We start from the raw sequence: 72,089 nt of genomic DNA on the forward strand, positions 1-72,089 counted from the left end.
AGACACCTTCTAAACTGACCGAAACATCTCTTGTTTGGCACTTTTTTACTCAACTAAGAGAACAAAATAAGGCTAAGTGTAAAACTTGTGGGTCTTTGATGGCTCATAAATATACTGGAGACCGTAGCAGTACGGGTACTTTGACTAGACACATAAAGAAACACCCTAGAGATAAAGCTAGATATTTACGAATGAAAGTTGCGCAAGAGGGTAGAAGTTTAGATACTGAGGTTAACCCTAGTACAGGGTTAAATCTAGTTCAACCGGGAATTAACACTGTTGCCGGTGACATTTTATATTATGATTCAAATCAAGATTGTGAAGAATTGGCAAAAATGGTTATTGTTATGTGCTTACCCTATAGTTTTCCTTCTAACCCTCACTTTGTGCATTATATAAGAAGAGTTTTTAATCATATTTATAAAGGATGGCATCGCGCAACCGTAAAGAGCGATATATAAATATAAACATGAATATGAACAATATTTGTGCTAATTATTTACTCATATAGATTACCGCATTGCTATTACTACTGATATTGGTAGAAGTGGTAATGTCACGACCCGGATTTCTCACCCTCGGGAGTCGTGATGGCGCCTACTAATGTGAGCTACGCAAGCCAAACCTTTGATCTAATTACTTCATTAACCGATTATTTCTTTATAACAAATATAAGGCGATAACGTGATAACAGCGAAAATTCAAATTTAAGCGGAAGACAACAATAAAATATATGAAAACTGTATCTATTACAAATACTTAAGCCTTAACCACCCAAAATCTGGTGTCACAGTGTCACAGATTGTCTAAGATTACTACATACAAAGTCTGAAGAAATAACAGTACGTTGTTTCTGAATAGAAGGAAGATGAAACAGGAAATAGGGATAGAGGGAGACGACAGGGCCTGCGGACGCCTGCAGGTCTACCTTGGATCTCCGGATGGACTGAAGGTAGCTTACACACTACGGTCCAAAAACTGCTCCGAGATCTGCACACCGTGCAGAGTGTAGTATCAGCACAACTGACCCCATGTGCTGGTAAGTGTCTAGCCTAACCTCGGCGAAGTAGTGACGAGGCTAGGACCAGACTACCAAATAAACATGTGCAGTTCAAATACATATACAACGGAAAAAAATACAGAAATAACCAGTCAATATGGGAGGGGGAGAATGTTGTGGGGGAGATAACAATTTCGAATAGAAAGATATCAAGTAATGAAAGTAACAATATAACTCGAATATCAACAAAGAATCAGAAATCAACAAATGCACGACATCACCCTTCGTGCTTTTACTCTCGTCCTCACCAAAGCAATCATATAATAAAAATGTATACAGCATCACCCTTCGTGCTTTTACTCTCTTTCCTCACCATATAATCAATATAATCGGCACGGAATGGTACATCGTGCAGCACGGCATCACCCTTCGTGATTTACACTCTTTCCTCACAATCATACATGGCATCACCCTTCGTGCTTTACACTCTTTCCTCACAAAACAAACAATGCACGGCATCACCCTTCGTGTTTTAACTCTCTTCCTCACCCAAACAACAATCACAAATAATAGGTCAAGGGAACAAATAAAATTGCAATAAAAATTCCGGCAAGGGAACAACAATTCAACAATTTAATCCCGGCAAGAGAACAACATCAATAACATCAACATCCCGGCAAGGGAGATAACAAATAAATCAACAATAGTCTGGCAAGGGTGACAACATATGATCTCTTCTCTTTCTCACTTCTGCTTCACTATTCACTTCACAACTTGAGCCGATGCTCTGGAGGTTCAATTATCACTTATACTTTCACAATTCGTTATACATCTTGAGCCAACGCTCCTCAAGGTTCATAGATCACAATTCCTTCCAGTAACTTTATACCACAAATAGAAACCACCACTAAGGCATGAAAGATACAACAAAGTCATGATAATCACAATATAAAGACTCACGGGCATGCTAGACACCAACGTATAGATACTCGCACCATGTCTATACGCCATACTCAACAATTACCACATAGCAAATAGGGCTCAACTTCTAATCCCTCAAGCTAAGGTTAGACCAAACACTTACCTCGAACTTCCACGGCCAACTCAAGCCTCAAACACCGCCTTTCCTTTCGAATTCAGCTCCAAATCAATTGTATTTATACATAATTGACTTCATAACATCAATAAATGCTAAACAATCCAATTCCAATGCTTAATTATAGTTTTCTAATCATTCTTCCCAAAAAGTCAAAAAATTGACCCCGGGCTCGCTTGGTCAAAACACAAGGTTCGGACCAAAACCCGATCACCCATTCACCCACTAGCCCAAATATATAATTTGTTTTCAAATCCAACCCCAAAACGAGGTCAAATTCCCAAATAATCAAAAAGCCTTAACTCTACCGAAATCCCTAATTTTCTACTCTTAATCACATGTTTTAGGCCTAGAAATCTAGTGGATGTTGATAAAAATGGAAGAAAACAAGTCAAAGATTACTTACCCAAGAGGTTATGGTGAAGAAGTTCTTCAAAAATCGCCAAGAGGTATGGAGAAGATGAAGTTTATGAAAAATTGTGAAAATCCCGTAATGTATTCTATTTTTGAAACTTAAAATAACGGGGCGAAAATAGTCTTCGCGTTCGCGATGAGTCAGGCCTGAGAGACCTTTGCGTTCGCGCAAGTGGGCTCGCGTTAGTGGAGAAGTAACTCCCCGAGCCTTCACGTTCGCGTAAGGTATAGTACCCCTCCCCCTGCCCAGGTTATAAGCCTTCGCGTTCGCGACACCAGGATCGCGTTCGCGACACCAGGATCGCGTTCGCGAAGGGAAGACCCCCCCCCCCAATGCTTCGCGTTCGCGACCTGGGTTACGCATTCGTGTAGAAAGAATTTTCCTTCAGCACAAATAACACATCGCATTCGCGAGGGTCCTCCCGCGAACGTGAAGAAGAAAGTATCAGCACACCAGAAACTAGAAAAACCTGCAACTTTTGAATTCCAAAAACCTTCTGAAACCCATATGAAACACACCCGAGCCCTCGGGGCTCAAAACCAAACATACGTACTAACTCAATAACATCATACGAACTTATTCGTGCGATCAAATCGCCAAAATAACCTCAATAACAACGAATTAAACATCAAAATCAATAAAATATTTCAAAACTTCTTAAAGCATCAAACTTTGCATTTATGGTCTGAATCGCGTCAAACGGATTCCGTTTCTTAACAAACTTCACAGAGTTATCTTAAACCATATATAAGACCTGTACCGGTCGTCGGAACCAAATTACGGGCCCAATACCAATATGTTCTAATCAAAATTCATTTCAAAATCCTTTAAGCAATTTTAGAAAATAATATTCTTTAAAAATTCATTTCTCGGGCTTGGGACTTCGAAATTCGATTCCAGGCATACACCCAACTCCCATAATTTCCTACGGACCCTCCAGGACCGTTAAATCATGGGTCGGGTCTATTTACCCAAAACATTGACCGAAGTCAAATTAATTTATTTTACAGTCAAAACTTATCATTTTTTACAGATTTTCACATTTAGGCTTTCCGGCTACGCGCCGGACTATGCATGCAAATCGAGGTGACGCTAAATAAGGTTTTCAAGGCCTCAGAATACAGAATTCAATTTAAAATTAATGACTGTGATTATCTAATTGTTACAAGTCATTGGATAGATGAGGACTGGATAATGCAAAAGCGCATTATTTCTTATAGAATAATTAATTCACGCCACACAGGTAAGTTTATTGCTAACACAGTTGCAGATATTTGTAGATATTTTTGCATTAGAGATAAAATAATGCCGGTCTCAATGGATAATGCTCCTAGTAACACTAATGCTATAGGCTTGCTTACAACTACACTAAATCCTGCATTTAGTAATATTTTTTCTGTTAGATGTATTTGTCATATTTACAATTTAATTGTCGATGATGGTATGAAAATTTTAAATGTAGAAATTGAAAAAGTTAAAATGGCTCTTAATTGGCTTTTTTTATTCAAACCGTAGAAGTAGACTTAGAGAATATTTTAAAAAATGTGATGAATTTGGCCTTAGAGAAAGAAAGGTTCCTAAACCTTATCCGACTAGATGGAATTACATGTATGAAAGTTTAGTTATTGCATATGAATATAGAAATCCAATAAACGCAACGTATAATGCTCGTGTTGGTGGTGGTGATGATGATGATGATGAGCACCTTACAAATCAGGATTGGACTAATGCTAAATGCTTGTAGACTTTTTAGAACAATTTCATGTTGCTACAAATAAATTATCTGAGCAATATTATCCTACTATTTCTAACTGTCTAGTTTATATTGCAGCACTTGCAGATTTGTTTACTCAATTTTCAGAGGATGGGGTAATTTATCAACTTGCTATTAATTCTATGAAAGATAAGTTTAAAAAATATTTTTTCCCTATCCCTCCTATTTTTAGTGTTGCTGCCATATTAAATCCTACAATGAAATTAGGAGGTCCTCACTTTTGGTACACAAAAATTTATAATGCTTTATCACTTTCAGCTGAGGAATTTGCTACACTTGGAGATGCAAAAGCCTCAATTAAAATAAATGCTCAAACAATTTATAATGCTTATCAACTTGCCTTAGATCATGCTAGACCAAATGTTCCAACTCCTACTTCGTCTAGTTCGGAATCATCTAAAAGAACTGCGGGCCTAAAAGCCCTTAGTTCTTGGACGGAGTTAAGGGGTTCTCAAGGTGATATTATTGGTGATAGTTTACAACTAAATGAGCTTCAAGTTTATTTGTCGCAGGGACTTGAATCAGAGAATCCCGATGGCTCCTTCGATGTTTTGGAATGATGGAAGGACAAACAAAAACACTATCCAGTTCTTTCAAGGATGACTCGAGATATTTTAAGTGTTCAAGCTTCAACAGTGGCATCGGAAAGCGCTTTCAGTCAAGCGAGGCTTCAAATCGGTGATCATAGAGCGTCTATGAGGGAGAGCTTGGAAAAATCAGTACTCTTCGAAGATTGGATCCATTCGGAAAGAAGAAATTTTGGACTTGCGGAATCACAACCGGAGATAGACGAAGCTTATGAAGAAATGCTAGCGGAACTTGCACAGGATACTGCTTCGCCCGGAAGCGGTGATGAATAAGCTTCTTTTCCACCACCATCAACGGAAATTCCTCCGGTCCTTGAAGGATTTATGAGATTTGTTAGAGATAATACATAGACTAATATGTAACTTGTATTTTGGCACATCTTCCTTACTTTTTTTTTTCCTTTTAATGGTGGTATTAGTACCTTGTTGTGCTCATTCCATTGGGGGGAGGAAGACTAAGAAAGATATTGTCATTTTTTGTTAATGTCGTAATAATAAAAATTATAAGACATTCCCTTGAATATTTCTTTGCAATTTATTTTGTGTTTAAATTTGATATAGTATATATATATATATATATAATATATATATATATATATATATATATATATATATATATATATATATATATATATATATATATATATAAGGCGATAACTATTTATCCGTTGAAGAAAAGGCAACGGTTATTAATGCTACAGTCGTTGATGATGGAGTTGATAATATAGGCATGACTCTAGTTAAAGGTAGAGAAGATGCTGTTTATACCCTTGTCCTTACAATTCTAGAATATTTCAATGGTAGATTTACCAGTCAGCATGAGACCATCCGTACTTTACTAAATGGGCTTAGATGTAAGACCCTTAGTGAATTTAGATGGTACAAAGATACCTTTCTTGATGACTGAGCACAACTTCTTGATAAAAAGCTTTCCGGTTTAAATATTAGACCAATTGATTTATCACAGAATTCTTTTGGAGTAATTCGTATGAGGCAAAAATCACGTGCTCACAGCAATAATAAAAATTATAAGACATTTCCTTGAATATTTCTTTGCAATTTATTTTGTGTTTAAATTTGATATAGTATATATATATATATTACAAGAAATTGCCTTAGATAAAAAAATTTTACAAGAAATTGCCTTAGATAAAAAAATTCAAAAAAAATAGCCCGGAACACTTAGGCCCGTTTAGGCCCGTGGACCCGACCCATTTAGCCCGGGACCATGTGAGCTTAGGCCCATAGTGGGCCGGTTCCAGGGAGAAATTCAAAAATAGCCAGATTTACAACTGGTCGTTCAAAAATAGTCCAGTTTCAAAAGTGATCAAAATTTAGCCACTTTTCATGTAAAGATAAATCTAAGCGAAAACACTGTTCAAAACCCGAAAAATACACCAGTATATTATACTGGAGTTCCAACATAAGTATGCTTGAACTCCAGCATATTATACTGGAGTTCCAGGATAAGTATACTGGAACTCCAGCATAATATGATGGAGTTCTAGCATAAATACACTAGAACTCCAGCATAATATACTGGAGTTCCAACAAGTATAATTGTCCAGTATAATATACTGGAGTTTAGAGCACCGGTGCTCCAGTCTCCAATATATTATACTGGAGTCACCAAAGTATACCGGTCCAGCATAATATGCTGGAGTTCATACACAGGTGCACCGAACTCCAGTATATTATGCTGGACTGGTCTCTGTTGCAGCAAAATAGTGATTATTTTTTATTGACTTCGTAAACGCTGACTATTTTTCAATAACCAGTCCGAAAACTGGCTATATCGTACTATTTTTACCCGGTTCCACCCATCTGGACCGTTTGGCCCGGGACCGCCAAAGACCGGTCCGTCAAAGTCCGGGACCGTTTTGCCCCGACCCGTTTAGCCCATTTAGGCCCGGGCCTGGGCCAGAATACAACCTTAGCGGGGCGGGTTCAATTTTAAAATTAAAAAAATAACGCAAGGAGGGGTGGGGCGCGGGTGGGAATATAATTTTAAAAGGCTAATAATTTTTATAGTTGTTTCTGTCAAAATGTGGATTAGTATTTAGTAAGATGACATATTGAAACAATTAGTTTCCAGTTTACAAAAATTTCATCCACAACAGCTGCTGTTATCATAGTATTTGCAATGAGACGAGGAGATATGTCTAGCTGGAAAAAGAGAGAATATTAATTTTAATTTATCGAACACGATTGTAGAGAAATCTTTTAATTCTTATACATAGTTGAGAGATTTATTTTAATTGTAGATAAATCTGTTAATTATTAAAACCCCTTCTGTAATGCAAATTGTTCTATAGGAAAAATCACTGGATTTGGAGACAAAAGATAGGGATTTAAGAACAATTTGGATATAATTAATTATTTGTTAAAAAAATCAGATTTAAGTCTAGCTTTCCAAAAAAAGAATGAATTTTTATTTTAAAAAAATGGCGAGACGGGGCAGGTGAACGCGGGTGGAGTGCAGGGCGGGTGAATGCGGGTTTAAATCCTATGCGGGGCGGGGCGGGTTTAAATTGCGCGGATTCAGACCGACCCCCCCCCCCTCTGCCCCGCATCGCCTGTCATTTAATATTAGACATTAAGTGCTCTTGTTTTTAAATCTAAATCTCAAACTGAGGTCCGCATTATTTAAATTATAATAAATACTTAATTTTATTAAGATTCTATTATCCACATTTACATGTCATTGTTATCGTCTACCACCAACCACCATCATACTTAATTACCAACATTGACCACTACCATCATCAGTTACAGCCGCCAACGTCATTATTATTGACTACCATCACCCACCATCCCCACCATCATCGACTACCACCACTCACAACTCCCACTATTATCAATCACCTCTACCATCATCATCAATCATCGTCGTTACTATCCACAATTATAAACTGCCACTACGCCTCAATCATAATCGCCACCACTACTAATCACCACTAGCTACAACCCTGAACCACCACCATCAACCAAACCTACCACCGCCTATAGTCGGCATTCACAACCATTAGTCTCATCACCACCAAAACCATATTATTTTTTTTAAAAAATAGTATGTATGTTTATAGAATATTAAATTAGTTAGTATTTTATTTGAATTTTTAATTTAACTCCCTTTGTTTCAAAAGGATTGACACTATTTTATTATTAGTCTGTTTCAAAACAATTGGTACCTTTCAATATTCCCTTAATAGAAAGTATTTATAGCCACATAAATATTATGGTAGGTTTAAGACCACATGCTTTAAATATTTTATAGCCACACAAATGTTATGACATATTTAATACTATATATATCAAAAGTCTTCCCTCTTTATTAAAGTTTGTGTCAAGTAAAACTAGGACAATCATTTTGAAATGAGGAGAGTAATTTTTAATATAAAAATAATTTTTATATATTCAAATGTTGAAAAAATAAATAGTCTTAATAATTTAGTATTCAGATACTAATAGACATCTTAATATTTACATGTATATTTAAATTCAGATGTTTTAATCTTAATACACGTCTTAATATTCAGATGTATATTCAGATTCAAATATGTTAATCATTAAAAAATAAATAAGCATACCCGAAGTTTACAAAGTCTTAAGTAATTTTTTCAAAGTTAAGGTGTTTGGCCAAGCTTTTATAAGAAAAAAAGAAGCATTTTTGAGTACAGAAGCAGTTTTTGAGAAACAAAAAAAAGTAGATTATCCCCAAAGGTATTTTTCTGAAAAATCACTTTTAAGAAAAATACACTTAGAAGCACCTTTTTAAATTTTGATCAAACATTAATTGCTGCTCAAAAGTACTTTTTAAATTCGTTCTCCAAACATATACTGATTTCAACAAAAATATAGTTTTTAAACAACACTTTTGAGAAAAATACTTTTCAAAATAAGTTAGTTTTAAAAACACGGCGAACATACTATTAGAGTTTGTTTGGTTAAGCTTCTAAGAGACCTAAAGTACTTTTTTTAAGAAAAAACTTGTTTAAAGAAATTTAATGTGTTTAGCCAAGATGGAAAAGTACTTTGACATGCAGCATAAGCAATTCTTCTTTTTTTGAGAAGAAGCTATAAATTCTAGCTTCTTCAAAAAGTAGAAGTAGAAAATTAATTTTTTTATAGACAAAACTGTCTTTACTATAAAATTTACAGTTCCAAATTATCTTTCACTAACTTTTTCCTATTCCTTTTTGTTTCTATCATCCCCTTTTTCCTTATTATTTATTTAATTTTCATCGTATTTTCACTCGTATTCTCCTATTCTTCTTTGAAATAGTCTCTTTAATATAAATATATCTCTTCTTTTATATAAGATTTATGAAGCATATTTTTAATTTATACTGAATGATTGTATTTTAATATATTTGAATCATTATGTAAACAATAAGTAATATCGAATACCAATATTATTGGGTTGGATAATTATATTTTACATTGATTAAAATATTTAGTATATGTTTTTACTTTATTTTTATATTCTAATTAAATAATAATAAAAATTAATTGAATTCTTTTATATTTAATATTAGAAATTTATTTTTCTTTTAAATAATACTAAATATAAACTTAAGATTTAATATCTTTTTCGTAATTTGACACTTAAAAGTAGTTTTTAGAAAGATTAATCAAACACAATTTGCTTATCAAATATTGTAAAAAAAACACTTCTTAAAAATTGGCCAAACACAAGTTGCAACTCCCCAAAAGTATTTGAGCAAAAGTACTTTTCAAAATAAAAAGTTCTTGACAACTTGATCAAACAGGCTCTTAGTCACCTTGAAATTAAACTTTCGAAATTATTTGAAATTTGAATTTTCATAACCTAACTTCACGTCTTTGAATGCAATTCAAACCTTAAGGCCTAAAAAAGCTTGAGAAGGAAGAATATTGATGTGAAGTTTGTTAATTTCTAACTAAACGTTAATATTGTAAAAATGATTGACTAAAGTTCAAATAACATATTTAAAAGCAACCACCTAATACTATTTCTAGTAAAAAAAGGTATGGTGCGTCCTCTAGACATGTGATTTTTAACCCTCTCCACGATTTTTCATATTTTAGCACGTAAATATTTAATTTAGGCTTAATATAGTTATTTCAGCTAATTTTTACTCTGTTATTCTATTTTATTACAAGAAAAATGAAAATTATAAATTTTGTTCCATTAATATTTTGCAGTCATTTTTAATCTTGAAAAAATACCAAAAAAATAGTTTTGTTTTAACAGTCAGTCTTATTTTAATAATTATTTTTACTTAAGTAGGGCTAATTAATATTTTTGATAATATTTCTATGTGGATAAATTTTTAGTTAATTAAGCTAATTTTAAGCATAGCTAGCCATAAAGACCCAAGTTTTTGGCCCATTCCTTAAGTCCAATACCCAATAACCATTAAGCTAACCCTAGGGACTCTTCTAGACTCTTCTTTGGAACAAAAAATAAATGAAGAGACCCTAAGAACCTAAGAGCAATTAGCACAAAAATACACATTTAGACCTAGACCTATATAATAGGGGTAACACCTATCAGCTAAGGGGGAGGAGAGCGCCTAAAAGATCTAGAAAAAGAAAAGGCGCCTGAATAAAGGAGTCAGCGGTAAAGAACCAAAAACGATCCCCACCCCCAGTACAAGAGCTTCACCTTCTTCACCTAGCGAGAACCAGCTTCAGCCGCCGGCGATTCAACCCCAAACTCGTCGGAGAAACAGCCATCGGCGGCGTTCCAACAGCCCTCCACCGTTCTGCTTCTTCAACCTTCCAACGACCCCTCCTCTGAAAAAACACAACAAAATACACAGTGACCACCCTCATCTCTCATCTTTGTCACTCTCTCAACAATATAACACACAAACACAACAAGAAGAGTAAGGAAGTTGCGTAACAGATTATGGCTATAAACCGAGGCTTGAAGCTGGTTTCAATCGCCGATTGAGGGAGTTCATCCGAGGTTCGGGTGCAGTTCCGGTTTGTCGACTTTCTGTTGATTGCAAAAATCAGATCCGAATCTCTTTAGTAAAACCTTTTAAGGTCCGTTTCCTTGTTTCATTGGGTTTTTATTTAATTCATGAATCTTAAAACTTTTTTTTTTGGAGGAATAATTTTGTGCTTGAATGATTGTTATTCTGAGTCTTCTTTATGTGTTATCCTAATGGATTCACGAGACTAATTTGAGTAGATAATTTGGTTTAATAGTGATTATTCTCTGTTAGGTATTAATACTATTAAAATTTTGAATTCTTAACTTTAAATGAATGTTGGTTTATGCTTTAAATGAAACTTGCTTAGATGTTCTGCTCTTTGATTGATATTTATATATATAGTTCTTAAATCCATGTACGCATAGTGGGTAAATTGAAACTTTATGATCTCTGGTTCGCTAGTAAGTATGGTTTACTCGATGACTTTGAGTTCGTTGCTTTTGAGTTGAATGTTTTGGTTATCTTAGTGATACATGTTTCATATCCTAGTTGTTTTAAGGATTAATAACTTTTGAACGTGAATAACCATCGTGATTATGGGTACGATTTCCGTGACGTAGTTACGATGCTTAATTTCCCAAATTCGGGTGTGCATTTCATGTAACCCGATTATAACAACTTCAAATAATAAAACCCTTTGAAATAATTTGAGGCGTGCTATATTAGGCAAGATGTAATTTATGACCCTCAAAAGTTTAGTTCAAACATCCTTTGAAATTAGAATCAAGGTGTGCCATTAGTTGAATCTTTCATGGCCCTCGCAAACTTGAAAGTGCGTAGTTGCTTTAGGCGCGCTATTTTAAAAAATTAATTTCCTAAACCCGGGTGTGCATTTATATGACCCTAATCCAAATTTCAACAATGTTAGATAAAATATGTCGAGGACCGCGGGTGCATTTATGTGACGTGGTTCAAGACATCTTTTTAATAACGTTGAAATCTTCCTAAAAATAATTCAATAAAAGCAGCTCAAAAGTTTAAAATTGCACCATAGGTTAAAACATGTACTAAAATCAGATAATAGACCAATTATAATAGTTGAGCGATTGTGCTAGAACCACGGAATCCGGGAATGCCTAACACCTTCTCCCGGGTTAATAGAATTCCTTACCCGGATCTCTATGTTCGCAGACTGTAAAACAGAGTCAATCATTTCCTCGATTTGGTATTTAAACCGGTGACTTGGGACACCATAAAATTATCCCAAGTGACGACTCTGAATTTAATAAATAAATAATCCTGTTTCGATTGTAGAAGTTTTTCTTTCGAAATTTCAGAAAAAAAATATTTTCTTTCTTATTTAGAAGTCTTTCTTTTCAAATTTTTTTTTTTAAAAAACAAACAAACAAATCGAAATCCAAAAATATTCTGTTTCTTCTTCTTAAGTCTTTCTTTCGAAAAAGTCCAAAATTCAAAAAAAAAAAAGAGTTAGTTTATTTACTTTATTCCTGATCTTCCCGAACTACGCAAGATCTGATTCATGTTCCCACATGATACGTAGGCAACCCACATCAGGTTCGATCAACCATTAAAAAATGATGATAATAATAATGACTGACTGAGTCCATTCTAATATGTTTTGTTTTGAATTGTGAAGAAAGTTGAGGTGGTCGGTTTGTGGTAAGCTAACAACACAAAATCCAAAGGAAAAATGACAACTGACATCGAAGTTGTTGCAAGCAGTCATGAGACTTAAGGTCATACGGTTCAACAAGAGTCTACTGTGGTTGAGGAAAATAGAGTACTGAAACAAAAAATGACTGAAATGTGTCAAGCATGGGCCAACGGCCAAGGACCACCTTTTTCTTCTCATGGTTTTCCAGAGTTCACACCCACCTCCACTACTTCCATTCCTGTCTCATTGTCTGATCAATCCTATCCACCCGAGTTCAGTCATTATCCCAACTATACGACTACAGATGGAACTTCTGTTTCATGCTCTCAAAGTTTGTCATTAACAACCAATCAGACAACCTCTACTATTATGCCCGTTTTCACCATCCCACAGCCAACGGTGGTGCAAAGGAAAACTCATGAGTCACAATTTGCTACCCAACAAGAGCAGTACCACTCTCCTGAGTACCACTCGTACTCATTTGATTTTCTTGCAAACATTGAGAAGCTTTTCCGAAAGATGGTACAGGAAGAAATGACCCAAAGAGTGAAAAGCTTAGAACAACGGTTGAAAAACATGCAAGCGTTGACAGGTCAAAAGAGTGTTGCCTTCACAGATCTATGTATGTTCCCCGATGTCCACTTGCCGCCTGGTTTCAAGACTCCCAAATTTGAAAAGTATGATGGACATGGAGATCCCATAGCCCACCTGAAAAGGTATTGCAATCAATTGAGAGGTGCGAGAAGAAATGAAGAATTGTTGATGGCTTATTTTGGGGAAAGCCTTACGGGAGTAGCCTCCAAATGTTTTATGGATCAAGACACGTCTCGCTGGTATGTCTGGGATGACATGGCATAGGCCTTTGTCAAACAGTTCCAATACAACATTGACATTGCCCCAGACCGCAATTCTCTTTAAAACTTGAAGAAGAAACCAACTGAAAGTTTCAGGGAATATGCCATTAAATGGAGAGAGAAAGCAGCCAGAGTTAACCACCCATGGATGAGCACGAGTTAATAACTGTCTTCCTTCAGGCTCAAGAGACAGATTATTTTCAAAACATGATGTCCGCAGTGGGTAAATCCTTCTCGGAAGCAATCAAAATGGGGGAAATGATTGAGAGTGGTCTTAAGACAGGCAAAATTATAAGTCAAGCAATTCTCAAAGCCGCAACTCAGGCTATCCCGATTGAATCCGATAATTTTAGTGACATGAATGAGAAGCACGAAGAAATCATGATGACATCAAGGTCGAGAAGAGGTCCTAGGAGAGCATCTTGAAGGTATAAGCAACCTCATCAGGTTTCCCATGGTTCCCCTAAATACTATTATCCACTTCAGAACCCTCAATACTCTGTTGCTGCACCTCAGTATGTTGCCCGGCCATCAAGACACCCTAAAAGGCGAGCACCAACACCGCAAAATATCCACCAACCTCCACAAAATTTTCAAATACCCTATAACCCACATCCAACCAGGGGTATAGAAGAGGACAAAGGCTGAAAGATAGTTTTACACCAATAGGAGAATCCTATGCAAGCTTGTTTGAGAAATTAAAGCAGTATGACATAATTGCACCTATTCCTCCAAATCATGTGGACCCCAGTGCAAGAAGCTTTGACCCTTCTAAAAGGTATGAATACCATTCCAATGCCCAGGGGCACAATGTTGAAAGCTGTCGGGATTTGAAAAGAGAAATAGAAAGGATGATCCAGGAAAACTTGATTGTGATCCAAGAGAGTGACACCCAAAATATCGCGCATAATCCTTTACCTGCACATCACGATGCACACTTTGTGGGGATGATGCCTGGTGACATAGAGTATGAGAATCCTCTCGGGAACTTGCTAACTGAAGTTAATGATGTTGAAATTGGAGAAGGCTCTACTGATTTTGATGAGCAAATTTGTGGCTAAATGTCAAACCTAGCAATTGAAAAGTCATTCCCTCCTCAATAGGAAGGAATCTTGGTAGCTTGTTTTGATGTTTTTTCTATTATCTGGGTTATTTCAGGGTTGTGATCCAGATTTTATTTGTTTTATTGAGTCAAACCCTTCTATCCCTCCATTCTGTTTGTGAGTCTTGTCTGTTTGTTCTGTTGCTATTTTCATTATTCGGGTTATTTTAGGGTTGTAACTCGTATTTTGGGTTGCTTGTTTAGTTGTAAAACCCTTTCATCCTTTACTCAATAAAATACAGTTTGTCCTTTTGTGTCACTCTGTTCCTAATTCTTTTGTCTCTAGTTCTAATGACATGACATGCATGCGGAAATTTTGGCCAGATTGATTTAATCTGGAATTGGATAACTAAAAAAAATAAAAAATACATTTGAGGATGAATAAAGAGTTGGAATACTTTGGAACTAAGGTCGAGTAAAATTCACTTTCAAATCATTATGAAGATCGGACTTGAGGATGTTTAATCAATTGAAGTTTGTTTGAAAGTTTGTCACTAAGGGATGAAAAAATGTCTTGTGACCATGACACACCAAGAAGACAGACATGTTCGTCAATGCTGTGATCGCAAAAAGATACCATGTTTGATGTTCTCGAGGTTGGGAGACCCCTTTTCTGCTACCCAAACACTTTATATCCTTTGCTACCCCTTTTGGGTCTGTGTTATTTTCTTTGACTACCCTCTTTTGGAATCAAGTTTAGAGTAAAAAAAAAAAGAAAAAAATCCATGTCCCAAGAGTACAAACTGGGGCAATTCTTAGAAAGTTCAGAAAAAAAAAAGAAAAGATTTGTCAAAGGTTCATGCCCTAAAAAATAGGAGCTGGGGCAACTTGTTTTGAAAACAAAAGAAAAGAAAGAAAAAAAGAAAAGAAAAAAACAACAGAAAGAAAAATGATTTTTTTTAGTTAGGTCAGATGTTTGAACTACGTTCGACCTGATTCCTTAAAAAAGGATACGTAGGCAGCCTCACGGTTCGGTCCAACAAATAAGAATTTAGAAAAAAAAGAATAAAGAAAAAAAAAATTCAAAAAAAATTCCCAGTATCTGAAACTGGGGCAAAGATTTTATTTTATTTTTGAAAGAGTCGATTCCTAGAGTTGTAAGTCTACAACCCCATCATTTTGAGTCCACTTTGAGCCTTCATGTCAATCATTCTTTCCAACCCTATCCAAAAAACCTTCCAAAAAAGACCTCCTGATATGCCTTCAAGAATGCCAAGAGAAGCATGCAATGAGCAAAAGTTGTCACGCGACATAGAACACTGTCAAGTTGCTCACACAAGAAAGCAAAAGAAAAAAAATAAAAGAAAAATGAGAGAGTCTTACTAGTGAAAACCCTCACGGGCACTGTAAGGCGACGGTAAGAAGAGATAAATAAATGAGAGAGGCTTGTTGGTGAAAATCCCTCGGGGCACCACTAGTTGAAAGTGAGTCCTGAAGTTTATGCAAATAATTGGCACAAACAATCCCGACTTCAAAGGTCATAAGAATAGTAAACGGGAAGATTGGATTAGTTTGATAGATCAGACCGTTAAGTCCAAAATGCATGTCGTGATCATTAAGGCTAGTTAGCGCAAAATAAAATGAAAAAAAAACTCTTCCCTCTTTCCTTCCCGACAGGGGCATTTTTTGTTGATAATGTTTTTTTGCATCATTGTGTCCCTTCACTCTAAGTCAGTCCTTGTCAAAACAAGCAAGAAAAGATTTCAAAATCTGCTACCAGCTTTTCAGTTGCACAAAGTAAATTTGGCCGACATACTCAGTTGTCACCGTCAATAAACCTTGAGGATTCATGCAAAGGCTTCCCTAAAAGACTCTTGTCAGCCTACTTGGCGCAAACAAAGATAACTTGTGATTCTTTCTGACAGACAAATTGCTCAAAACGCAGGAAGTCATTCAAGATATCAGAGAAGGCCACCTAAGAAAAGATCTCCAGTTGGGATAAGGCTGATTGAGCCACAAATATAAATGGTACTGGGTGTGAAATAATTAGGGTTGATGCAGAGCAAAAGTTTCTTGAAACCGACTCAAGCTGATTGAGTAGAAGCCAAGCTGCCCAAGACTCAAGGCCACAAACCGACTACCATTTTTAAAATTGACATTTTTTTTTGTGTGAAACAGGAACAAAGCAGTGCAAGGAAATTGGTTCAAGAAGAAAAAGAAAAAAAAAGAGAAGGAAAAGAAAAGAAGAGAAGAGACTACAAAGGGAAGTTTCTCAAATCTTTGCCTTTATTTGTCTTGCTATTGTGCATAAAATCTTGCCGTTGGTCTTCACATTTTTCCTCCAAGGATAAAAAGTCCTATTTTGATGGATTTTCCTCCCAATATAAATCTTAGTCTGATGAATCTTTCTCCTAAGATAGAAAACCTAGTCTGATGAACTTTCTCCTAGGATAGATGTCTTAGTCTGATGAATTTTTCTCCTAAGATGGAAAACCTAGTCTGATGAACTTTCTCCTAGGATTAAAATCTTAGTCTGATGAATTTTTCTCCTAAGATAGAAGACCTAGTCTGATGAACTTTCTCCTAGGATAGAAATCTTAGTCTGATGAATCTTTCTCCCAAGATAATAAAAAGAGGACCATTTTGATGAACTTTCTCCTAGGATCAAAATCTTAGTCTGATGAATTTTTCTCCTAGGATAAACATCTTAGTCAGATGAATCTTTCTACTAAGATACTAAAAACAAAAACAAAAAAGAAGAGAGAAAAAAGGACCTAGTCTGATGAATTTTCTCCTAGGATAAACGTCTTAGTCTGATGAATCTTTCTCCTAAGATAGAAAACCTAGTCTGACGAATTTTCTCCTAGGATAATTTAAAAAAAAAGGAAGTCTGGATTTGAAAAAAAAGGGTCAATTTTTAGTTTTCTTAAGTAATCGATGTTTAGTTTTCTTGTAATCAGGGGCCCCGCCTGGAGAATAGGGTCAGTCTTTACTTTAGTAAACCTTAGTTTACAGTTTTCCGCAAGCTCAATCACTTTTAGGAAACACACTTCCTAGTTTGGTTCATTCAGGTTTTATTTTTAGCAGACGCATTTGCTAGTCAAAGTTTTTGGTTTTACTCATAGGAGACGCACATCTTGGTCTAGTCATTAGTTTACTCTCATCATTACATCAATAGTATAAGTGGTTTATAATATTGCTAATAACTCACAAATCCTCTTAGTGCAAATGAGGCATAAAATTTTGTTTGTTTTGTTTGTTTTGATGAAATCAAGCACCCACCTGGAGAACAAAGGGAGGAAGACACAAGTTCAAAGGAAATCGGATCAAGTTCGGCAATCAGGCGCCCACCTAGAGAACAAGGGAAGACAACTCAAGTTTCAAGGGAAAGCAGTTTCGAAGGAAGACAACTCAAGTTTCAAGGGAAAGCAGTTTCGAAGGAAGACAGTTCAAGTTTCAAGGGAAAACAATGTCAAGTAATAGGAGAAGACGGTTCAAGTTCAGCAATCAGGCGCCCACCTGGAAAAAAAAAAGGGGAATTCAGTTTAGAATGAAATTTAGGTCAGCAACAAAAGAAGCTCGCGTCAAGAATGCGAGCCAGCAGTCCAAGATGATCAATCCAAAATAAAAAGGAAAAAAACAAAACAAAACAAAAAGAAAGACAAGAAGTGAATCCAAATGTAGAAGTTAATGAAAGATGTGAGCTGCTCAAGACAGGGCTGAGGTCACAAGCTCTGCATGTCCCGTCTTGGTTTGAAAAGCTGAAGAAGATTGAACCAACACCTGCGGCTAACAAGCATCAAGATTCAGATCAGGGTCCGCATGAAGAACTAACCAAGACTCAAGATCAAGCTTCAGAAGACTCATAGATAGGAATCTTGTAACTCGTAGCTGATAGGCTTAGTCAGTCTTTTTCATTTTTGATTTTGATGTAATAACGGGACAGCAGACTGGAACCTTGACGGCACCCTCAATCGGCTCTCCACCTCGGCATACTCCATCATCTCACTCACTTCTGAACTACACGTGGCCTGATTCCTTTATAGCCAAGGATATGTAGGCAGCTTAGATACCAGGGCTCGGTCACATTCCGCTTTTCTCTTAATTTTGGTCTCCTTAAATAAGGGTCGGGTCAAAAAACTTGTCTAGTCGTTCTTTGCCCGAAAACTCTTCCCGTTTCCAGTCAAAGAGGGGCACCTGTAGACATGTGATTTTTGACCCTCTCCAAGATTTTTCATATTTTAGCATGTAAATATTTAATTTAGGCTTAATATAGCTATTTCAGCTAATTTTTACTCTGTTACTCTATTTTATTACAAGAAAAATAAAAATTACAAAATTTGTTCCATTAATGTTTTGTAGTCATTTTTAATCTTGAAAAAAATACCAAAAAAATAGCTTTGTTTTAACGGTCAGTCTTATTTTAATAATTATTTTTACTTAAGTAGGGCTAATTAATATTTTTGATAATATTTCTATGTGGATAAATTTTTAGTTAATTAAGCTAATTTTAAGCATAGCTAGTCATAAAGGCCCAAGTTTCTAGCCCATTCCTTAAGTCCAATACCCAATAACCATTAAGCTAACCCTAGGGACCCTTCTAGACTCTTCTTTGGAATAAAAAATAAATGAAGAGACCCTAAGGACCTAAGAGCAATTAACACAAAAATACACATTTAGACCTAGACCTATATAATAGGGGTAACACCTATCAGCTAAGGGGGAGGAGAGCGCCTAAAAGATCTAGAAAAAGAAAAGGCGCTTGAGTAAATAAGTCAGCGACAGAGAACCAAAACGACCCCCACCCCCTGTACAGAAGCTTCACCTTTTTCACCTAGCGAGAACCAGCTTCAGCCGCCGGCGATTCAGCCCCAAACTCGCCGGAGAAACAGCCATCAACGGCGTTCCAATAGCCCTCCACCGTTCTGCTTCTTCAACCTTCCAATTACCCCTCCTCTGAAAAAACACAGTAGAATACACAACGACCACCCTCATCTCTCATCTTTGTCACTCTCTCAACAATATAACACACAAACATAATAAGAAGAGTAAGGAAGTTGCGCAACAGATTATGGCTATAAACTAAGGCTTGAAGCTGGTTGAATCGCCGATTGAGGGAGTTCATCCGAGGTCCGGGTGCAGTTCCGGTTTGTCGATTTTCTGTTGATTGCAAAAATCAAATCCGAATCTCTTTAGTAAAACCTTTTAAGGTCTGTTTCCTTGTTTCATTGGGTTTTTATTTAATTCATGAATCTTAGGACTTTTTTTTGGAGGAATAATTTTGTGCTTGAATGATTGTTATTCTGAGTCTTCTTTATATGTTATCCTAACGGATTCACGAGACTAATTTGAGTAGATAATTTGGTTTAATAGTGATTATTCTCTGTTAGGTATTAATACTATTAAAATTTTGAATTCTTAACGTTAAATGAATGTTGGTTTATGCTTTAAATGAAACTTGCTTAGATGTTCTGCTCTTTGATTGATATTTATATATATAGTTTTTAATTCCATGTACGCATATTGGGTAAATAGAAACTTTATGATCTCTAGTTCGCTAGTAAGTATGGTTTACTCGATGGCTTCGAGTTCGTTGCTTTTGAGCTGAATGTTTTGATTATCTTAGTGATACATGTTTCATATCCTAGTTGTTTTAAGAATTAATAACTTTTGAACGTGAATAACCATCGCGATTATGGGTACGGTTCCCGTGACGTAGTTACGATGCTTAATTTCCCAAATTCGGGTGTGCATTTCATGTAACCCGATTATAACAACTTCAAATAATAAAACCCTTTGAAATAATTTGAGGCGTGTCATATTAGGCAAGATGTAATTTATGGCCCTCAAAAGTTTAGTTCAAACATCCTTTGAAATTAGAATCGAGGTGTGCCATTAGTTGAATCTTCCATGGCCCTCGCAAACTTGAAAGTGTGTAGTTGCTTTAGGCGCGCTATTTAAAAAAATTAATTTCCTAAACTCGGGTGTGCATTTATGTGACCCAAATCTAAATCTCAACAATATTAGATAAAATATGTCGAGGACCGCGGGTGCATTTATGTGACATAGTTCAAGACATGTTTTTAATAATGTTTCCCAAAAATAATTCATTAAAAACTGCACCATAGGTTAAACATGTACTAAAATCAGATAATAGGCCAATTATAACAGTTGAGCGACCGTGCTAGAACCACAGAATCCGGGAATGCCTTACACCTTCTCCCGGGTTAACAGAATTCCTTACCCGAATCTCTGTGTTCACAGACTGTAAAACAAAGTCAATCTTTTCCTCGATTAGGGATTTGAACTGGTGACTTGGGACGCCATAAAATTATCCCAAGTGGCGACTCTGAATTTAATAAATAAATAATCCTGTTTCGATTGTCACTTTAAGTTGGAAAAAACTCCCTTGTACCCCTTCCGGGGTAGGATAAAGGAGGTGTGACACGTCCTATTTGGGAAATACTATTTTACCTGTACCCAGTTTTTAAAATTTATTAGTTTGTACCTAATATTGATAAATTTCAGACAAAAAGCCTAGCTCTCATTTTTTCTTTGGTTGCCCTAACTCTTCCGCTTCTTCTTTTTCTCCTTTTTCTTCTCCTAATTTATGTCATCAAAACCTCAAATTTATTATACCAATTGCGTTGAATAAGATTCAATCATAACCATAAACTTTTGCTTTGTTTTTTTCTTTTTTGAAGATGCTTTTTTTCCTTTATTGTTGGTTCCCATTAGATGATTTTTCAACTTCGACTTATTTTTTTCTTGAAATTTCAACTGAATAAGTTTAATTTCTAGGGTTTCAATGAAAGATTCCGAATGGATTCTTGTAAAAGAACCAACCAACGGAGATATATGAAATCCATACTTTAACAATGCTGGAGAAAGTTTGTTGTCTCTTGAGATAAGGTTCCATGACTCACCTAAGCATTGGACGATATTCTTCCGATTGGTAATGGGCGTCTTTGGTGCTACGGTTTGGGGATATTCCTTTGAGATTCTCTATTTTAACTGTAAGCTTATTTCCTTCCGGCTTTCTTACATGTATCTTTAATCTATTAAATATGATTATTTGTGATATAGAATGTGAGCAAGATAGAGTAACCTTCAGTCAAAAATATTTGAAGTTTGGCCTTGCCAAGATCACACTTCAGGCAAAAAAGTTCCAAGTTCATTCTAACCAAGACTACAACTTTAGTAAAAAAAATATTCAAAGTTTGTCCTTGCCAAAGCCATAACTTCAACCAAAAATGTCTGAAGTTGGCCTTGGCATGGCAGGTCAAGCTTCAGGCAAAAATGTATGAAGTTTGGACTTGACAAAGTCACACTTCAGGCCAAAAAAATTGAGGTTTGACACTTTAGGTGCGAATTTTTACAACCTCAGTCTTGTATATCTTAATTGTATTCTAAAGTGGATAAATTTATATTTAAAAAAAATTAACTTCAGTTATATGTTAAATAGTGACCCCAAAACTGGGTATTTTTGCACTTTCCTCCTATTTTTATAGTTGTATACGGTAAAATGGAAGGGTCCAATTTTCCGTCATTACGATGCTTCGCAAGCACGTTTTCAAAGGCTCGAGGCTATGGTCGAGGTTCAACCCCGAGGGGCTATCGACGCCCAACCTCGGGGCAGTATAGATTGGCGTTTATGGTGAAAAAGTGGGAAGTTTCCAAGGCTCGTAGCTAGAGCTGACGAAGTCTGTCAGGCTAGTCTAAGCCTGCATCATGGTTTTAACTGGCTCTACCTGCCCCATATCTTTGTAATAAATGCATTTGTACTATGTTGGGATACCCCATCATATATAAAGGGGATCCTTGTCATTTTGTAGATCATCTGATGCTCAATATTAAATACACAAGAACATTCTCTCTACTCTCTAACATATTCTCTTGATCTCATTACCTCCATTTATTGCTTATATTCATTGTGTTCTATTTATTGTTCATCATTTATTGCTTATCATTGATCATAAAGAGCCATCATCGCAGCTCTCATAACTGTCCTCTCTCGGTCGCTCTAAGTCGACCACCCAACTCGACTTCGAGGCCTCATATACGACAACTCGAGGCCCCGATCTCTAGCCGTTTGGTTCAATTATCATATCGCCGCTAAGCTATAATCTTGCTTTCTAATCTTTTACTTACAATCCATTGCCTAACAACTAGCATAAAAATAGATCACGTATTTTTAGAACCATAAAATCAAATTTAATTGTTATTACCATTTTCACGGTAAACAGTTTGGCGTCCACCGTGAGGCTAAAAATAATAGTTATTATTTTCTTGCTGGTTTAACTACATAACGCAGGTTACCTTTCATACTTTTTCTTGTCCAAGATCTTTGATTTCAGGTCAAAATGTCTAACTCAGTAAACAACAATCTTGAGGACCATGGAGAGAATAGTGTGGATGTTCCAGGTGTTGGTGTACCACCACGAAACCCTGAGAATGCACCAGAACCAATTCCCTTGGACGCGGTCTCACGCGATGCCCAACATGTCGATATAAACTCCCATACTAACAAGAGCGTACATCAAGGAGATCAACAAGAAGTCCAAAAACCCTCAGCTCGGAAGGAACAAGAGGTCAGCCTTCACGTTATTTTTGACATGTTGCAAGCACAACAACTGGCAATCACTCAACTGCAGAGCCACCAAAAAACCCCAAGTACAATAGCCCTGGGAACAACCTCTCGGACCGAATAAGCACCAGAAATATCAAGCAACGACGGGTCGACAGCCTACCCCACCATCGTAAAGATGCTCGAGGACCTCACAAAGAGGATCGAGTTGGGAGAGAAAAAGATAGAAGCCAACGACAAGAAGGTCGAGACCTACAATTCCAGGATCGACCAAATTCTAGGCGCACCCCCAATCCTGAAAGGTGTGGATTCAAAGAAGTTCGTATAGAAGCCGTTCCCACAGGAAGCGTTTCCAAAACCCATTCCAAAGAAGTTCAGAATGCCAAACCTTCCAAAGTACAATGGAACCTCGGACGCCAATGAACACGTCACTGCTTACACTTGTGCAGTGAAGGGCAACGACCTAAAGGACGACGAGATTGAATCCGTCCTATTGAAAAAGTTCGGTGAAATGCTTTCACGAGGGGAAACTATGTCATATCACAACCTGGACCCAAACTCGATAGATTCATTTGCCATACTAGAATATTCTTTCATAAAGGCACATGCTGGTGCCATCAAAGTAACAACAAGGAAATCCGACTTCTTCAAGATCAAGCAGAGGATGAATGAGATGTTGCGAGAGTTCGTATCTATCTTTCAAATGGAACGAATGGAACTACCACCAGTTTCCGACGACTGGGCAGTGCAGGCCTTCACTCAAGGTTTGAACAAACGAAGCTTGGTGGCTTCGAACCAGCTGAAGTAGAATTTGGTTGAATACCCTGCCGTGACTTGGTCAGACATCCACAACTGATATCAATCGAAAATCAGGGTCGAGGATGACCAATTAGGAGCCCCTCGGGCTCGGTATACCCAAGCAGGATTCTGGCGAAGGAGCCAAAACCAAACAAAGAAAGGTACCAGCCATACACCGAAGACAGGAAAAATGCCCCGAGGCATAACATACCCCTGAATGATCGAAGAACGGACCGTGGACAGAACCCTTGGGGATTCGTCAGCAGATCCGGGTTCGATAGGCACGTAGGGCCGACGGAGGCACCCCACTTGTCGGAATACAACTCCAACGTTGATATTTCAGATATCGTGTTTGCCATCAGTAAAATCAAAGACACTAGGTGGCCAAGGCCTGTACAATCAGATCCTTCACAAAGGAACCATAACTTAGTTTGTGAATTTCACAACACACACGGTCACAGGACCGAAGATTGTTAGCAACTCCGGGAAGAGGTAGCTCGACTACTCAGCAAAGGTCACCTCCGAGAATTCCTCAGCGATCGAGCAGAAAATCAGTTTCGGGAAAGAGAGGCGACCAAGAAGAACGAAGCAGATGAGCTGCAACATGTTATCCACATGATCATGGGAGGGGTCAACATCCTACAAGAACCCACTATCAGAAGAACGAAAATATCCATTAGTAGAGAAAAGCGAACTCGAGGTTACATACCCGAGGACGCCCTCACATTCAGCGACGAGGACATCGAGACCTTATCTCATCCTTACAATGATGCACTGGTAATTTCTTTCCTTGTGAATACATTTCAAGTTAAATGTGTGCTTGTGGATCCAGGTAGCTCGACCAACATCATAAGGTCAAGGGTCGTGGAGCAACTCGAACTGCTCAGCTAGATCGTGCCCGCCTCTCGAGCCCTTGACGGATTCAATATGGCAAGTGAGACAACTAAAGGGGAGATCACCCTCCTAGTCAATATAACTGGCACTATCCAAAATGCCAAATTCCATGTTATCGAAGGAGACATGAGATACAACGCTTTGCTCGGAAGGCCATGGATACACTGCATGAGAGTAGTACCATCAACCCTTTATCAAATGATGAAGTTTGTGACAAAGGATGAAATAAAAACCGTGTATGGGGACAACATGCAGCAAGTGAGATGTTCGCAGTCCATGACGTGGTGCCGGCACCGACGCCTTCGGCACTGAAGAAACCGTAGGAAAAATAAACAGTGAAATAGCAACCACGAGACACATTCTCGGCTATACCCAAATGAAAAATAAAGGACTGTACCGTGTCCTCAGAGCAAATACTAAAGGCCTACCGAGGCTCAAAGCACCATTGCCACTAAGGTATAACCATCTCCCTTTTCAATTTACACTTCACACTAACCTTCATGTAGGTGTCTGGATGAGACAATCGAAGCGCTAATCCAGCTCGAAGACCTTAAGGTTTCAAAGCATACGTTGCACTCTTTTCCTTCGACCAGGTTTTTATCCCGAAAAGGATTTTACCGGCAAGGTTTTTAACGAGGCAACATTATATGCTACCTAAGGAAAACTCAACAAGTATTCAATGCTTTTTTAACAATCAACCTCGAATACTAGGGGGCATCCCCCTCGAAGGTTACCAACTTGGAGAAGCCAAGATGCGCTAAATGGGGTCTCGATAGGAAAATAATGTACCGAGCCAAATGGTCGAACGAACCATGTTCGTATAGAATAACTGAGCCCTTAATAGCTAAGATATGTATACTTGTACCAAGTAATCAAAGAATACTTTCCCAAAGCATTTTGCATTTCAAAGATGCCTGGTATTTTCGCAAAAGCGGTTCCTCTGTCAAAAATATCCCGAACACTCGGGGACTGGCGTCAACAATTTGGGACAATGCGACCCCCGGGTCGGAGCTTCAAACTCGTAAGCCCTTAACGAGGCAACATCAAGATCACAAAACAGATCCAGAGCCAAAAAGTTTCGAACACCCAGGGACTAGCGTCGAAAACTCAAGGCCACATGACCTCCGGGTCGGAAACCCTAAAATCATAAGCCCTCAATAAGGCAATATCAAGTTTACAAGTAATGGCTCCCGAGCCAAGAAACACTCAATGACTCGGGGACTGCCGCCACCCCCATCGACTTATCAAAACCCGAGGCCACAAGACCACATGCGAGCAACCTCGGTCTCGTAAGACCTATATAAGGTAATAACAATATCTGTAAAACCTCAAGCAAGGCTGAACCACACTTGTACCAAGTGACAATATTTGTAAGACCTCAAGCAAGGCATGAACCATACTTGTACCAAGTAGCCAAAACTGTAAGACCTCAAAGGCATGTAAAACTTGTAAGACCCTACTAAAGGCATAATCCCAATCTTAAAGTTAAGGCTATATATCGAACTTGTAAGACCCCTAAAACGGCATACCCTCGATATAAACACCGAAACTACTTCACTCGATGACTGAAAAGCTCCAGCCAAACACAAATGACTACGGTCACAAGGCTGTACCAGCCAAACTAACGCTACTCGGGGATGCCCGACCGTCGCTATAAAATCATAGGCCTCCAATTACTTCGAAAATACTTTGAAAAGAATTAGTTAAACATGCTACCCTCTACATAGGCAAAAGGGCTTCGACCATGTCAGCTCCAAACTATAGGCTTCGAGATACTCAGCTGCCGAGCTAAACCTCCCGAGGTGCTCGATCATCGCCATATAATGACGCATAATCGAGGTTTCTATCAAACCGTTGAAAAGCGAGGCAAACACAATTTCAAAAAGTCCTTAACGAGGGAAAAATAAAGCCTATATAAGAGGTCGTACCGACCCAATGTGTAAGAGCCACTGTCGCCAACCTATATGATAGGTCGTACCGACCCAATGCATAAGAGCCACTATCGCTATCCCATTTAAGAGGTCGTACTGACCCAATGCGTAATAGCCACTGTCGCCAGCCCATACAAGAGGTCGTACCGACCCAATGCATAAGAGACTAAGGGCCAGCTTTGAATTCAAAAACTTGAGGATCGAATGAGCTCGAGTCAATACCGGAGACTGAACCCAAAATAGTTAACTAAATATGCCTAAAAGTAAAATCATAAAAGCTCAAACACCGCTTATACTAAAAGGTCGTACCGACCAAACGCGTAAGAGCCTACGGGATAGGCCAATGAGCCCCAGGGCCATATCATGAATCTGAGGATTCCTTTTAACTCCAAGACCAGTTCATTTGGCTAAAATCAAGGCAAAGGGGAATGCATGAATAATAAAGCTGCGAGGTTTCCTTTTTATATATATATGCATAAAAATACAATCTTTATTTACAAAGTTCTTTAAAAGCACTTTACGCAAAACAAGAAAGGAAAGGCCTAATCTAATCTATGTCCCCCTCAGGGACTATGGTCCGTTGGCTTCTTCCTCGCCATCTTCGGCATCAGACAGAAGGAACTTAACATCATATTCTTCCGCCTTTGCCTGCTTTATCTCTTTCGAGAGATCAAAGCCCCTGACATGAATTTCCTCGAGGGTTTCCCTCCGAGATTTGCACCTCGCGCACTCTTTATTCCCACTCCCCTGGTCGAGAGCCCCCCTTAGCTCAGCACAAACATCAACAACCTCCTTCAAATAGGCAACCACCTTCTTATCAGCCTTAGCTCGGATTATTTCGGCTTCAGTCCGGGTATCCACAACTTTGGCTTTCATCTTCAGGAGCTCGGACTCGAGTCTTGGAATTCGGACCAAGCTGTTCTCGTGAGCATTGCGAAGTTGCACTTCGACGGCGAAAGCCTTGGCCAAAGCATCTTCCTTAGCCTATATTTGGGTGTCCACCCGAGACCTTAGCTCATCACGCTCGCGCTTGGCTTGACTAACTTCGTTCCTAAGGCATTCCAGGTCTTTTGTCTTTTTTTGCAGCTGAAGTAAACGAAACATTAGCCTCAGAAGATAGAAGAAGAAACACGCACTCCCTTGAAACAAAAGTTACCTTCTCCTCGAGGTAGCTTTCAAAGTTCAAACTGCGACTTACCTCATACCGCAAGTATGCCAACTCGTCTTCCCTTTCATCGCAAAGAAGCTTGAGGGATTTCTCCCCATCTACAGCGTTTCGTAGCCTGGCCTCGCGGGGAAGCATCTCAGATTTGAGCTTGTTAAAAGCCTGTGGAAGAGAAACATGATAAGAGAGCGAAAATTGCAAAAACTATAAAACCAATACGATCAGCTAAAACTCACCACGGAGTAGAGCCGCTGAGCTCCTTCGAAAGTCGAATGCACATGTGCTAGCCCGGCTTCGTCAACCCGAACAGAACCACTCCTGATTGGTATATGGTCATCCGACATATGTGTCCCCTGGCTTTGAATGCCCCTCGAAGTACCTTTGACGGGAGAAGAAGTTGGCGGTAGGGATACCTCGTTCCTCGAAGTGCCTTCGACGAAAAAGGAAGATGGCAGCGGAGGAGGGACCGCTTTTCTAAAACCAAAGATCTCGAGTGCTGCAGGTTCGGCTAACACACCCTCTCTGGGCCTCCGGGTCGAACTCATCTTGCTATAATCACTATCGTCCTGCAAAGACCTTTTTTTCTTATTGTTATTATTATTATCCCTCAGTCCTAAAGCTGGCGATCCTCCTCCCTCTCCTAAAGGGAATGATCTCGCTTCAAAAGACTCCCTAATGCCTACGATGATAGAGTTAGTACGTAGAAAGAGAAGTGAACTTCAAAAAGGGGGGGGGAAATCACATAGCACGTACCGTGGTGTTTTGCCTCTCATCTACCCCTAGACAAAGCTTTCCACTTACTCTCATTATAGGCTGAGTGGGTCGCCAACTTCCGAGCCCAATCCGGTAGGTCGGGGACCTCGCACGACATCTATGAAATTGCTGCAGAAAGGAAAAGTAAGGCGCATTTACAGAGACCGCCTTCACCATAACTAAAAAACTACAAAGGAATGAGTGTACCACTTACGTGTAAAATTTCATTCCTCGGGAAATGGCAGAAACTCCACAGGGATAATATCAACAGTCTGTACTCGGATGAATCGGCTCATCCACCCCCGATCTCCATCTTCTTCATCATCAACAACAAAAGGCGTGGTGGATCCACATCATAGGGTTAGCAGACCTTGATGGTGAAAAGGCCGGTACAACCTGATGAGATGGCTAAGAGTGAATTCAAGCCCTATTTTTTCTGCAAAGAACCTCATCATCAATACTATCCGCCAAAATGATGGGTGAACCTGCGCCAGGGTAACCCGGTATTTTCGACAAACGCCGAGCATAACTCTATCAGGGGGCCTAGCGTAAAAGGGTACGTGTACACATTCAAAAACTCCTCGACATGGTCCATGATGCTCTCCTCCGGGGAAGGTACCCGCAATACTACCTTTTCCCCCATCCACAATCCTTCCTCGCCGACTCAATGTGCTCATCTCCTATTAAAGAAATAAACTTCTGAGGTATACTCCCAATGACCTCGAACGTTGGGAGACTTTTCTGACGGAAGATCCCCCCTCAAAATAAAATTCCCAAAGGATGACTCGCTTGGCACCGACTACACACCGCCAACCAGGTGGGAACCAGAGGCGGAACTCCCTTCTCCTTGCCGAGCGTACCTTGACGTAGCAAACATGATTGTGGTAAAACTAGAGAATTGGAGTGGGAATTTGAACAAGGGCATCAAAATTGAAATGATGGAGGACCTAACGCAAGAAAGGAGAACTCTATGAAAAAGGATAACTACTCAGAATAGCGGAATCTCCAAAAGGGCGAAGACAACACTATATATGGAGAAAGAGGCGACTATCCGCCTGCCTCAGTGGCCAATTAAAAATACTGGCTAAAGCCTTTATCGCTTTGGGAAGATGTGCCAGTGGGATCTCCTCGGTCATTTCATAACCATGTCATACACTTGACGCCGCCATACGAAGTTTTGGGGTCGGAGACCCCTGCGTCAACCAAGCCTCGAGATGGTACGCGATCTTAAGGACCTCCGTTAAAAAGAATAAAGGCTCTAAGGAGACATTACTATCATTACAGGCCTCGAGATGGTACCCGATCTCGAGGACCTCCGTCAAAAAAGAAGAAAGGCTCCAAGGAGCCATCACTATCATTACAGGCCTCGATATGGTAGCCGATCTCGAGGACCTCCGTCAAAAGGAAGAAAGGCTCCAAGGATCCATTACTATCATTACAGGCCTCGAGATGATACCCAATCTCAAGGACCTTTGTCAAAAAAGAATAAAGGCTCTAAGGAGCCATCACTATCATTACAGGCCTCAAGATGGTACCCGATCTAGAGGACCTCCGTCAAAAAAGAAGAAAGGCTACAAGGAGCCATCACTATCATTACAGGCCTCGAGATGGTACCCGATCTCGAGGACCTCCGTCAAAATAGAAGAAAGTCTCTAAGGAGCCATCACTATCATTACAGGCCTCGAAATGGTACCCGATCTCGAGGACCTCCATCAAAAAAGAAGAAAGGCTCTAAAGAGCCATCACTATCATTACAGGCCTCGAGATGGTACCCGATCTCGAGGACCTCCGTCAAAAGAGAAGAAAGGCACTAAAGAGCCATCACTATCATTACAGGCCTCGAGATGGTACCCGATCTCGAGGACCTCCGTCAAAAAAGAAAAAAGGTTCTAAGGAGCCGTTAATACTACTATGAGTCTCGAGATAGTACCCGATATCGAGGATCCCTGCCAAAACGAAAGTTAAGCTCTAAAGAGAGTTGCTCATATATAAGCCCAAACTCGAGGTAGCATCATGCCTTGAGTGTTTCTGCTATTGCAAATACGGGTCATTTACCCGATTCCTTGGCCCTGGAGCTACCCGAGCTCGAGCTAGATAGCACTCAAGAATTACTGATGAAGCCCTAGGGCTACCTTCACGCTAAGTTCAAATCAAGTTTTTGTGCCACCCGAACTTAGGCTAAATCTCACTCGGGGACTGTTCGTGAAAGTCCTGGGGATATCTTTATTCCCAGGCACTCGAGCAAATTCTCCCTCGAAAACTAACAATGGGATCTAAATGGAGCTAAGTTTGTTATAAAAATCGAGGCTTCATTCTCACTCGATTCAATGTTGCCGGTTTCGGCAGCCTAAGTATGTACTGGGTTAATCTAGGATTGGTCCGAGAGATGACAAAGTGTTTCTAGGAAAATCACATTGGCCGATCAAGAACCGGGGGAATACTATCGTGCCCCCTTTTCTTAAAGTGAAATTGGGTTCACGACATTTGGGAGGACAACTGTTTCCTCTTGGGAATTGGGTTTTTTTGAAGAGTCGCCACCTAATGATTAAAGTGCATTAGGACACTAAAGAAGAGTTCGAGTTGGAAAACCAGAGTTCGGGTAAGGGCTAGAAATTATCTCGAGGGGAAGGTGTTAGGTACCCCCTCAAGATCCACTAGTGTGGTTCCCGGCCATGCTACAATTGTGACTTTGAATAATAAGTAAGCAAATAGAAGTCTCAAATAGAAGGGGGTTTTCACATATTATTGCAAGCAAGTTGAGAGTTTGACGAAAGTAAAGAAAGCAGAAATTTTAAAGAAATAGTTTGAGAATAAAATAAATAAATAAAGGAAAGGGGGTCCTAGGTTTACAAATAATATGGATCACATCAATGCAATACCCGGTAATCACTCCTCAGAAGAGGGGTTACACGTGGTATTAGCGCACCGATCATCATATCCATATCTACCCTTTCCCACCCCGTTAAGGTATTAAGTGCAGAATAATATCGTTACTTATTGCATGCTAGTACCCGCCCCAATCCTATTAGTCCTGGAGGCATTTGGGACTACAAGTCCTAAAGGGAAGGGAGATTTGGCTTTTTAGAGTTTTAAAAGGATAAAATTCTAGGGCGACAATCAAAACATATAAGGCAAGTATGGGAGAACACATAATAGTTTAAAGGGCTCAAACAGGCCTCCTTATTTAAAGAAACAAATTATTTAGCATGACTTACAAATACTGGTTATGGTTTGAATTAAATTTAAAGCATTAGGGAAGGCTGATTTATCACATATTTCTCAGATGAGAAGTCCGAATTAGGCCTCCACTGGTTGTAATTATCAAAGACTGATGCAGTTAATTAATTACCTAATGGCTTGCCTAGGTGAAACCTATAGGCATGATATCTAATGATGCTTACTCTGATTTTAAAGAAGGCTTACTGATTATATATATAAAAAATAAGATCTGCAGATATTAAACGACATTACTACTGATTTTAGACTTGCAAACGATTCAAATTCGGTTAATTACTCCTATAGGCATGTTTTCTAAGCGTCGTCGGTTTAAAAAATTATGAAAGTGCAAGAGTCCTATAGACATGGTATCTAGGATGCATTTTGTTATTTTTAATCTATAACTGTTTGCCTAATTATGGAGGTATATGCGGAAGTGCAGAAAACCTATAATCATGATTTCTATATGCAAAAGTGCAGAAAAAACCTACAGACAGGATTTCTATATGATATGCAGAAGTGCAGAAACTTTTAGGCAGGATTTCTATATGATATGCAGAAGTGCAGAAACTTATAGGCGGGATTTCTATATGATATGCAGAAGTGCAGAAACTTAGATGCAGGATTTCTATATGATATGCAGAAGTGCAGAAACTTATATGCAGAATTTCTAATGCAAAAGTGCAGAAACTATAGGCAAGATTTCTATATGAAATGCATAAGTGCAAAACTTGTAAATAGTAACACCTATGAGCATGCTGTCTACCCTTTGCATACATAAATGACCCTTCCTTCTTACTTAGAACCCCATAAGTTATTATAAAATATTACAGACCAGAATGAATCAAGAAAAGTAAAATTACATCTGAAATTTAAGCAATAACCAAGGAGCCTAATTCAGACTCAAGGTCTAACAATATGAGATGAACCAACTTCCAGGATCAGATTTCCAAAGCCTTTCTCTCATTTGGGATGTGTCAAAGTTACCTAAGAGCCTCAAGTGGACTCCGGGCAGTGCTTACACCCCAAATATATTGCAGACTTAAGCAAGTGCAGTGTGGAAGAGCCAACCCTCAAATGTCCAAGTTCAGAGGGAACTCAAGGTCCCAAAGCAAGGCTCGTAGGAGGAGGGCCAGAACATAGAATCTAAGAGAGAGTGCAAGTGCATAGAGGGGATTTAGGGGAAGGCCAGGACAGGCTGGTGGTCATACCCAGCAATTAGGAGTGCTAGCACACCCTTGACCAGCCTGTTAGCCAAAGTTGGGAGTTAGGATCCATTGAGGATCAGGTTCAGACCTAAGCAACAACTTGGATGCTGTCAGGCCATGAACCTTAACTCAAACACATAGAAGGGAGTGGGGGTATAGGGAATTCATAACAAACAGCAGATGCAAAGAAAAAAAATAGTTTACATAGTTAACATTAATCACTGAACATGAACAACAAAGTAAACAAGCTTGCAGAAACTGTAAATAAACACATAGGGGAGTGAGGCAGAAAAGTTATATTAGAATATACCAGTTTCAGAGAAAACAAACAAGTAAAAGCAGTCTTGAGAAAGCCAAGTTGCAAGCAAACAGTTCCAAAAGATCTCAGAAAGAGTAGAATGCTGTAAGAGTATTGAACTCAAAGCAGTATTGTAAGTATGTAAGTAAGTCGAAAGTATTGAACTAAAGGCTCGAGGTACTCAACTCGAAGTAGTGGTGTAAAAGTATTGAATTGGAAGTGTGTTAAAAGTGCAAAAGGGTAGTCCCTTTTATAGTGTAGAGAAGCAAGTAAGAAGGTAAGAAAATAACTTGCAATCAATCACATAGAATTTCCCTTCAGTTAAGGGATTTGATTTCAAACGGGTAGAAGACATTTAAGGAAAGAAATTTTGATTAAAACCTTTTCAAAGTAGCACAAAAGGGGTAAATACATAGAAGTTTATTTAAGGAAAAGCTCAGTGGTACACGGTTTGGGAAAAATAAGGAAAGGGAATCAATCAAATAGCCAGGGAAATCAAAGTTACAGATTTAATCTCGAATGAACCAAGTCAAGAAAGGTAAAGAAGGTTCAATTAGAGAGAATCAATAACAATCAGTCAGGACTCATTAAAAGAAATTCAAAATCAATCAATAAGTCGGTAAAGACCTTTTGAAAGAATAGTTCCCATATATAAAGCACACAAACAAGTGAACCAAGAAGTTATATAGAAGAGAGTTTAATCAAAGAGAGGTTCAAAATCATGAGCAAGAAAGGGTACAAGTCCAGTTTGCAGACTCACAATGAGTCTAAGAGTTCAGGGTCCCAAAGCGGAACCCTAACTCGCACAAATTCAAAATTGCCAAGAAACCCCCAAATCCTAGGGATTTATAGAGATGAGAAAACAAGTCATTGAAACAGGCTCAGAAACCTCTTTCAAAGACTTGTGAGAAACAAACAGACATGATACAAAGAAAGAAAGCTAATTTGAGGTCATAGAGAACATATTTGAGAAACTCAGAACTTAAACAAGTTCAGAAAAGAAGAGGTGATACAGACTTAAATTAAAACAGAGGAAACATGTTCAGCAAGAATGCAAACAGAGTCTAATAAAGCAAACAAAAATCAAAAAACTCAACAGTAAGCACATATAGTAGAAGAGTAAGGGAAACATAACAAGTATTAACAGAAGTAACATGTATAGTTGAAAAAGAAGAGTAAGAGAACAGTACACACGTAGTAAAAGAAACCATACGAGCATAGCACAGACAAACACACATAAAGAAAGAATCAGAAAGATCTTTTTGAAAACTTTTTCAGAAACGATTTTTGAAAAGAAAATTTGGGGTAAACACTTTAAAAGCCCAGTAGAACACGAACATACCATAGATCTAAGAAAATAAACAGAGAAGAGCCTCAAACAACTTAGGGTTTCGTAGATACCCTAGAAATGAGAAAGGCTTGGAATAAAAATCAGATCCTGAGTCGAAGAGGTGAGGAATCCGGCTCCTGAGGCTTGAATGTGCCGGAGCATGGCCGGAGAAGCTATAGAAACAAAGATTTAAGAAGATGTGGAAAAACCATCGAAGTCAGCCTTCAAAACCTCGAATACCCAAGGTATAATGATAGAGAGGGGTGAGTACATACCGTCCATGGCCTGAGAAGCCATGGATTCCGGTGAAAACATGGTGAAATAAGGTAGGAGGAGGTTAGGGTTTCGAAGAGCTGATGAGAGGATTTGAGAGCGTTTGGGATTCAAAGGCGGTGGGTCAGGTGAGAATGAGGGAGATTAGGGTAGGTCGTTTGGTTTAATTATGGAAGGGTGAGTGATGGCCGTTGATCTTGTGTGATCAACGACCCAGATTTATGAGGGTAGGTGGGAACCGGGTAAGGGTCATTTGGATCGGGTTGTGGGTTTGGTCATATTAAAAATTAGACCGGTCCAAATGGATTAAGATTGGGTCAAATAATGGTTAAAATTGAAAGGTAAAAAGGCTGTATTTGAAATGGAATGAGGCTAGATGTTAAATAGCTAGTTTTCCCTTTTATTTTATAAAAATAGTAAAATATAATTTTAAAAGCAAACTAAAAGTACTGAGCCAATTAATAATATATAAATATTAATTTAAAAATACTGAAACCAATTTTACAATTATAAAAATGCTATTAATCTTAAAGTACGCTAGAATTGCAATTATATGCAATTTAGATTTAAAAATACCAAATAAAATTTGTAAAAATATACAAAAATTACCTTAAATATATTTTGGAACAAATATAAGAATAATATAAGTTATTCACCAAAATGATAATCTTGGAAATAATTATTGGTTTTTGTACTGCTAAAGTGGACACTAAATTGATTTTAAACTCTTTAACAAAATTAGGAAAAAATACCAAAATACTTGGGCATGCTTATATATGCATATATATATATATATATATATATATATATTATTTTGAAAGTATTTTGTATGTCTAAAAATACATAGGGAAAAACTGGGTATCAACAACTACCCCTCTTTACCCGGGAAGGATGAAAGAGTTGTCGGGAAAAGATATGATGACCAATTTTGACCGAATGAAACGATTTTGAAGAGTTTTGACCGAGCTCTGGTTTATGAGCTGCCTACATATCCCTGGTATTACAGGAATCAGGCCATATGTAGTTCGGGATCCATCGGCAGAGTATACCGATGGAGATTTTCGAAAAACGGATGCGATGTTCAGGTTGAGAAAGGATGGTCAGAGTCTGATAGGCTGCGGGAACTGGAGTAGGATTGCTCCTGCTGAGTTGGCCGTTGCTAGCTGGTGTACCTGTGAATGAACAATACCAGCATATATATATTGTGCATAAATTTAAACGTGATGCAAGTTCCCGTTAGACCGTGAATGCTGTCTTTGGACGGTTAGGATGACGTCCTCGGACCATGATGTCCTTGGTCATGAAGCGTATGATAAAGGATTCACAGACTATGAAATGATGTTCTCAGGCTATGAGGATGATACCTCCGAACCATGATGCCTTTGAATAATGATATGCAAAAGATAAAGATGGGGTCCTCAGGCCATGGCATGGCGTTCTCGGGATATGAAAATGGCGCCTCTGAATAATGACGCCTTTGGACAAACTGGTGATCTTTCAGCCCATGAAAATGTAGAAAGTGGCGATCTTTAAGCCGATGCAAGATGTAAATAAAGGGTGGCGGTATTTCAGCCATGCAAGATAAATAAGATGGTGGTATTTCAGCCGTGCATGAGGAAAGAGTGGTGATATTTTAGCCGTGCCAGAGAAATAAGGCGGCGGTGCCGAATGAAACGATTTTGAAGAGTTTTGACCGAGCTCTAGTTTATGAGCTGCCTACATATCCCTGGTATTACAGGAATCAGGCCATATGTAGTTCGGGATCCATCGGCAGAGTATACCGATGGAGATTTTCGAAAAATGGACACGATGTTCAGGTTGAGAAAGGATGGTTAGAGTTTGATAGGCTGCGGGAACTGGAGCGGGATTGCTCCTGCGGAGATGGCCGTTGCTAGCCGGTGTACCTGCGAATGAACAATACCAGCATATATATATATATATATATATATATATATATATATATATATATATATATATATATATATATATTGTGCATAAATTTAAACGTGATGCAAGTTCCCGTTGGACCGTGAATGCTGTCTTTGGACGGTTAGGATGACATCCTCGGACCATGATGTCCTTGGCCATGAAGCGTATGATAAAGGATTCACAGACTATGAAATGATGTTCTCGGGCTATGAGAATGATACCTCCGAACCATGATGCCTTTGAATAATGATATGCAAAAGATAAAGATGGGGTCCTCAGGCCATGGCATGGCGTTCTCGGGCTATGAAAATTGTGCCTCCGAATAATGATGCCTTTGGACAAACTGGTGATCTTTCAGCCCATGAAAATGTAGAAGGTGGCGATCTTTAATCCGATGCAAGACGTAAATAAAGGGTGGTGGTACTTCAGCCATGCAAGAGAAATAAGATGGTGGTATTTCAGCCGTGCATGAGGAAAGAGTGGTGATATTTTAGCCGTGCCAGATAAATAAGGTGGCGGTATTTCAGCCATGCAGATGGAGGTAGAGCTTAACTTCGGAAGGCATAAAGGTAGCCTTATGTAATGCAGGAGATGCAGATGGAGGTAAAGCTTAACCTCGAAAGGCAGAAAGGTAGCCTTATGCAATGCAGAAAATGCAGATGGAGACAAAGCTTAGTCTCGGAAGGCAGAAAAGTAGCCTTATGTAATGCAGAAGATGCAGATGGAGGTAGAGCTTAACCTCGGAAGGCAGAAAGGTAGCCTTATGCAATGCAGAAAATGCAGATGGAGAACGAGCTTAGTCTCGAAAGGCAGAAAGGTAGCCTTATGCAATGTAGAAAATGCAGATGGAGACAGAGCTTAGTTTCGGAAGGCAGAAAGGTAGCGTTTTGCAATGCAGAAAAATGCAGATGGAGGCAGAGCTTAACCTCGGAAGGCAGAAAGGTAGCCTTATGCAATGCAGAGAAATGCAAATGGAGGTAGAGCTTAACCTCGGAAGGCAGAAAGGTAGCCTTATGCAATGCAGAGAAATGCAGATGAAGGCAGAGCTTAACCTCGGAAGGTAGAAAGATAGCCTTATGCAATGCAGAGAATAAAAGGCGAACAGTAATGAAATCTCTTAGCTGATAGATGATAGCTGATTGCTATATTGTGGCTGCTGTGGATGTCGTGTACGGATAGCAACTGTAAATAGGTGATGATTCCGAGAGTTGTATTCCCGGGAAGTATGAGTGTATAGATGTATTTGATGATTTTACGACTTAAGTGCCTGCATCTAAAGAAAATCGTGAGTTTTGTAAAAGGGGGGAAGGTTAGTTCGTTTCCCCATGAGCTTCGCTTATCCTGCTTGGCGTTGTGTATCATTGGGGTAGCGTTGCTAAACAAATCAATTTTGATACCAGACATGCATGATTTGAAAAAAATGTAACATAAATACATAATTTAAAATAGTTTTCTTTAGATGAACCGACGAATGCGACGCAGTTCAAGACATTAAAACCTCTCTTGCTACAGAATTTTGAGGGTCGTCCTTAAAATTCTGCCCTAGTTTACAGGGCTGGTGCTTCTGACTGCTGCGTGCGATAAATGGCTGAAATCAACTTCGGAATTTTGAGGGTCCTCCTCAAAATTCTGCCCCAGTTTCCAATAGTGGGGGGAAATGAAAATTTTATTGAATTGTGACCGAACCCATAGGGCTGCCTACGTATCCCCTCTTAAATAGAAATCAGGTCAGGCGTAGTTCAAATTGCATCATACAGAAAATCGTAAGAGTTACACTTAGTATCGCTTCACTGCATCTGAATTGATCGGCTTCGGCCAAACTTCACCATCCATTTCTGCAAGTATGAGGGCTCCTCCGGTTAGAACCCGGTGAACCATGTCTGGACCCTGCCAGTTGGGAGAGAACTTCCCTTTGGCTTCATCTTGATGAGGGAAAATCTTCTTTAACACCAGCTGCCCCGGTGTAAACTGTCTCAGCTTGACTCTTTTGTTGAAGGCTCTGGACATTCTGTTCTGATAAAGTTGACCATGGCAAACTGCATTCATTCTTTTCCCATCTATAAGAGCTAACTGCTCGTAGCGACTCCTTACCCATTCTACATCGTCAAGTTCTGCTTCCTGTATGATTCTCAAGGAGGGAATTTCTACCTCAGCGGGAATGACTGCTTCTGTACCATAAACCAACATATAGGGAGTTGCCCCAGTTGATGTGCGAACTGTGGTGCAGTATCCCAATAAAGCAAATGCTAACTTCTCATGCCACTGCTTATGCTTCTCTATCATCTTCCTTAGTATATTCTTGCTATTCTTATTGGCGGCTTCTACAACTCCGTTCATCTGAGGTCTGTAAGCTGTAGAATTCTTGTGTTTGATCTTGAAGGTTTCACACATGGCTTTCATCAGGTAGCTATTGAGATTGGAACCATTATCAGTGATGATTGACTCCAGAATTCCGAACCGACAAAAACAAAATCTGCTACCACTTTCTTAGTCACTGCTTTGTACGATGCTGCTTCAACCTATTTGGTGAAATAATCAATTGCCACTAGAATGAACCTGTGCCCGTTTGATGCGGCAGGCTCGATAGGTCCGATAACATTCATTCCCCAAGCAGTGAATGGCCATGGCGAGCTTGTTGTAGTAGGCTCATTTGGAGGCACCTTTATCATGTCTGCATGTATATGACAGCGATGGCATTTTCAGACATACTGGATGTAGTTCGTTTCCATAGTCATCCAAAAATAACTAGCTCGGAGTATTTTCTTGGCTAAGACAAAGCCGTTCATATGTGAACCGCAGGTCCCTGCATGAATTTCACTCAGCAGGATTTGCCACTTGGCTAGCTTGCCAGTGGGCATGGGATTTTGAAAGGTGTACTTCAAAGGATCCATTCTTGATATGAGATAAGTAGTATAGACACAGAAATAGTGCCTCAACTTCTGAGCTACCCAAGTCAGAGCACAACAGGTGCATTCCAATAGAGAATACCGGGCCTCGTACGGGGTGAACTTCTTGCTAAGATAATAGATGGCCTGCTCCTTTCTTCCCGTTTCATCATGCTACCCCAGAACACAACCAAAAGCTCCATCCAATACTGTAAGGTAGAGTAATAGAGGTCTACCCGGCTCGGGCGGGACCAAAACTGGCGGCGTTGACAGGTATTCCTTGATTCTGTCAAAGGCTTTCTGACAATCATCAGTCCATTTGGTAGTGGCGTCCTTCTTCAACATCTTAAAGATTGGCTCACAAATGATAGTGGATTGAGATATGAACCGGCTGATGTAGTTAAGTCTTCCCAAGAAACTCATAACCTTTTTCTTGTTCTTTGGTGGTGGCAATTCTTGTATGGCTTTGACCTTTGACAGATCCAATTCTATTCCTCAGTGACTCACAATGAACCCAAGTAGTTTTCTGGCAGGAACCCCGAATGCACACTTGGCGGGATTCAGCTTCAAGTTGTACCTTCTTAGTCTGTTGAAGAACTTCCTCAGATCTTCCATGTGGTTAGTGACTCTCTTGGATTTGATGATGACGTCGTCTACATACACCTCAATCTCTTTGTGTATCATGTCTTGGAAAATAGTAGTCATGACCCTCATGTAGGTGGCCCCAGCATTCTTTAACCCAAAAGGCATCATCTTGTAACAATACATCCCCTACAGCGTAATAAAAGCCGTTTTCTCCGCGTCTTCCTCATCCATCTATATCTGATGATACCCAGCAAAACAATCAACGAACGACTGCAGTTCATGCTTGGTGATGTTGTCAATTAGAATGTATATGTTTGTCAAGGGGAAGTCGTCTTTCGGACTGGCCCGATTGAGATCCCGGTAGTTGACATAGACTCTAACCTTCCCGTCCTTCTTCAACACTAGCACAATATTGGCTAACCATGTTGGATACTCTACTACCCTGAGAACCTTAGCTTTGACTTGCTTGGTGACTTCTTCCTTGATTTTCAAACTCATGTCGGGTTTGAACTTCCTGAGCTTCTATTTTACTAGTGGACATGTCGGATCGGTTGGCAGTTTGTGAGCTACAATAGATGTACTAAGACCAGTCATGTCATCATAAGACCAGGCGAATATGTCCTCATATTCCCTTAGAAATTCCGAGTACTCTTTCTTTTATGATGGTGACAGATGAACACTGATGCACGTTTCTTTGACATTTTCTGCATCTCCCAGGTTGACAACCTTAGTTTCGTCCAGGTTAGACTTAGGTCTGTTCTCAAAATCCTCAACCTCTTTAACAACCTCTTCTGGTATATCATCTTCTTTTGAGTCAATATCCGTTTGTTGCGTTGTCTCGTTGCATGTCACAATCATCGGTTCATCAAGATAAGTAATAGTAATGCTGTGTAAATAAAGTAAACGATAAAAAGTAATAAGAGCAAGATTTATGAGAAACTGAAATGCTTTGATAAATTTCATAATTGTTTTGAACATTGGAGCTCTTATTTCAATATTAAAAATGCGGAAAGAAAGTCAACTAGCAAAAAATAAAGATAATGCATGGTGCTTTGTTCAGCCTTGCTACCCCGAAGCTTTTCGGGCCCTGGTAGTTCTGATAGACTAATTATTAAGGCATGCTCCTCTACTCACAGCTTGTATAGAAGGGCCTTCTTCCCCCTCCTCCTCGAAAATGACACAACAGTCCATATTATCATCTTCCAAAAACAAATTCCTCATCGCCGCCAGTGCTTCCTTTTCTTCCGACCCATATATGACATCAACTGGCTGGAAGGTCTGCTCTAAGTGAGGTATCAGATGCTCTAGCGGGTAGTAGGGACTGCGCCATGGTGGCGACTAGTGGTTGAACTCCTCCCAAGTGTATTCATATCCCAAACCGAAATTGGTACCGTGTTTTTTCAACTTGATAGGCTTAGCGATTCTTTAGAGATTCTTGCCAAGTCCCTTGCCAGGTTCATATCTACACCAATTCAGTGTACTTTCAATTTTGTTATCCCACCATTTATCCTTGTCCATGGCATTGACTCGCTTAATGTGATGGTAGGTTTCTCTACCTATCTTCCTTCTTCCTCCGATTGTTGGGATGGTCTGGCGACTGTATATGGGATTTCTACCGTCGCCGTGAATAATTACCTCTTGGTGATTCCACTCAAATTTCACTGCTTGATGTAGGGTTGATGCTACAGCCCCAACAGCATGGATCCAGAGCCGTCCCAATAGCAAGTGGTAAGATGCTGGGACGTCTATTACATGAAAATCAATGTCGAACCAAGTCGGTCCCATTTGCAAACACAAACTAACTTCCCCAATAGTGGACCTTTGGGATCCATCGAAAGCTTTGACAGTGATGTCTCCATCCTTGATCTCATGCAGGCTCTTTCCCAATGTTCTGAGAGTCACCAATGGACAAATATTGAGGCTGGACCCTTTGTCAATCAGGATTCTGGTGATGAAATAATCTTCGCACTACACAATGATGTGCAATGCCTTGTTGTGGCTTTGCCCTCCAGGTGGCAGCTCATCTTTGTGGAAAGTGATTTTGTGTCTCTCCAATACTTGCCCTACAATGTTTGCCATTTCTCCTCCAGTTATGTTGTTGGGCACATATGCCTCGTTCAGCACTTTCAATAAGGCATTCTTATGTGCGTCAGAGCTTTGTAACAGAGCCAAGATAGAGATCTGGGCTGGCGTTTTGTTCAACTGATCAATGACCGAATACTCTTTGGCTTGTATCTTCCTCCAGAGATCATCAGGCCCAATTTCAGTGATGGTTGGTCGTCCAGAGGTCTGCTTACTAGACTCAGCTAGATGTTCCGGAGTATAAACCCTGCCAAATCTTGTCATACCCTGTGCTGCAATTGCTTCTCCAGATTTGGTTTTCCCTTTCCTTCTTGCCTCGGCGGTGTAATCCCACGGTATGGCCTTTGGGTGGAACGGTGTTACGGCTGTCATGGCCACCAGAATGGGCACCCTTGCTTTGGGAGGTAATACAACAACCTCAAATGGTACAGGTGCCTTTGGGGACCCAAACTCGACCTCAATAGGCCCTGGCGTCTTTGCAGAAGAAGGTGCTTCGAACTCAAGTGGTATGTACATGTTCACTTCGGCTTCTCCAGAAGGTTGCATCTAGACCATAATCGGGTTAAGGGTGACTGTTGGTTTCTTTGGCTCGTCACCTTCAGCGATCAATCCAATCGACCTTTTGGGGTCCCAATCGTCTTCTATCTCAATCATGTGAACATCTCCACCCTTGTGGTCTGGTAGATGGTTATTACAAACATTCGGAGTAGGCTCCTTTGCCACAATGATCTTGTTGTCAATTAAAGCTTGGATCTTATCCTTCATAGAGCGACACTCATTAATGGTTTGCCCCTTCATGCCAGAATGGTATGCATAGGTTTTGTTTGGGTTGTCCCATTGGGAGGGGTTTTCGAGGTTTATGGTAGGGATAACGGTAACATAACCAACAGCTTTGAGCCTTCCATACAGCTGGTCGATAGGTTCAGCAATGGTGGTATATTGTTTGGGGGGTCTGCGGTCGAAGTTTGGTCGGGGTCTAGGGAAATTTTGGCAAGGGGGAGGTGATTGATAGTGGGCTTGTTGGGTGTTGTAGGCTTGGTAGACAGGTGCAGGTTGAGAGTATCTGGGCGAAGTGGGTTGATATGTGGGAGGTGGAGATGATTGGTAAGTAGGTGGTGGAGCTTGGTATGAGGGCAAGGGTGCTTGGTAATTTGGGGTAGGCTGATATGTGAGTGGAGGTAATGGGTAGGTTTGGTATTTTATTGGGGATTTTGTTCTCTGTGCAACCATCACAACGCTCGCATCCCTTTCCTTGGACGTGCCACCACACTGTAGAGCCTTGTTGGTGGCCTGTAATGCTTCAAAGTTTGTAACCATACCACTTTTAATACCTTCCTCGATCCTTTCCCCTAGCTTAATGATGTCGGAAAATTTCTGGCCTTCAATCAACATCAACCTCTCATAATATTGTGGGTCTTGATCCCGGACAAAAAACCTATTCATTTGTTCTTCTTCTAAAGCCGGCCTGACCTTAGCAGCTTCTGATCTCCAACAGTAGCATACTCGCGGAATGTCTCAGTAGGTTTCTTCTTTAAGTTCTGGATGTAGAATAAATCTGGTGCGTTCTCCGTGTTGAATCTAAATCTGTCCATAAAATCGGACGCCATACTTACCCAATTCAACCACTTCTTTGGGTCTTGGCTAATGTAACAAGATAAAGCATCCCCTTTCAGGCTTCTCATAAAGAGCTTCATGCGAATCTTTTCATCCTTTCCTACTCCGACCAGCTTGTCGCAGTAGGTCCTCAAATGGACTTTGGGATCCCCTGTGCCATCAAACATCTCGAACTTGGGAGGTTTGTACCCCTCAGGCAGTTTGACATCTGGCTGAATGCAAAGGTCTTTGTAATTCAATCCCTTGATCCTCTTGCTTCCTTCAACACCCTGAACTCGGCTAGTCAGCTTTTTGAGTTCTACGGCCAGATTCCTGATAAGAGAGTCTTTGTCATCAGACTCAGGTATGCTTGAAATAGGTTGCGTATAGTGTGGTATGGTTTCCACATAGATGGGGGTGTTGTGGAGATGATCATTTGTGGAGTTTAGTGGTTCAGGGATGAGTAGTGGGGTGTTGTTTGAAGTGTGGCATGTGTTGCAGTGGTGATGGGGAGCGGATTGGTTTTGTGGTTTCAGGATGTTTTGTGGAGGTGTGGGGTTTTGAGTGTTGGAAAAGTTGACATCTGGGGTGGTAAGGGAAAACGACAAGCTTACCATGTTCCGAACTTGGTTCAGTTCTTCTTGAAATTTCAATAACTTCTGTTCGAGCTGGGAGGCACTTTTCTTGGAAACCTGAATACCCTGAGGAACCTCTACCCTTTCAATTGAGTTCTCCTTTCTGATGTTGCTCAAATCTTCCATTTTCCCCTTGTTCTTGTTCCTGATAGGACTCGGAGGAGGAGGAGGCGGAGGGCCCTTAGATCTTGTAGAGTATGATGACGATGCCAGAGTGCACGAACTAACCTTTGGGGAGGGGAATAAAACAAAAAATAAAAACAAAGGTAGCAAGTTAGTGTGGGTTGTAAGAAAAAGGGGTTGCGATATTTAAACACATAGTGCGAGAATATAATTCGTGTCCTAATTTGGGAGCCACGTTGTGCCCAAGGTAGGCCTAGCGACAAGTTGATTTGGAGAAATTATAATGCTAAATGCCTCATTTTATTGATAACAATAAGACGAATCCCAAAACGACACTAAAATAGTAGAAAATAAGATGTCACTAATGGCCATTGGCCTTATTACATTTAAACCAAATGAAAAGATCCTAACTACTTGGTATAGAAGGACCTTCCCCAGATTTGGCATCTTTAGCTCCATTGAACAGCTTCACCAGCTCACGCAGACCCAGCAGCAAGTAGGCTCTAGCCAGGTGTCCTCCTTCGTTTCCCTCAGCATTCTGGCAGTTTTCGATCCTCTAGATGAACTTCCTTTCTAGCTCCACTAAACCCCGCTCCAAATATCCCAACCGTTTGTTGGTGCTGACAACCATGTCTTTCCACTCTTCAATTAGCCTTTGGTTGGCTTCTTGTATTTCACGGTGCTCACTTTCACATTCCCGAATCCTCTTACGCAGTTGGTTGTACTTGACCTGTGCTTCAGCCTTTTCATCGATGATCCTGTGACCTCGAACAAATTCGGGTTAACCTAAACCATTATGATTGTTCTCCAGCCAGCTTGGATAGTATGGAGTATAACCAGCATGGTACCTGTCTGGTTCTATGGAATCCTTTCCCAGGATGATTTTGTAGTGCCACATATGCTGAGCTTGACACTTGTATGGACTATCGTCATCTTGAAAGTTGGCCCTGAAGTGACTCATTTTGTCGACCCTTGGTATAACCTGCTTCCTTCCTGCCTGCCTCATGACTCGGAGAGGGACATAAGGATAAGTTCCTCTCAGACCAATGAGTATAAGAAACGGTGCATCCCGAGATCAGACAATGAACTCTTCAGTAGGGAACCATTCGAACATCCATTGCACTTGGTCCTCTTTCAGATTTCCGTACAACTCTACCCACCCTTTAGCATCTTCTGGTTGGGTAAACAGGTTAGGCATATAGTTCATTTGCCTTGGCTAATGGAAGGCGATATGATCATCCTAGTCTCTGCGCATGATCTCTTGCCGATATTCACCCTTTTGGAGGTGCTCCATGAGCCAGAGTTGGAGCAGTAAGTTACAACCCTCAAAGTGTTTGGCCCCTTGTTGACAGTTTTCCAGGGCTCGGTATATCTCCACAATGATCATAGGTACTATGCTAAAAGGCCGCCCTCCAATTTCTTCCATCAAAGTCTTGGTGACCATGGCCAGTCTGGTATGGATCCTAGCCTTCTTCATAGGAAATACTATCATCCCCAAAAAGCAGAACATAAAGACGAAGACTCTTCTGTGGATATGCCCTAATGATGTGAGGGCGAATTCATTTGGGTAAGCGCGGTAGGACTTGCTATGGCCGTACCTCTCGTACAGATAGTTAAAAGGAACGTAGGAATCCTTCAAGCAGGTCAAGTTTGTGTTTTTCTTTAGTCCCATCATTTTGAGAAAGCCCCTACCCTTGCAATTTTCCGGCATAAGTAAACTCGGAGTCTCCCATGGAATACCAGCTAATTCCCCTATTTCCTCGAGCAAATGTGTCATTTCAAGGTCCCCGAAGCGGAACACCGATCTATCGCCATCCCAGAATAGAGTTGCAGCCTCTATGATTTTGTTGTTGGGTTGGATCTCCAAAAGAGAAGGCAAATTTCCCAAATATTTGCGGACGAGGGTCTGATCACTAGAGTGAAGGTCTTCCCACCAACTTAGCAACCTTGGGTGAATGTTGGTTACCATGCCGAATCTGGGGACTTCGTGCCTCATTTTCTGCAAAATAAAGTGTTAGACCCTTACCCCCGCCAGACCCAACTATTTAAATATCAATAATTGGCATAAGCAACATTTAGTTCTCCAAATAAATGCACAGACGTGGTAATGTCCGTTTGGGTTCTAAGGGAACCCAGTGGACTTTGGACAAGGCTATCGTAAAGAGTCATTATGCGGACAACATAACTGACTCAGCTAGGTTTGACCGTGATGCATGCACAATTGAACAGAGTAAGGTTTCTATGGGGTATTAGATCGGTACCCTTGAGCGGACAACTCAAGAGGGAAAGGCACGAAACCGTCGACTGCGCCTCTGATCGACGATTTTACCGCAAATACGCCTTTGCCAAATTTAGGGGTGATAATATTGGAAGGGCGCAACCACTCATTATAAGCGTTGCTATGGTATTTTGTTTGGCACAAGTGAAATATGATGTTGAATATGCAATTACAAGAATGAAACAAGTTGTCACGTATTTGCACGTTCATAAAGTAATGATTACAATAATTGCTCATAATTACAACAGTATTGAAGGAAAGCAGTAAAAGAAAGCATTAAAGAAAAGAAACAAAGAGCCAAGTCAGTTTCGTAGTAGAAAAAGAGATAAAGACATTAAATAAAGGCAATAAAGAAACAATAAAGTCATAAGTAGTATGAAATGGTAAAAGCCTAAAGCATCCCCGGCCATTTGGGAGGACAACTCGTTCCCTCTTGGGGATTGGATTTTTTTGAAGAGTTGCCACCTAATGATTAAAGTGCATTAGGACACTAAAGAAGAGTTCGTGTTGGAAAACTAGAGTTCGGGTAAGGGCTAGAAATTATCTCGAGGGGAAGGTGTTAGGCACCCCCCAAGATCCACTAGTGTGGTTCCCAACCATGCTACAATTGTGACTTTGAATAACAAGTAAGCAAATAGAAGTCTCAAATAGAAGGGGGTTTTCACATAATATTACAAGCAAGTTGAGAGTTTGACGAAAGTAAAGAAAGTACAAATTTTAAAGAAATAGTTTGAGAATAAAATAAACAAATAAAGGAAAGGGGGTCCTAGATTTACAAATAATATGGATCACAGCAATGCAATACCCGGTAATCACTCCTTAGAAGAGGGGTTACACGTGGTATTAGCGCACTGGTCATCATATCCATATCTACACTTTCCCACCCTGTTAAGGTATTAAGCACGGAATAGTATCGTTACTTATTGCATGCTAATACCCGCCCCAATCCTATCAGTCCCAGAGGCATTTGGGACTACTAGTCAAGAAGGGAAGGGAGATTTGTCTTTTCAGAGTTTTAAAAGGATAAAATTCTAGGGCAACAATCAAAACATATAAGGCAAGTATGGGAGAATACATAATAGTTTAAAGGGCTCAAACAGGCCTCCTTATTTAAAGAAACAAATTATTTAGCATGACTTACAAATACTGGTTATGGTCTGAATTAAATTTAAAGCGTTAGGGAAGACTGATTTATCACATATTTCTCAGATGAGAAGTCCGAATTAGGCCTCCACTGGTTGTAATTATCAAAGACTAATGCAGTTAATTAGTTACCTAATGGCTTGCCTAGGTGAAACCTATAGGCATGATATCTAACGATGCTTACTATGATTTTAAATAAGGATTACTGATTATATATATAAAAAATAAGATCTGCAGATATTAAACGACATTACTACTGATTTTAGACTTGCAAACGATTCAGATTCGGTTAATTACTCCTATAGGCATGCTTTCTAAGCGTCATTGGTTTAAAACAATTATGAAAGTACATGAGTCCTATAGACATGGTATCTAGGATGCATTTTGTTATTTTTAACCTATAATTGTTTGCCTAATGATGGAGGTATATGCAGAAGTGCAAAAAACTTATAATCATGATTTCTATATGCAGAAGTCCAGAACAAACCTACAGACAGGATTTCTATATGATATGCAGAAGTGGAGAAACTTATAGGCGGGATTTCTATATGATATACAGAAGTGCAGAAACTTATAGGTAGGATTTCTAATGCAAAAGTGCAGAAACTATAGGTAGGATTTCTATATGAAATGCATAAGTGCAGAACTTGTAAATAGTAACACCTATGAGCATGCTGTCTACCCTTTACATACATAAATGACCCTTCCCTTCTTACTTAGAACCCCATAAGTTATTATAAAATATTACAGACCATAATGAATCAAGAAAAGTAAAATTACATCAGAAATTTAAGCTATAACCAAGGAGCCTAATTTAGACTCAAGGTTTAACAATATGAGATGAACCAACTTCCAAGATCAGATTTCCAAAGCCTTTCTCTCATTTGGGATGTGTCAAAGTTCCTTAAGAGCCTCAAGTGGACTCCGGGCAGTGCTTACACCCTAAATATATTGCAGACTTAAGCAAGTGCAGTGTGGAAGAGCCAGCCCTCAAATGTCCAAGTTCAGAGGGAACTCAAGGTCCCAAAGCAAGGCTCGTAGGAGGGGGGCCAGAAATTAGAATCTAAGAGAGAGTGCAAGTGCATAGAGGGGATTTAAGGGAAGGCCAGGACAGGCTGGTGGTCATGCCCATCAATTAGGAGATGGAACACCCCTGACCAGCCTGTTAGCCAAAGTTGGGAGTTAAGATCCATTGAGGATCAGGTTCAGACCTAAGCAACAACTTGGATGCTGTCAGGCCATGAACCTTAACTCAAACACATAGAAGGGAGTGGGGTTATAGGGAATTCATAACAAACAACAAATGCAAAGAAAAAAAACAGTTCACATAGTTAACATTAATCACTGAACATGAACAACAAAGTAAACAAGCTTGCAGAAACTGTAAATAAACACATAGGGGAGTGAGGCAAAAAAGTTAAATTAGAACATACCAGTTTTAGAGAAAACAAACAAGTAAAAACAGTCTTGAGAAAGCCAAGTTGCAAGCAAACAGTTCCAAAAGATCTAAGAAAGAGTAGAATGTTGTAAGAGTATTGAACTCAAAGCAGTATTGTAAGTTTGTAAGTAAGTTGAAAGTATTGAACTAAAGGCTCGAGGTATTCAACTCGAAGTAGTGGTGTAAAAGTATTGAATTGGAAGTGCGTTAAAAGTGCAGTAGGGTAGTCCCTTTTATAGTGCAAAGAAAGGTAAGAAAATAACTTGCAATCAATCACATAGAATTTCCCTTCAGGTAAGGGATTTGATTTCAAACGGGTAGAAGACATTTAAGGAAAGAAATTTTGATTAAAACCTTTTCAAAGTAGCACAAAAGGGGTAAATACATAAAAGTTTATTTAAGGAAAAGCTCACTGGTACACGGCTTGGGAAAAATAAGGAAAGGGAATCAATCAAACAGCCAGGGAAATCAAAGTTACAGGTTTAATCTCGAATAAACCAAGTCAGGAAAGGTAAAGAAGGTTCAATTAGAGAGAATCAGTAACAATCAGTCAGGACTCATTATAAGGAATTTGAAATCAATGAATTAGTCGGTAAAGACCTTTTGAAAGAAGAGTTCCCATATATAAAGCACACAAACATGTGAATCAAGAAGTTATATAGAAGAGAGTTTACTCAAAGAGAGGTTCAGAATCATGAGCAAGAAAGGGTACAAGTCCAGTTTGCAGACTCACAATGAGTCTGAGAGTTCAGGGTCCCAAAGCGGAACCCTAACTCGCACAAATTCAAAATTGCCAAGAAACCCCCAAATCCTAGGGTTTCATAGAGATGAGAAAGCAAGTCATTGAAACAGGCTCAGAAGCCTCTTTCAAAGACTTATGAGAAACAATCAGACATGATACAAAGAAAGAAAGCTAATTTCATAGAGAACATATTTGAGAAACTCGGAACTAAAAGAAGAGGTGATACAAACTTAAATTAAAACAGAGGAAACATGTTCAGCAAGAACGCAAACAGAGTCTAATAGAGCAAACAAAAATCACAAAACTCAACAGTAAGCACATATAGTAGAAGAGTAAGGGAAACATAACAAGGATTAACATGAGTAACAGGTATAGTAGAAAAAGAAGAGTAGGAGAACAGTACACGCATAGTAAAAGAATCCATACGAGCATAGCACAGACAAACACACATAAAGAAAGAATCACAAAGATCTTTTTGAAAACTTTTCCAGAAACGATTTTTGAAAAGAAAATTTAGGGTAAACACTTTAGAAGCCCAGTAGAACACGAACATACCATAGATCTAAGAAAATAAACAGAGAAGAGCCTCGAACAACTTAGGGTTTTGAAGAAACCCTAGAAATGAGAAAGTCTTGGAAGAAAAATCAGATCCTGAGTCAAAGAGGTGAGGAATCTGGCTCTTGAGGCCTGAATGTGCCGGAGCATGGCCGGAGAAGCTATAGAAATGAAGATCTGAGAAGATCTGGAAGAACCATCAAAGTCAGCCCTTAAAACCTCGAACACCCAAGGTATAATGATGGAGAGGGATGAGTACAGACCGTCCATGGCCTGAGAAGCCATGGATTCCGGTGAAAACATGGTGAAATAAGGTAGGAGGAGGCTAGGGTTTCGAAGAGCTGATGAGAGGATTTGAGAGCGTTTGGGATTCAAAGGCGGCGGGTCAGGTGAGAATGAGGTAGTTTAGGGTAGGTCGTTTGGTTTAATTATGGAAGGGTGAGTGATGGCCGTTGATCTTGTGTGATCAACGACCCAGATTTAGGAGGGTAGGTGGGAATCAGGTAAGGGTCATTTGGATCGGGTTGTAGGTTTGGTCATATTTAAAATTGGGTCGGTCCAAACGGGTTAAGATTGGGTCAAATAATGGTTAAAATTGAAAGGTAAAAAGGCTGTATTTGAAATGGAATGAGGCTAGATGTTAAATAGCTAGTTTTCCCTTTTATTTTATAAAAATAGTAAAAAATAATTTTAAAAGCAAACTAAAAGTACTGAGCCAATTAATAATATATAAATATTAATTTAAAAATACTGGAAATAATTTTACAATTCTAAAAATGCTATTAATCTTAAAGTAGGCTAGAATTGCAATTATATGCAATTTAGCTTTAAAAATACCAAATAAAATTTATAAAAATATACAAAAATCACCTTAACTATATTTTGGTATAAATATGAGAATAAGATAAGTTATTCACCAAAATTATAATCTTGGGAATAATTATTGGTTTTTGTACTGCTAAAGTGGACAATAAATTGATTTTAAAATCTTTAAAAAAATTATAAAAAATACCAAAACACTTGGGCATGCTTATATATGCATATATATGTTATTTTAAAAGTATTTTGTATGTATAAAAATACATAGGGAAAAATTGGGTATCAACAAATACCTATACCCTGATCCGATATTCGGGCCAACCGGTAGAGTCACGTGCTCAGATTATTCACAAACACAAATAAAGAGGGGATTCAATATAAATCAGAGACAAATCGAAGAAATATCCTTGTATTAATAAACCATGATTACAAAACCCACGAGGGGTCCTTACATATGATTACAATAGCCCACGAGGGATCCTTACACAGAAACAAAGAAGCAAAAAAAAGATACATATATAATAAAAGCCAAGAGTCTAATCTATCCTTGGGGGTGCATCCTCGGCGGAAGTATCTTCAAGCACCATCTCCTCGGGGACCTCATCTAGATCTTCCAAAATGGCATCTTCAGGGGAGAAGATGAAGAAGAGGAATGATGCAGAAGAAGCAGAAAAAGATGAAGAAAAAGCCGTAGCCCGCCAAAGCATCCCCTTTTACCAGGCCGAGGAAATCACGGCCTGATAGAAGACTCGGCGAGCGTCAGCCTTACCTGCATGGCTACTTTGAGTCCACTTCTTGGAACATTGTGCCGTGCAAGTTAGTAGCCAGTAGTGCCACTTCACCCACGGAAAGCAAAAAGGATGAAGTGCCACACCAGGACGGAGTAGGGAGGTGAGTAGTGGTGTAAAGTCCGAACATCCTCTTGAGCAGCGTTGTAGAGTCCAAATATCTTCGTGAGTTGGAAGAAATCGGTGCCCCTATCTCGTCGCCTCGAGCCAATGACGACATCAATAGCAACAACAACAACAAGAAGTTAGTGCAATCCCGCTCGGAGAAAGACAGCGTTGAGAAAGGACCATTGCGTAGCTGGTGAAAACGCTGCCGCATGACCCTACGGCCACATGCGTTAGACATAAAAAATAAAATTGGATGGGGGCGATGAGAAGAAAGGATTTAAAAATGGTGAAGAATGATTTAGCGAAGTTTGATTCGAGAAAGCTTCAATTTATAGAAAAAGGGTAGCGCAACCGACAGGCACAATCAATACTCTTTGGAAAAATTAACCGACGGCGCCATCAATGTCTTTGAAAGACGTATCGGCAGATGCAATCAATGCATTTTTGGGAACTGGACCAGCGACAATATTAACGCTTTGGGGAATAAGAGTCGGCAGTGCATTGAATGATTCTGGAAAGATGAACTGACAGGACGCCTCAGTTATCACAAAGGCTTACGTCATAAGTATGACATCATCGCGGGGAGTTCGAAGAGATGGATATCAAAGTCGTTTCTTATCGTTCCACTATAAGAAATGGGGGGACTATCTGTATACGGTAAAACTGAAGGGCCCAATTTTCCATCATTACGATGCCTCTCAAGTACGTTTTCAAAGGCTCGAAGCTATGATCGAGGTTCACCCCCGAGGGGCTATCGACTCCCAACCTCGGGGCAGTATAGATCGGCGATTATAGTGAAAAAGTGCAAAGTTCCCAAGGCACGTAGCTAGAGCTGACGAAGCCTGTCAGGCTAGTCTAAGCTCGCATCATGGCTTTAACTGGTTTTCCCAGCATCTTTGTAATAAATACATTTGTACTATGTTGGGATACCCTCTCATATATAAAGGGAATCCTTGTCATTTTGTAGATCATCTGATGCTCAATATTAAATACACAAGAACATTCTCTTTGCTCTCTAACATATTCTCTTGATCTCATTACCTCCATTTATTGCTTATATTCATTTTCTATTTATTGTTCATCATTTATTGCTTATCATTGATCATAAAGAGCCATCATCACAGCTCTCATAACTGTTAGTCCTCTCTCGATCGCTCTAAGCCGGCCGCCCAACTCGACCTCGAGGCCTCATATATGACAGCTCGAGGCCCCGACCTCCAACCGTTTGGTTCGATTATCATATCGCCTCTAAGCTATAATCTTGCTTTATAATCTATTACTTAGCATCCATTGCCTAAAAACTAGCATAAAAATAGATCACGTATTTTTAGAACCACAAAATCAAATTTAATTGTTATTACCATTTTCACGGTAAACAACAACTAACTTGCTTGTGACTCAAGGAACCAAATAATAGTAGGTAGGAAAGTTATAGGCTTAACCACTATCTTTTGACTTAATTTGTTATTACCCATGCGTCACTCACATTCTTCGACGAGTGAGATTTTCTTTAATAATAAATAAAGGTTATTTTAAGCGGAAAAGAGCCATATTTGCCCATCTACTACCGAAAATAAGCTATATCTACCCTCCGTTTTAGTTTCTTGATATAGTTACCCCTAATGTTATACTTTTTGATCATATTTACCTCTCATCCGTTAATAAGCTTGATCCCATCTTAAAAGTTACTTGCCTACCCTGATTGGATAAAAAGATTTGCCCCATTTTAATCAGACTCACTTGACCCATACCAACCATGCCAAATACTTAATCACAAAAAAAAACTCCAAATGATGGAATTTACTAAATCAAATCCAATTTCACTGGAATTTACCATCTCATAGAATATACAAAATAAAAAAAAATGAAGTTGAAAAATTATAGGGTAAGGAAGTATCACGATCCAAATCCTACCTTAAGGATCGTGATGGCACCTAGTCTCTAAAACTAGGTAAGTCTATCACATTATGAGATCAAATAGAATAAAGCAAATTAACTATTAAATAAAAAGTTAAAATATGCAATAACATAGCCGTTAAGTGAATTCAACAATCATATATCCCTAAACCCGGTAATATGGAGTCATAAGCTCTACACGAAGTACATAATAAGTCTCAAAGTGTACATCACTGTTTGGGATACATAAACAGTAATAAAGATATAATAGAAGGTGATTGTGAGGCCTGCAAGCGGAACAACAGGTATACCTTGAAGTCTCCAGAACTCTGGCTCGACTCTCTAGCGACCAACACGATCCGAGGTACCTGGATGTGCACAAAAATATGCAGAAGTATAGTATGAGTACACCACAATCGATACCTAGTAAGTATCATGACTAACCTCGATAGAGTAGTGACGAGATTCAAGTCGAGATACTCACTAGTCAAATAACCATTGTTGAATATCAATAAAAAACTGACAATGAAAAGCATAACAGATAAATATCAACAAAGAATAGGGCATATGATAACATGACAAATTAACCAACAACTCGTAAAACATAAGGCGAAATTAATTAAGGAAACAAGAATATGTTTAAATCATCAACCCGTTCCGACACAAGAATAACATCAAGAATCACCCCGAAATACTACTTGACATAATCAACAATCCACCTTTATGACACCGCGTGACCTTCACAATGAAATATTTTCCCTTATATAGCTACATGCGCATAAGCCCCCTTATCTCGCCACATGTGCCTCACAATGAAGTATTCTCCTTATTTGCAACACGCGCATAAGCCCTCTTATCTTGCCACATGCGCATCAATAAATACCAAACTTATGTCGCTGCATGCGCATCTCGCCACCTCTATACTCTACACAATAACAATCACCCGCACAACACGTATACATGCGCCACAACATCACCACAACAACAATACCAAAGTCACAACAAGATATAGCCCACTGCTCAACAACGATATGAACAACAATAACCCAGTGTAATCCCACAAGTGGGGTCTGGGGAGGGTAGGATGTATGCAGCCTTACCCCTATCCTAAAAGGGCAAAGAGACTATTTTTGATAGATCCTCGGCTAAATAAAGGATGGGATGTGTACAAGAATCATAATAATAACATAAGGGTGCGAGGAGTGAAAAATAATAAAATATGTTTCATATAACAAGCAACTCCAAATCAAGGCATATTAATAGCCTAAAGTCTATTCCAGACAATTACCAGACATACGCTCATGTACACGCTCATCACCTCATGTACACGTTATTCACATAGCACAAATAATGAAAATTAGACCAAATCCTAAGGGAAAATTTCCTCATACAAAATTAGGCAAGATACTTATATCAAATAAGCTAAGTCAATACTCTAAGAAGCACCCCCTCGCGTGAATCAACCCCCGGACGGCTCGAATCTAGCCAAAATAACTTAATAATATCAATAAAAGCAATATGAAACAAGCCCAAACAATAAAGCTACGATCTTGGTTTAATTATGTAAAGTCAACCCCCCGCCCAGTCCGAAACCCGACCAAACTCACAAATTCCGAACACCCATTCCAATACAAGTCCAAATTTATGTGTTTTTATCCAAAATCGACCTGAAATCGACCCTCAAATCATCAGTCTATACTTTAGAAATGTTTTTACTATAATCCCCAATTTCCTCACTTAAATTCATCAATCAATCGCTAAAAATCAAGGTTGAAATCATGAATAATAACCAAATCCGAGTAAAAAATACTTACCCTAATCCAAATCGTGAAAAGTCCCTCCAAATTCGCCCAAATTTGGCTCCCAATCTCAAAATATGATAAATAAATTAACCCTTGTTCAAGATATATTCTACCCAGCATTTCGCTTCTGCGACCCCCTAAGTCGCATCTGCGATACTACATCTGCGGAAAAATCATCGCAGATGCGAACTCCACATAAGTCCTAAAAATTCGCTTCTGCGGACCACCACTCGCACCTGCAGAGTCGCTTTCGAAAGCCAATATGTGCACCTGCGATCGCATTTCTATGCAGACACTGGCACATTTGCAGAAACCCCTGAGCTTAATCAATGCTGCATCTGCGGTTCCATGTCTGCTTCTGCGGACTCCCACTTGCGGATCAAATGTCACATGTGCAAAAACACCAGAACTAATCTGCCAAAACCACCACTAATTACTCGAAGCCCATTTGAAACTCACCCGAGGCTCCCGGGACCCCGTCCAACCACACCAACCAATCCCAAAACATAACAATAACCTAATTGAGGCCTCAGATCACTCAAAACAACATCGAGACCACGAATCACACCTCAATTCAAGCCTAAGGAACTAATACAAATTTTTCAAATTCAAAACTTACGCTGAACACACCTAAACATGTTGGAATAACCTCAAATTTTGAATGCAAGTCTCAAATAACACAACATACCTATTCAAACTCCCAAAACCAATATCGAAACTCGATATCAACAAAGTCAACTCTCGATCAAACCTACCAACCTTCCAAACCTTCAAATTTCCAACTTTCGTCAATTCAAGCCAAAATAACCTAAGAACCTCCAAATCCAAATCCGAATGTATGCCTAAGTCCAAAATCAACATACAAAGCTATTGGAACCATCAAAATACCATTTCGGAGTCGTCTATACAAAAGTCAAACTCCGGTCAACTCTTACAACTTAAGCCTCCAACCAAGGGACTAGGTGTCCCAGTTCAATACAAAATTCTCTTGAACCAAACCAACCATCCCAGAAAGTCACATAACTACAAATACACATATATAAAGCATCAAATAGGGAAAAAGAGGCTAAAATACTCAAAACAACCGATCGAGTCGTTACATTCTCCTCCCTCTTAAACAAACGTTTGTTCTTGAACAAGTATAGAGACATACCTGAAGTGCCAAAAATATGAGGATATCAGCTGCGCATATCATGCTCAGTCTCCCAAGTCACCTCCTCGACCAATTGAAATCTCTACTGAACTTTCACTGATGCAATATTCTTCGACCTCAACTTTTGGACCTATCTGTCCCAAATAGCCACCAACTCCTCAACATAGGTCAAATCCTTGCAATTGAAGTGAGCTAAAATCTAACATGTATGACAGATCACCATAATACTACCAAAGCATGGAAACATTGAACACCAGGTGAACTCTCGATAAGCTATGCGTCAATGCAAGTCTATAGGCCACCTCACCAACTCTCTCAAGAACCACAAATGGACCAATATACCGAGGGCTCAATTTGCCCTTTTTCTCGAACCTCATCACATCCTTTATAGGTGAAACTCTAAGTACAACCCTCTCACCCACCATGAATTCCACATCACGAGCCCTCCTATCAGCATAACTCTTTTGCTTGGACTGTGCTGTATGAAGCCGCTCTTGAATTAACTTCACCATCTCCGATGCCTCACGGAACAAATCAGTGCCTCATAACCTAGCCTCCCCAGGCTCAAACCAACCAACCAGAGAACGATATTGCCTCCCATATAAGGCCTCATAAGGAGCCATCTGGATGCTTGACTGATAGTTTTTGTTGTAGGCAAACTCTGCTACCAGTAGAAATTAGTCCCATAAGCCCCCAAAATCAATGACATGGGCACGTAGCATGTACTCCAAAATCTGAGTAGTGCGCTCGTACTATCCATCCTTTTGTAGATGAAATGCCATACTTAGCTTGACTTGTGTGCCTAACTCACGCTAAACAACTCTACAAAATTGTGATGTGAATTATGTGCCCTGATCGAAGACTATAGACATCGGCACACCATGAAGGAGAACAATATGACGAAGATAAATCCGAACCAGCTGATTTGAAGAGCATGTAGTCATGATTGGAATGATGTGTGCAGACTTGGTCAGTCTATCCATAATGACCCACACTACATCTAATCTCCTCAAGGTCCGTGGAAGTCCAACTACAAAATCCAAAGTGATGCACTCCCATTTCCACATTAGAATATCAAGCCTCTGAAGTAAACCACCCGGTCTCTAATGCTCGTACTTACCTTGTTGACAGTTCAAATACCGAGCCACATACTCCACAATATCCTTCTTCATTCTTCTCCACCAGTAGTGCTGCTTCAAATCATAGTACATCTTCACGGTACCTGGATGAATGAAAAACTGCAAACAATGGGCCTCCTCAAGAATCAGCTTCCGCAACCCATCCGTGTTGGGCACAAAATCCGACCCACAAGTCTTAATACCCCATCATCACCAATAGTCACATGCTTAAGGACAAGCCAGTGGGGATCATCATACTAAAGTGCCTTGATGCACTCAAACAAAGAAGACCGTGAAACCACGCACGCAAGAACCCAGCTAGTCTCTGAAATATGCAGCCTCGCAAACCTGTCGGCTAAAACATGAACATCCAAAGCTAACAATCTCTCCCCAGCAGGAATAAAAGCAAGACTCCCCATGCTCTCAGCCTTCCTACTCAAGGCATCGTGCACTAGGTAGTTCTTCTCATGGGGCTTCAACTGACGCGACGCATAAGCAATCACTCTATCGTCCTGCATCAACACGCACCCAATGTCAATTCGTGAAGCATCACAATAGACTATACAAAAACCCGATGCTGAAGGCAAAACCAAAACTAGAGCTGTAGTCAAGGCAGTCTTGAGCTTCTGAAAGCTCTCCTCCACTCGTCAGGCCACCTAAATGGGGCACCCTTATGGGTCAATCTAGTCAAAGGTGCTGCAATGGATGATAAACCTTCCACAAAACAGCAATAATACCCAGCTAAGCCTAGAAAACTCCGAATTTCTGTAGCAGTAGAAGGTTTTGGCCAACTCTGAACTGCCTCAATCTTATTCGGATCTACCTTAATCCCCTCACCGAATACCACGTGGCCCAAGAATACCACCAAATCAAGCCAAAACTCACACTTGGAGAATTTAGCATATAGTTTCTTCTCCCTCAAAGTCTGGAGCATGATCCTCAAATGCTGCTCATAGTCCTCTCGGCTGCGAGAATACACAATATATCATCAATGAACACGATGGCGAAGGAATCAAGGTACAATTGAAACACGTTATTCATCAAGTACATAAAGGTCAGCCCAAAAGACATCACCAAGAACTCATAGTGACCATAATAGATCCTGAAAGTCGTCTTCAAAATATCTTAAGCCCGGATCTTCAATGAAGAATTGAGATTTAAGAGTCGATTTGGACTCATATTTGAAAAAAACACATATATGGACTCGTGGGTTTATGGGTAGTCAGAATCTACCTTTGGATCCAGGTTTTGACTCAACGAGCCCGGGTTGACTTTTGTTGATTTTTTGGAAATTTTGTAAAGATCAAAGCTTTATCTATTGTAATTGTTTTTCCTTGCATTTTTTGATGATATTAAGTCACTTTTGGTTAGATTTGAGCCATGTGGAGGCAAATTTTAAGGAAAAAACTATTTCCCAGGGTTGAGTTAACTTAGTTGAGGTAAGTATCTTGCTTAACTTTGTGTGGGGAAACTACCCCTTAGTATTTGGGTTGATTGTGCTATTTGTGTTATGTGAAAGTCGTGTACGCAAGATAACGAGTAGGTACATGGGATATATGTGGTATTTGACATGTTTAGGTTATTTAAACTCTTTCCATGCGTTTGATTGAATTGTCATAATATGTTATATCCCTTATTGTTAATCTACTCTTACATGTGTTAATTTACCCTTACATGGTTTATTTGACATTGTTAATAGTTGTCTACCTCTTACTTGTTATTTTGCACTTATATACTTTTGTTGAAGTTATTGCCTTTCTTATAGTCTTGTTACATCTTTAATTGTTGAATTAATTTACTTGAAATTTTTATTTCGTGGAATATCTTCTTGTTGAGTTATTGGTGTGGAGTTGTAAAAGCCGTTATCAGATTGAGGTGAAGTTGTTAATTGTTAAGATATCTTTCTTGTTGAGAAATTCACATTCATTTTGTTATTATTAAAATATTTGTGCACATTGTGGTTGAGCCATGGGTTATTTGTTGTGTAAACATTGGAATTGTGGACTCTTTTGGCAAGTTGTGGCATATGGGCACTTGTGGTGCGAGTTGTGATTATGTTATGATATTGATACACATGCGGTGGTATAAGGATAGAGGTTGATACGCATGCAGTGAGATAAGGTGGGATTGATACGCCTGTTGCTAGTAGGGGAACTACTTGAAGCCACGTTGTGTGATAAGGTGGGTTAAAATGCATGTACCTATTTCGGAAAAAATGTTTTTCAAAACTAAATGTTAAGGCTCACGCAGTGTCATAAAGAAAGTTTGTGATTGAAATTGTGAAATATGCATACGAGGCGGTACCTCAGTTGTGATTCTTGTTGTGCATTTCATATTGAAAAGAGTTATTGGTTGAATAGTTCTTGTTGTTTTTATTCTTTCTTGTCTTAGGCTTGATACTTATTGGGTACCATTGTGGTGTGTTCATACTATGCTTCTGCTACGTCTGCCCATGCTGGACGCTAGTGATTCATTAAATAGCTATTTTCTGGAGAGTTCAAGGTATACCTGCCCACATCCGCAGGCCTCAAAGTCACCTTCTATTTTTTAACATTCTACTGTTTATTTTTTGTTCCAAAATAATATTGTATTACGAGACTATTTGTACATTCTTATAGAGCTTATGACTCAGTTCCACCAAATTTTGGGAGTTATTTGTTAGCCGTGATGTTGAGATTTATTGTGATGGTTTAAATTTGAGGCTTGTATTATTATTTATGCTATTTCTCTATACATGTTAGGCTTACATAGTCTTAGAGACTAGGTGCCATCATGACATCCTATGGTGGAAAATTGGGGTCGTGAGATGTTGGTATCAGAGCTCTAAGTTCATAGGTGTTACGAGTCATAAGAAGGTTTAGTAGAGTCTTGCGGATCGGTACGGATACTTCTGTACTTATCTTCGAGAGGCTACAGAACTGTTAGGAAATTCCACTTCTTTGATTCCTTGTCGTGTGAATTGGTTGACTTCAAAATTTGAATCTTTGACTTTATATTCTCTCATAGATGATGAGAACACGCACTACTGGATCCGACAATCAGACACCTGCACCCCCTGCTAGAGCAAGCGAGAGGCCGGGGCCAGGGCAGAGGCCGAGGCCGAGGAGGGGCACGTGGTGTAGCTAGAGCACCTGTCCGAGCAACGATTGAGGAGTCACCAGTAGCTCCAATTGGGGACAGGCACCCCAGGTGTCTGTTGTCACCCCTGCACTTCAAGAGACCCTACCACAGTTTTTGAGCATGTTCGACACTCTGGCTCAGGCGGGGTTGATTCCTCTTGCACCAGCTACATCTCAGACCGGGGGAGGAGCTCAGACTCCCACGGCCCGTACTCCAAAGAAGTGGGTCCATGTTGATCAGGTCCTGGAGGTTATGCCAGCCAACCTATTATTCCGGTCTAGCCCAAAGTTAAGGTAGTGGCATCTGAGGAGGAGCAACTTAGACTTGAGAGGTTCAAGTAATATCATCCTCTTACTTATAGTGGCCTAGCTACATAGGATATACAGGGTTTTCTAGAGAAGTGCCACCATATTCTCCACGCCATGGGTATTGTGGAGACGAGCAGAGTTGCTTTTACTACATTCCAACTGTTAGGACTAGCGTATTAGTGCTGGCAGGCTTACAAGGAGGGTAGCCCAACCAATGCAACTTCACTCACATGGACTTAGTATTTCGAGATGTTCTTGAGAGAGTTTGATAAATTTCAGGAATTTTATATTCGATAACTTTAATACCGGGTATTCATACTTTTGTTTTTTACTCATTAAATATGAGGGCTTCATAAGAGAAGGTCCTTAGGTTTATGTTGTATGTTTATGTTGCTCTTGAAGAGGATATCTCCTGTTCATTCCAGCACTAACATTTGAATTTTAACTAACTTTTAAATAAAAAAGACAATATCATATTATTTGGACAAGAAATAAGATAAAAACAAGGCAGAATACATAGGCAGCCCCTTAAATGAGGTAATATTTTTCACTTGAACACCTAAACTATGGATAATACCTATTGAACACTTGAAGTGAACACAAATTGTGTCAATTAGACACAAATTTTGCATCTTCGAACAAACAAAATGCGTGTAAATCACTTGCTCGTGACATGGTACGTCAGACCAATGAGACGAGAACACGTAAAAAAGGAAAAAAATAAGAAAAGCAAAGAAAAATGTTTGACGGGAAATCATTTCCCTTCTTCTCTCTTAAACTAATTTCTTCCCCCATTTTCCAGTAACCTCTATACTTTTCTGTGCATTTTCCATTAACAACATTGATTAGAAACCTGAGTATACCAGTAATACAAATTCATGCATAAAGAAGAGATTATTTGAATTCATCAATATTTTGTAAAGAGAATTGTTCACCATGAGGACCTTATATAAAAGACAAAGAAAAAAGAAAAATCAAAGCTCATAATTTTAGAGAGAACCCATTCCTTCTTTGTGCTATTTTTTTTAATCTAATAATACCGATGTTTTGGTTTGAACTGATGGATCTTTTTTTATGTGGTGGCGGGTTATTTGAGACTGTGTGATGATTTTTGTGAGCAAAATCCATGGCAGCGCAGGTAAAAAGGGAGACTTAGAAGTGATGGAAGTAAAAGAGTGGACATATTTAGGCTTGGGGTTCACGATGGTTCCATTGTGGTGATGCGGTAGAGTATGTCAAGAGTTGGGCGGAGAATAATAGAGGAAGATGAATGTAATTTTGTGGTGCCCTCTTTCTATTGAATGTTTAAGTTATTTTTAATGAAAAAATTTAGCGTTGTCTGTAAATTTTTTGGTCACTGAAATTGAATTTGAAAGGTAGAGGTGGTTGCACAGTGGTAAGCAGCGACTATGGTGGAAATAGAAAGGAGAAAGAAAGGATAGGAGAAATAATTGGAAAAACAGAAGATAATGCCTCTCACGCGCCTCAACAGTAGGGTGTTACATACATTATGCCATGTCAGCAATTTGTGTCTAATTGACACAATTTGCCTTCACTTCAAGTATTCAATAGGTACTATTATTAGGTTAAGTGTTCAAGTGAAAAATATTGTCAAGTTTAGGGGGACACCTATGTATTCTGCCTAAAAACAAAAGAACTTTAAATTATTCCTTCTATTTTCAAAAGTACATTTACATGAGCAAATATTCAATTAAGTAAATAATAATGCCAATACATGTGGCTAACTTGTACTAATAATTTCTACGGGATTGATCATTCAGTCACCGATCCTAACTCAAGGCCTTTTAAAACAAGCAAACTTTTAAAATTTAAGTTCAAGATACAACTTTCGGTTCTAGCAGTCCCCAGTTTTGATGACACTTTTAGTGCTCTAATATACAATAGTTCCCCCCCTCCAGTGTTCTGATACAAAGTATGAGAATTCGAACACTAAAGTTCTTGTTGTTGTCGACAATCCTTTTTCGTGGTATGCTTTATATTGCTACCTCATTAAAAACCTTTCAAGAAAAACCGAATTGAGACAATAGATGGTTGAAGAGAAAAAGAGTGTAGCAAATACTTTCAGTATCATTAAGGATCTTCAATAATAATAACTTTTGAGGTGAGTCACGTTCCAATTTTTTGGTAATTTTATTCCATCTTGATTTTCCAACTGATAAGAACCTTCATCAGTTATACCTGAAATCTAGTAAGGTCCTTCCCATGTTGGTCCTAGCTTTCCAGCATGGATTTCTTGGGAACTTTGAGTTACCTTACGCAAAACCAAATCTCCGACTTTGAAATATTGAAGATTTGCTCTATGATTCTAGTATCTTTCCATCCTTTGCTTTTGTGCCACCATCCTCATGTATGCTAAATTTCGATGCTCCTCAAGTAAATACAACTTAATCAATATGGTTTCATTATTCTCTTGCTCGTTTTCCCAGGAATACCTTATGGTTGGTTCCCCAATCTCCACTATAATCAAAGATTCCGCACTGTAAGCAAGGGAAAAGGTTATTTCTTCCGTGCTTGACTTTGCCGTTGTTCGATATGCCCAAAAAACTCCCGGAAACTCTTCTGGCCAACTGCCTTTAACATCCTCTAATTTCTTCTTGGGGTTTTGAATTATCACCTTGTTGGTTGACTCCGCTTGACTGTTAGAATTTGGATGATACGGAAAAGATGTGATCATTTTGATCTTCAATCCTTTCAGAAACCTTTTTACCTTGGAACCTATAAATTGTGGCCCATTGTCACAAGAAATTTCTTTGGATACTCCAAACCAGCAAATGATATGATCCCAAGCGAAATCAATCACTTATCACTCTTCAATCTTTTCAAAAGCACCTACTTCAATCCACTTAGTGAAATAATCAGTTAAAACTAAAAGAAACTTTACATGCTCGGGCCCTTGAGGGAAAGGGCCAACTATATACATCCCCGATTTTTTGAATGGCTTTGGTGACACCACTGAATGTAAAAGCTCTACTGGCTGATGCACTAATTGTGCATGATGCTGACACTTATCACATTTTTATACAAATGCATTTGTGTCTTGTTCCATCACCAGGCCAAAAGTAACCAGCCATAATCAATTTGAGAAACAATGAGTCTGCACCAGAGTGATTTCCACAAACTCCTTCGTGAACTTCTCTAATCACATAATCAGCCTATGATGTCCCTAAACATCAAGCCAATGGTCCTTGGAAAGACCTTCAGTATAATTGTCCATCAACAAGATAATACCGAGTAGTTTTTGTTCGTAGTGCCCAAGAGGCTTTAGAATCTTCAAGAAATTTCCCATGCCTTAAATATTATATAAACTCGTTTTTCCAATCCCAAATTAGGTTAGTCGAGTTAACTTCATAATACCCATCCACGTCCAGGACTGAATGCAACAGCTAAACAACTACACCGGAATCAGCTTCTTTCATTTCTATGGACAACCCTAAATTGATCAAAGCGTCCACCCTCTTATTATCTTCCTTTGGGATGTGAATTACCGACCTCTCCCTAAACTGGGAAAGTAAAATTTGAACTTTATGCAATTACTGCTATATGCGCTCTTCTTTGGTATCAAAGATTCAATATATCTGATTCACTACATGATCGGAGTCACATTTTATCTCAATCACCTCGGAGCCTAGTCCCCGAGCTAATTCAAGTCCTACAACCGGAGCCTCATAGTCGGCTTCATTGTTAGTCAAAGGAACAGTTCTAATGGCCTATCTCAGGGTTTTTCCCGAAGGAGTGATTAGTACTATCCCAAGATCGGACCTTTTTACATTTAAATCTCCATCCGTAAACAAGTTCGATACACCGAAGATGGTTCCCGATACTAGAACTACTTTTTTAGCAGCTAAAGGCATCATTCCCGGACTAAAATAGACATAAAGTCGGCCAAAACTTGTGAATTAATAGTAGTCGGAAGTTTATATTCTATATCAAATTTACTAATTTCAACTCCCCGTTTAGTCAATCGACCCGATAATTCATATTTGTGAAGGACATTCCTTAAGGGAAAGGTCATCCTGACGACTATTGGATGACACTAAAAGTAGGGTCTAAGCTTTTGAGAGGCAACTACGAGAGCTGGAGCCAACTTTTCTAGGTGTGGGTATCGTGTTTCCGCGCCTGAAAGTATCTTACTAACATAATAAATAGGGAATTGCGTATCTTCCTCTTCCCGAACAAGAACTACATTCACCGCAACCTCCAATACTGCCAAATATACCAATGATTGCTCTCCCTCCTTCGATTTTGACATTAAAGGAGGTCTAGAAAGGTACCTTTTCATGTCCTTCAATGCTTTCTAGCATTTCAGAGACCACGTGAAATCATTTTTCTTCTTTAATAGAGAAAAGAAACGATGATATTTATCCGATGATCTTCATATGAATATGCTAAGGGCCGCCAACCTGCCGGTCAACCTTTGTACTTCCTCTATACTTTTTAGCTGATCAGGTATATCTTTTTTGTCTAATCTTATCGGGATTTACTTCAATACCCCTTTGAAAAACCAAGAAGCCAAGGAATTTCCCAGACCCAACACCAAAGCGCACTTCTCCCGATTAAGATTCGTGTTGTGTTTCCTCAAGATGTCAAATGTTTCTTAAAGATGAATTAAGTGATCCCCTGTACTAAGAGACTTAACCGATATATCATTAACGTAAACCTCCATAGTTTTTCCAATTTGACACTCAAACATCTTATTAACGAGCCTCTATTAAGTGGCTTCGACATTCTTAATCCCAAAAGGCATCACATTATAGCAATATGTGCCAAAATTTGTGACGAATGAGGATTTTTCTAGATCCTCTGGGTGCATTTTAATTTGGTTGTACTCAGAATATGCACTGAGAAAGCTCATCAATTCATGTCCACCCGTAGCATCGATCATTTAGTCGATGTTTGGAAATGAAAAGAATCCTTATGGCAAGCATTATTTAGATATTTATAGTCTATACACATTCTAAAGTTATTATTCTTTCTAGGTACGACTACTACATTAGCTAACCAATCAGGATAACTTACTTCACGTATAGAACCTGTGTTTAACAACCTCGTTACCTCTTCTTTTTACAAACCTATTTCTGTTCTCGGATATCAGCAGCTTTTTTGCTTCACCGGAGGGAAATTAAGGTCAAAACGTAACTTGTGGACAACCACATCTAGTGAAATACCTGTCATATCAGAATGAGACCATGCGAAGAAATCAAAGTTATCTTTTAAAAATTCAATAATTTTAACCCTGAGTTCAGGCTCAACCCCGTTCCTAGGTACACTTTTTTTCTGGGAACTCTGTGAACAAAGCAATTTGTTCAAGTTCCTCTGCGGTTGATTTTGTCGCATCTGCTTCTTTTGATACCATAAAGGATATAGGAACCTGATAGTAATCCTATGTCTCTTCTCCGTCACCTTCAACTGGGTCCAGAAGGGCATTAAACATCAGTTCCTATTAGGAGTGTTCGTGGTTTGGTTTGGATAAGTTTTTCCTTAAAAAGAAACCAAACCAAGTAAGTCGATTTTTCAAATATTAGAACCAAACCAAACCAATTAAGCCGGTTTTTCCTCGATTCGGTTTATGTCGGTTTTTCGATTTTTTCGGTTATTTGTCGGTTTTTTCTTAAATATAAGACATACACTACCAAACACACATTTTGGCGACCACAATTTCAACGTAACACTATTAAATCAATTACCCTTTGAGAAATCTATTCTTTACCAAGATATTGATGATAATTGAATCAAATAGTGATGAATAATTTAAGGACTCAATTAAAAATATATTATTTTTAACATGAAATAGATTCTTACACTTAACTAAAAAAAAACTACCAATTAAACTAGAATGTAAAGGTAAAGAATTGTACTAAAGTGCAAACGATTAATATTTACTATAAAATTTTAAAAACTTTGTATAAAAGTGTATATATATATATATATATATATATATATATATATATATATATATATATATATATAGGTGTAATAATAAATTTGAAATAGCTACTCCTATATTTAGTTTTGTTCGGTTTTTTTAGTTAAAATCAAAACCAAACCAAATTTGATCGGTTTTTAAATTTCAAAACCAAAACCGAACCAAACCAAAAAGTATTGGTTTTTTTGGTCGGTTTGGTTTGGTTTTCGATCTGGTTCAGGTTTTCAGATTTATATGAACACCCCTAGTTCCTATAGTTGTTATTTGCTCGTTCCTTCCACCTTGCTGTTGGATAAGGTGACTGTATTCATTTCTCTCGCAACATGTTAATCGCCTCTAATCTGCCTGATCCTATCCGGTGTAGGGAACTTAAGAAATTGATGATAAGTCGATGACATAACCTTCATTTCATGAATTCATGGTCTACCAAGGATTATGTTGTATCCCAATGTCGCCATCCACCACCCTTAACAAAGTGGTTTTCATTACACCTTCAGCATGTATGGGCAGTAAGATCTCCCCTCAGGTCGTTACACTCGTTAAGTTGAATCCAACCAAAAGCTTTGTTGCCGAAACTATATATCCGGTTAACTTTGCTTGGTCCAAGACCCTCAATTGGATGATATTGGCTGAACTACCTGGATCAACCAAAACACGTTTAATTTTAAAATCTAAAATGTTTAAAGATATTACGAGAGCATCATTGTGTGGTAAAATTAGGCCATTTGTATCTTTGTCACGACCCTAATTTCCCACCTTAGGATGTCGTGATGGCACCTAATCTCTAAGACTAGGTAATCCTAACATGTATAGATAATTAGCGGAAATAATAACAAAATTAAACCATCACAATTAATCTCAACAGCACAACTAACAAATAACTCCAAAAATCTGGTGGAACTGAGTCATAAGCTCTACAAGAATGTACTAATATTCTCGTAATACAATACTATTTTGGAACAAGAAATAAACAATAAATTGTCTAAAAGCAAAAGGTGACTTTGAGGCATGCGGACGTCGAGCAGGTATAACTTGAAGTCTCCGGAAAACAGCTAATCAATCAATCACCAGCGTCCAGCACGGGCAGCGTACCTAGATCTGCACAAAAGATGTGCAGAAGAGTAGTATGAGTGCACCACAATGGTACCCAGTAAGTATCAAGCCTAACCTTGGTAGAGTAGTTATGAGGCCAGGTCAAGACACCTACTAGGTCATGATAAATAGAACATAAATATAATAACAAGGAGTAATGGAAAGCGAAGAAATGAATGATAACAAAATAATTTAGTAACGTAACTAATGACAGAATTATAAGCAAGACAACAATGAGAAGAAAACACATAATGCGAACCACAAATAATCAATTACGGACAAAATTGGTAAGACATGAAAGAATGAAAGTAATTAGAACTATTCAACAAATAACTCTTTTCCATATGAAATGCACAACAAGAATCACAACCGAGGTACCACCTCGTATTCACATTTCACAATTTCAATTAGAATCTTTCCTTATAACACCGCGTGAGCCTTAACATTTAGTTTTGAAAATCATTTTTCCGAAATAGCTACATGTATTTTAACCCACCTTATCACACCGCGTGTCTTCAAGTAATTCCCCTACTAGCAACACACATATCAATCCCATCTTATCTCACCACATGCGTATCAACCCCTAGCCTTATACCACCGCATGCATATCAATATCACAACATAATCACAACTCGCACCACAAGTGCCCATATGCCACAGCTTGCCAAAAGATTCAAAAATACCAATGTTTCCACAATAAATAGCCTATGGATCAACCACAATGTGCACAAAAATTTTAACAATAACAAAATGAATGTGAATTTCTCAACAAGAAAGATATCTCAATAATTAGCAACTTCACCTCAATGTGATAATGGCTTTTACAACTCCACACCAATAACTAAACAAGAAGATATCCACGAAATAATAACTTCAAGTAAAGTAATTCAACAATTAAAGATGTAACAAGACAATATGGAAGGCAATAACTTCAACTAAAGTATATAAGAGCAAAATAACAAGTAAGAGGTAGAACAAGTGTTAACAATGTCAAATAAAGAAGATAAGGGTAGATTAACACATGTAAGAGTAGATTAACAATGAGGGATATAACATGTTATGACAATTAAATCAAAGGCATGGAAATAGTCTAAATAACCAAAATCGGTAAAATACCACATATAGCCCGTGTACCCACTCGTCGCCTTGTGTACACGACTTTCACATAACACAAATAGCGCAATCAACCCAAATACTAAGGGGCCGTTCCCCCACACAAAGTTAGGCAAGATACTTATCTCAACTAGGCCAACTCAACCCTGGGAAATAGCTTTTTCCCTAAAATTCGCCTCCACATGGCTCAATCTAACCAAAAGTGACTTAATATCATAAAAAATGTAAGGGAAACCAATTAAAATAGATAAAGCTTTGATTTTTATAAAATTTCCAAAAAGTCAACAAAAGTCAACCCTGGGCCCGTACGGTCAAAACCCGGATTCAAGGGTAGATTCCGACTACCCATAGCCCCACGAGTCCATATATGTGTTTTGTTTCAAATACGAGTCCAAATCAACTCTCAAATCTCAATTCTTCATTTTCAAAGACTTGATAAAGTTTTCCAATTTTCCTCTTTGATTCTCATAAACTTGATGTTACATCTAAGATATAACCATGAAATATAGCTGGAAATTGATTAGAATCACTAACCCAATATTTGTAGATGAAAATCCCCTCTCCAAATCGCCTCTTATCGAGTCTAGGGTTGTAAAATGAGACTAAATCCCAACTTTCCAGCCCTTATGTCCGGCTACGAATGTCGCATTTGCAAATCAGGGATCTCATTTGCGAACCTTGATAGCCTCAACAGAAGTCGTAATTGCGAAGCTGGCTACTATCGCAAAAGCAACCAAGCGGTCGCAAATGCGACCCCAACCCAAGACTACTGACTTCGCAAATGCGAAGGAGAAGGTCACAATTGTGACATCAGACCACCCCCTGTCCACTTCGCAATTACGACATCAGAGTACCAACACACCAACAATTACAATTTTGAAGGTCACAATTGTGACATCAGACCACCCACTGTCCAATTCGCAAATACGATATCAGAGCACCAAAGCACCAACACACCAACAATTACAATTTTAGTCCAAAACATTCGGAATCACGTCCGAAACTCATCCAAGACCTCGGTTCTCCAAACCAAGCATCCATACAATTATAAAAACATTGTCGCACCCTCTTTTCCCTCGCGGAATCTGGGTTTCAACATTTTGGGACAACTCATTTCCTTATGGAATTGGGTAAGAGATTTGAAGAGTTGCCACCTAATGAATTAAGGTGCGTTAGGGAACCTAGAACAATAAACTCATGGAACCAGTTTACATTACCAGAGAATGGGTAAGGGCTCGAAATTACTTTGATGGGAAGGTATTAGGCACCCCTCGTGGCATAACATTAATAATTTTCCCCAAATTGGGGTGTTGCGCATAGCATTAGTGCATAAGTCATCATCTCCTTTACTACCCTATTACTATCTTTCAATTGTTACCTAAGCGTTCTAATAGCTTCTAATGCGTACCTTATGCGTGCACTACCCGTCCCTTACCTATAGTCCTGGAGGTGTTTAGGACTTCTATTTTGGATAGATCTAGACTCACCTACGTTGCTTAAAAATGAGAAAACTAAGCGACAAACAAAATTCAGATATGACTATTATGTAAGGAGGAAATAAAGGGGCTCATGTTAACCTCCACAAATAGCCAACCAATGCACACAATTCAAATAAACAAAGTTTTATATTTTAGGATCCTATAGGCAGGATATCTAGATGAGCATGAACAAAATACGTAATACTTTTATTAAAGCGGGCAACAGTATCTATCAGTTTGCCTACTGATTTTTGTTAATATTCTGAATCTGGGCGTGTTTCAAGTAGCAAGAAATCACAGTTTTTTTAATAGACCCAGAATTTTTAATTACCATACAGGCTTGCCTAAGTGAGGACCAAAGCAGAATCCTAAAACTGTTAATTAACGACTACAGTTTATAAACCAGTGATTGATTTTAACAGGCAAATTTCATCTTTTTAGATCCTATAGGCATGCTTTTCTAAGTGCTGAAACTGATTATAAGCATTATTTCCTATAGACATGATATCTAAACATAGAAACTGGTTTTTTTTGCACTT

General features: G+C 39.1%; 1 long non-coding RNA gene across 2 annotated transcripts; it reads left to right on the forward strand.

The window, feature by feature from the left end:
- Window positions 1–10,395: 10,395 nt before the first annotated feature.
- LOC107823833 (uncharacterized) lies at window positions 10,396–48,776 on the forward strand. 2 transcript variants are annotated; one of them, XR_012703684.1, is made up of 4 exons: window positions 10,396–10,908; window positions 16,316–19,580; window positions 21,172–21,386; window positions 48,549–48,776. It is a non-coding gene; the product is annotated as an uncharacterized LOC107823833 (long non-coding RNA). The 2 variants fall into 2 exon arrangements; XR_012703683.1 differs by lacking the exon at window positions 48,549–48,776 and having other exon boundaries at window positions 21,172–22,231.
- Window positions 48,777–72,089: the final 23,313 nt, after the last annotated feature.

Source organism: Nicotiana tabacum, chromosome 20, assembly GCF_000715075.1.
Source record: "Nicotiana tabacum cultivar K326 chromosome 20, ASM71507v2, whole genome shotgun sequence".
NCBI classification, from domain to species: domain Eukaryota; kingdom Viridiplantae; phylum Streptophyta; class Magnoliopsida; order Solanales; family Solanaceae; genus Nicotiana; species Nicotiana tabacum.